At 34.5% G+C, this 72,089-nt stretch overlaps 3 protein-coding genes across 3 annotated transcripts; all 3 read right to left on the bottom strand.

Moving 5' to 3' along the window:
• Positions 1 to 17,975: 17,975 nt before the first annotated feature.
• LOC139901984 (uncharacterized) lies at positions 17,976 to 22,294 on the bottom strand. The gene is made up of 6 exons (XM_071884645.1): positions 21,412 to 22,294; positions 21,051 to 21,277; positions 20,805 to 20,954; positions 19,810 to 20,429; positions 19,654 to 19,738; positions 17,976 to 18,674 (listed from the first exon to the last, which is right to left on the bottom strand). Exons 1-6 carry the CDS (start codon positions 22,292 to 22,294, stop codon positions 17,976 to 17,978), a joined length of 2,664 nt encoding a protein of 887 aa, XP_071740746.1.
• A 15,114-nt stretch (positions 22,295 to 37,408) lies between these two features.
• Positions 37,409 to 48,356, bottom strand: LOC139901977 (uncharacterized). The gene is made up of 5 exons (XM_071884638.1): positions 47,148 to 48,356; positions 46,950 to 47,054; positions 38,223 to 38,417; positions 38,016 to 38,138; positions 37,409 to 37,789 (listed from the first exon to the last, which is right to left on the bottom strand). The coding sequence occupies exons 1-5, from the start codon at positions 48,354 to 48,356 to the stop codon at positions 37,409 to 37,411; spliced, it is 2,013 nt and encodes a 670-aa protein (XP_071740739.1).
• A 6-nt stretch (positions 48,357 to 48,362) lies between these two features.
• Positions 48,363 to 48,836, bottom strand: LOC139901973 (uncharacterized). Its single transcript, XM_071884633.1, has one exon. It carries the CDS (start codon positions 48,834 to 48,836, stop codon positions 48,363 to 48,365), a length of 474 nt encoding a protein of 157 aa, XP_071740734.1.
• Between the last annotated feature and the right edge of the window lie 23,253 nt (positions 48,837 to 72,089).

Genomic DNA, 72,089 nt, shown 5'->3' with positions numbered 1-72,089 from the left:
GTAGTAAAAATACATATAACATCATTGGACACGTATAAGGTTGGCCTCGGATTCACGAACCTATAACATTCATATATATTAACACATTATAATTCAACTAAGTTTATATATATTTTGCTATGTATCAAGATTACTATTATTATATATAATTTTATTAATACTTATAATATTTTATAATACTTATTTGATATATATAATTTAACTAATGTTATAATAATAATATATTAATTAATATATTAAAATATAGTAGTTTGTAATATTAATTATATTTATATTATGTGTAATAACCATATTTTATATGTATAATATTTGTTGTAATAACAATAATAATGATAGTAATATTTGTGATCTAAATGATGAAAATAATAGTAATAATAATGATAATATTAATAAAAATAAATATATTATACCTTAGAAACAAAAAGAGATAAACTGCTAGGGGCGGGACTCGAACCCGCGACCTCTCATTAACAGACACAATACCGTAACCATCTGAGCTGAACTGCTTATCTTTTTCATTACTCGAACAAATACAATTAACCATCAATACCAATTTTATTAACGGCATCTATATCATGTATCTGACTGACCTCAGCTCCCCTCGGCCCAATTGCAGATATCCGAAGCCCAATCCCATAGCCCAATAGAATGTTCCGTTTCACATACCCAATTTACATTAATAATAATTATAAGTATATCTAAATATAAAGAGCTACGCGTTTTCTTTTGTTGGCGGCTCTCAATCAGATCGAGATCTAGCAGAAGTGAACGCAGGGAAAGCATCACAGGTTAGGGTTTCTTTGATTCATCAACTGATAAATCAAACATCGATCCTAAATGCTTAATAATTCATCGATTCATTATCATCACCGTTCAAAGACATCATCAGTCTTCATCGTCCTCGCTAACCGTCATCCCTCATCAATCAAGTAATCGGTAAATCAGTTAATTCAAGTAAGCAATCGATTCAATGATATCCCCTTAATTACTATAATCCTTCTATATTTTCTGTTTACACAACTATTCGAATCAAGAGTAGTAATTTATGATGTTCTTGGTGGGTTTATTGATAGTATTCGAAGAAGATGATAAGGGTTTGTGGTGTTTGAGTTTCAGGTGACCCGATTTGGTTGGATTAAAGGACTCGCTAATTTCAGCTGCTGCAGCATCAGTTCTTCTTCTTCTGGTTCTAAAGTGCAACAGACAGTAATCAACTACAATACCAAAGTATAATTGAGGTAAAAGAAGCTGAGGAGTTTAGTTGATGTTTGTTGCTGGTGTAGTTGAGTGTTGGTAATGAACCGAAACCAAAAAAAATATATACTCATGGTTGTTTTAATGTTGTTGCAGGCCTGAAGACAGCAGGAGAAGCGGTGTTTAAGTATCACAGGAATAGGTGAAGCTTTGGTGAGTTTCGGGTAGAACAGGTATAAGTTACAGGTTGTTTATGGTTTTCAAGTGTGAAGTATTCTGTATGTGTATAGGTATATATATATATAGATAAAGAATATATGTATAGATGAAATAAATGGTGGTCAAAAGATATATGTATATATTATAGTGGTGAATGATTTGGTGTGGTGACCGATATGAGTTTATGTTGTTGATTTCTTAGATGGGATACAAAAGTGGGTTTACTGGGTTTTTGGTGTGAGTTCCGACTTGAGTAATAAACAAGAAGGTAATTGTACGTGTTTGATAGGTTGTGTGGTTTGTGTTTGTACCACAGAAACGAAGATGATGGTAGAGGGTTGACGGTTGGGGTCCTTATTGGTGATGGAGTGGTGATGATCTTGAAGGCCGATGGTTCTAACTCAATGGTGGTGAATGGTGGAGGATGCCATGGTTGTGAAGGTTGTTGTGAATTTATATGAAAATGTAACTATATCAATTACTCCGCATGTCTAATATATAGAAATAGATAGATTAATGAAATTAGAAAAGAAAACAGTGTTATGATTTGAACGGGGTTGTTTGCTTGTGATTATTGCATCTACAACATTGAATTAGTAAGAAAAAGGAATCAAAAGCAGAAAGGGAAAGTTACCAACTTTTGTACAATTTATTGAATCTGATATCCAAATATGTCGTTTCCATTTGTCTATTACATATTTAATAGTATAGTTTTATTAATGAAGCAATACAAATATTTACATATTAGAAGTACTAATAATAATACATATAGAAATAAATATTAATAATAATAATAATAATAATAATAATAATAGCAATAATACATCTATTAATATTTAAGAATAATGATAATAATAATCTTTATAATTCTTAATATTTGTTATACTATCAATAATTTATAATACAACTACCTAATGACAACAATTATATTAACTGTAAATATTTAGATTAAAATTATAATATATACATAAATCTGATATTGATTTTGAGGTTAGTGTTAGTATTATAATAAGAGTAATGACATGGTTATTTACAAATAATTGTTCGTGAATCGTCAGGCTTGGTCAAAGGGTAACTGATTATCCGAATATAGATTTTAAACTTTCTAGACTCAAAATTACAAATTTTGCTTATCGTGTCGGAAACATATAGAGAATAAGGTTTAAATTTGGTCAAAAATTTCCGGGTCGTTACAGTACCCACCCGTTAAAGAAATTTCGTCCCCGAAATTTGGTAGAGGTTGTCATAAATAACAATAGGAATGTTTTCATGACAAATATGAGGTAATAATAGAGTTTTATCATTATTGAAAGATATGGATAAAACGATTCGATCATGTGAGGTGCACGAGCGAAGCTATCACAAAAGAATGAAATGAGTGAATATGGAATTGCTTTTACCGATGACGTGATTAGGATTAATTTCCGGAATTCGTAGGTATGAGATTTGGAATGAACATAACAAATGTTCTCAGAAAGGAATGGTAATGTCACGATTTTGATTTGTTAAATTACTAGAATATCCAGAAAAATAGAACTATCAAGATGATTTGTTCTTAATATGTTTTGGTATTTGATAGAATGTAAAAGCCGTGTAACATGGCACATGATGACGGTACTGTGATTCATCACATTCCATTAGAAACTTAACATGACTTACTGTAATATAATGAAGTTGATCAAGTTTCATTATATTATACTAATTTATGCATCAGTTCCCAATACTACTTCAAAACATTCCTATTTTAAACTTGAAGGTTTCAGAATTTAGAAACTAATACAGTTTCTTTTATATTGTAACACAGATGTTACGAAGTGATAAATGATTTCAGATGGGAATAATATCTCCAGAAATTTGAAGAATATGCATAACAGAAGATATGAAAATATCTTATAATCTCTAAGATAAAATATTGATGAAGAATATCATCCGAAAAGGTTTAAAATAAGGAGTAGGGTTCTTACTAACGATTTCAGCAGGCACTGAATCCTTTGAAGTCGAGATTAGTTTTCGTGATTTGTTCACAGTTTCCTTCATACTTTGCTCAATCCGTTTTTCAATTTCAACCCTTCTCTTTTTCTGAGCTTTTCCAACATACTTTACTTCATCGTAACTTTTGACTGTTAAGGTCGTTTACGGTTTTTGCTGCTTCATCAACATTTCAAGAACTACTTCATAGTCCAAGGTGTTTTTCAGAAACTTCACATTCGAAATATGTAATTCTTAGGGATAAACGTTTTTGGTATAACTGGGAGAATTTCTACGATATTTTCAATATACTGTTTGCGAATTTCGCCAAAGAGATAATGAGTTGCTGGTACATTGAGAAGTCGAAGTGGAGCTGTGACAAAATTAGCTTCTTGAAAAGGAATTGAAGGGTTGTTTTTGCTAACAAATGACAGAGGATTCAACACGGTATGTGTTAAACTATGAATTTGGTTTCGAGAGTTTTTTTTTCAAGTGCATAAATCTTTTCTTCCGTAGATGAAATGCGGTGGGTTCATCTTTCCGATCGAGATATTTTCAAGAATCATGAAGAGTTGTGAATGCGAATTGTAATCACCAAGACACGAATGAAGTTTAAGATAGAATCAAGTGGCAAACTTGAAGATTAGTTTAGTTTCATATGTTATAATCAGCATTTTAACTCATTTTATTTGTCCAAAGTTAGCAGTCCAATAGTCTGATTGTTCAATGATTCATATATAACTTAATATATAATATTCGAATTAAATAATACGTATCGTGACCCGTGTACCGGTCTCGGTGTCGATCACAACTCAAAGTATATATATATTTTGGAATCAACTCCGACCCTGTATAGCCAACTCCCACCTTCACATATAGAGTGTCTACGGTTGTTCCGAAATATATATATAGATGGGTCGATATGATAAGTCGAAACCTTGCATACGTGTCCCGTTATTTAAAGTGTGTAAAAGTAAATAACAGAAATTAAATGATGATAAATAAAATTGCGAGAATGTAAATTGCGATAAATTAAATGTTAATCAGTTAGCTGGGAACAGTTAGCCGGAACAGTTAGCGTGAAAATCCTTAACAGATTTTTAATTAGTTAATTCGTGTGTTTCTAACAAATTTTATTATATCCATTGTTTTCTTCATTATGCCACTTGTTGGATTCGGATAAATCAAAATCCAAATATGAAATTGAATGAAAATGGTTTTCGGTGAACGGATTTGTATATCGGTGGTTGTAAGTAGAATAGCAAATGACCGTTGAATCAGATTCGAAGAATGTACAATGTAACTTATTAATGTGAATTCTAAATATTCCTCGGGTACTACCTACCCGTTAAAATATTTTCATCATTAATAGTTTGTACGAAAGAATTTTTAATTACAATCTTTATGAAAATATACTTGCATATATATTTTCATCGGATATAATTATGGATTTAATGAGTCAAAAACTCATTTGATTTATTGTTAATACTAGATTACATAATCTCTAAAGCATTAGAGATTGCATAATTGCCATATCGAACGAAGGTAAATGGGGTAGAACAATACGTAGAATGAAATTATTCGATGTAGAACGATATGTAGAACGAAGATCATGCTTGAAGTATAAATGGTGATATTGAGGCGTGTAATGTTGATATTCGAGGTACAGATTGTGATATTGAGAGTTACGGCGCGGTTACAGTTTAGAGATGATAAGGGTACTGTCGACGTCGATGATGGTGGTACTGATTATGCTGCTGGTGCTGCTGGTGTTCGTAACCTTCGCACCAGGTTCTCCAAAGTCATCACACGAGCGCGTAGTTCGTTAACTTCTTCTAGTACTACGGAATGATTGACGGTTGAAGCGAGTGAATGAATAAGATTCGAACTATGGGATAGTATGTAATCGTGATGGGATACTCGGAAAAAGGGGAGAGGAAATGGTTTCTCGAACAGGTTCGCCAGTAAGCGCTTCAGGTTGAAAAGGGGAATTTGGTGGATGGAAGAGATCTTCGACGTGAAATGATTTTTGGATATCGGATGATATTCTAGCTATTTAGAATATCTACATATATATTACTAAAGATTTTGTAGACTACAGAAGAATTTGCAGCATATATCAGGCAAATCTACATATACGCCAAGATAGAAATTATCAGATACGCTAAGATATGGATTTCGTCTATACACTATCGATGCACTAAATGTAGTAAGACGTGTCTAGACTTATGAATGATAAGCAGACAACTTCCTAAGGATGATAAGCAGATGATTTCCGACTAGTTATGATAAGCAAAACTTTTTGACATGCAGACACGGTCAAAGTCCAGACTCATTAATGTATCCTAACAACCACCAGTTAGACACACTAATGGGAGACCTGGTTCACTAAGACCAACGCTCTGATACCATTCTGTCAAACCCCGTCCAAGTCCCCCTGGACGAAATCATCAATATCTGGTTCCATTGCGATGATCGACTCCAAGTAAGGTCCTTAGTATGAGCTAATGCACGGCGGAAGACTTAATTCGTACCTGAGAATAAACATGCTTTAAAAAGTCAACATAAAGTTGGTGAGATATATAGGTTTGATGCTAGCAGCGTTATAACTATGGACCACAAGATTTCATATTTATAAACATAATACACTCGCAAGTGTATGAAAAGCATTCCAAGCAGTGGGCACCCGGTAACTAGCCTTAACATGAGTGTGTACCCCTGAGTTATATAATATGTGCACCGAATCAAGTGCGTTCCGTTAACCTCGAAGTACTAAACACCCGTTCCTCTAGTTTAGTAGTGACTAGAATAACATCTGGGTGGGGGTGTAAAACCCGATAGATCTATCTTTAGGATTCGCGCCTACCAGTTCATAACCAATAGTTAAAGTTACCAAGCTAGGGGATTTTTGATTCAAACCCATGTAGAATGTAATTTTAGTCACTTGTGTCCATAACGTAAATCATTTATAAAAACAGTGCATGTATTCTCAGCCCAAAAATATTTAAAGTTTAAAAAGGGACTATATACTCACCATACTGTATTTTGTAGTAAAAATACATATAACATCATTGGACACGTATAAGGTTGGCCTCGAATTCACGAACCTATAACATTCATATATATTAACACATTATAATTCAACTAAGTTTATATATATTTTGCTATGTATCAAGATTACTATTATTATATATAATTTTATTAATACTTATAATATTTTATAATACTTATTTGATATATATAATTTAACTAATGTTATAATAATAATATATTAATTAATATATTAAAATATAGTAGTTTGTAATATTAATTATATTTATATTATGTGTAATAACCATATTTTATATGTATAATATTTGTTGTAATAACAATAATAATGATAGTAATATTTGTGATCTAAATGATGAAAATAATAGTAATAATAATGATAATATTAATAAAAATAAATATATTATACCTTAGAAACAAAAAGAGATAAACTGCTAGGGGCGGGACTCGAACCCGCGACCTCTCATTAACAGACACAATACCGTAACCATCTGAGCTGAACTGCTTATCTTTTTCATTACTCGAACAAATACAATTAACCATCAATACCAATTTTATTAACGGCATCTATATCATGTATCTGACTGACCTCAGCTCCCCTCGGCCCAATTGCAGATATCCGAAGCCCAATCCCATAGCCCAATAGAATGGTCCGTTTCACATACCCAATTTACATTAATAATAATTATAAGTATATCTAAATATAAAGAGCTACGCGTTTTCTTTTGTTGGCGGCTCTCAATCAGATCGAGATCTAGCAGAAGTGAACGCAGGGAAAGCATCACAGGTTAGGGTTTCTTTGATTCATCAACTGATAAATCAAACATCGATCCTAAATGCTTAATAATTCATCGATTCATTATCATCACCGTTCAAAGACATCATCAGTCTTCATCGTCCTCGCTAACCGTCATCCCTCATCAATCAAGTAATCGGTAAATCAGTTAATTCAAGTAAGCAATCGATTCAATGATATCCCCTTAATTACTATAATCCTTCTATATTTTCTGTTTACACAACTATTCGAATCAAGAGTAGTAATTTATGATGTTCTTGGTGGGTTTATTGATAGTATTCGAAGAAGATGATAAGGGTTTGTGGTGTTTGAGTTTCAGGTGACCCGATTTGGTTGGATTAAAGGACTCGCTAATTTCAGCTGCTGCAGTATCAGTTCTTCTTCTTCTGGTTCTAAAGTGCAACAGACAGTAATCAACTACAATACCAAAGTATAATTGAAGTAAAAGAAGCTGAGGAGTTTAGTTGATGTTTGTTGCTGGTGTAGTTGAGTGTTGGTAATGAACCGAAACCAAAAAAAATATATACTCATGGTTGTTTTAATGTTGTTGCAGGCCTGAAGACAGCAGGAGAAGCGGTGTTTAAGTATCACAGGAATAGGTGAAGCTTTGGTGAGTTTCGGGTAGAACAGGTATAAGTTACAGGTTGTTTATGGTTTTCAAGTGTGAAGTATTCTGTATGTGTATAGGTATATATATATATATAGATAAAGAATATATGTATAGATGAAATAAATGGTGGTCAAAAGATATATGTATATATTATAGTGGTGAATGATTTGGTGTGGTGACCGATATGAGTTTATGTTGTTGATTTCTTAGATGGGATACAAAAGTGGGTTTACTGGGTTTTTGGTGTGAGTTCCGACTTGAGTAATAAACAAGAAGGTAATTGTACGTGTTTGATAGGTTGTGTGGTTTGTGTTTGTACCACAGAAACGAAGATGATGGTAGAGGGTTGACGGTTGGGGTCCTTATTGGTGATGGTGTTGTGATGGAGTGGTGATGATCTTGAAGGCCGATGGTTCTAGCTCAATGGTGGTGAATGGTGGAGGATGCCATGGTTGTGAAGGTTGTTGTGAATTTATATGAAAATGTAACTATATCAATTACTCCGCATGTCTAATATATAGAAATAGATAGATTGATGAAATTAGAAAAGAAAACAGTGTTATGATTTGAACGGGGTTGTTTGCTTGTGATTATTGCATCTACAACATTGAATTAGTAAGAAAAAGGAATCAAAAGCAGAAAGGGAAAGTTACCAACTTTTGTATAATTTATTGAATCTGATATCCAAATATGTCGTTTCCATTTGTCTATTACATATTTAATAGTATAGTTTTATTAATGAAGCAATACAAATATTTACATATTAGAAGTACTAATAATAATACATATAGAAATAAATATTAATAATAATAATAATAATAATAATGATAATAGCAATAATACATCTATTAATATTTAAGAATAATGATAATAATAATCTTTATAATTCTTAATATTTGTTATACTATCAATAATTTATAATACAACTACCTAATGACAACAATTATATTAACTGTAAATATTTAGATTAAAATTATAATATATACATAAATCTGATATTGATTTTGAGGTTAGTGTTAGTATTATAATAAGAGTAATGACATGGTTATTTACAAATAATTGTTCGTGAATCGTCAGGCTTGGTCAAAGGGTAACTGATTATCCGAATATAGATTTTAAACTTTCTAGACTCAAAATTACAAATTTTGCTTATCGTGTCGGAAACATATAGAGAATAAGGTTTAAATTTGGTCGGAAATTTCCGGGTCGTTACAATCTATACACTATTCATGCAGTCAATGCAGTAAAATGTGTCTAGACTAAGAGTAATGAGTAAGTGATTTTCTAAGGATGATAAACAGATGATTTTTGACAAAAATGATAAGCAAAACCTTTGACATGCAGACACGGTCGAAGTCCAGACTCACTAATTCATCTTAACACTATCAGTTAGACATACTAATGCAAGACCTGGTTCGCTAAGACCAACGCTCTGATACCAACTGAAGCGACCCGTCCTAATCCATCCGGACGAAATCCATATCGATTATAAATGATTCACAACAGTTGATTACATCGCGAGGCACTTGACCTCTATATGATACATTTTACAAACATTGCATTCGTTTTTGACAAGTCAATCTTACATTACATCGAAAGTTGACGGCATGCATACCATTTCATAATATATCTAACTATAATTGACCTAATAATAATCTTGATGCACTCAACGACTCGAATGCAACGTCTTTTGAAATATGTCATGAATGACTCCAAATAATATCTTTAAAATGAGCAATCGCACAGCGGAAGATTTCTTTCGTACCTGAGAATAAACATTCTTTAAAGTGTCAACCAAAAGGTTGGTGAGTTCATTAGTTTAACATAAATAATCATTTCCATCATTTTAATAGACCACAAGATTTTCCTTTTCAGTTCTCATAAACATACGTCCCATGCATAGAGACAAAATATCATTCATATGGATTGAACACCTGGTAACCGACATTCACAATTTGTATATAAGAATATCCCCATCATTCCGGGATCCTCCTTCGGACATGATATAAATTTCGAAGTACTAAAGCATCTGGTACTTTGGATGGGGCTTGTTGGGCCCGATAGATCTATCTTTGGAGTTCGCGTCAATTAGGGTGTCTGTTCCCTAATTCTTAGATTACCAGACTTAATAAAAAGGGGCATATTCGATTTCGATCATTCAACCATATAATGTAGTTTCAATTACTTGTGTCTATTTCGTAAAACAGTTATAAAAACGGCGCATGTATTCTCAGTCCCAAAAATATATATTGCAAAAGCATTTAAAAAGGGATTAATGAAACTTACGCATATAAATATTGTACAACAGTGAATAAAGCATTTTGCATGTATTCTCAGCCCAAAAATGTAAAGAGTAAAAGGGAATCAAATGAAACTCACCTAATATATTTTGTAGTAAAAATACATATGACGATAATGAACAAATGCAGGGTTGGCCTCGGATTCACGAACCTATAATAATTATATATATATTAACACATATATTTGTAATCGGACATTTCATTATTAGTGATATAAATTATATGTTTCATATCTATATATTTCATATATATATATATTATTACATTGTAACTAATCATAATGTATTCAAATTAATATTTATCTTTATATATGTGTTATCATTACTCATAATATTTTAAGATATATTTATATACTAGATATAATTTAGTTATTGTTATAGTTACCAAGATATAGTATGTAATATATTTTCTATATATAACTCTTTTGTTTGAAAAAAAAGTAATAATTATAATAGTACTAAATAGAGATGATAATACTAATAATAATAAAAATAATAATTTTTATGAAAAGATATGATAATAATAATGGTAGTAATAATAATAATGTTAAAAGTAATAATAAAAGTAATGTTAATCCTAATAATAATAATGATACTTTTAAATTTTAAATAAAAGGACAAATTTAATAATAATGATAATTCTAATATTCGTTTTACTGATAATGCTACTAATTTTAATGTTAAGAGTCATTAAGATAATCATAATACTAATACTCATCTTAATAATAATATATATTTTAGTAATAATCATAATGATAATAATATTAATGTTACATATCAATAATAATAACAATCATAATAATAATAATAATAATAATAATAATAATAATAATAATAATAATAATAATAATAATAATAATAATAATAATAATAATAATAATAATAATAATAACAATAATAATAATAATAATAATAATAATAATAATAATAATAATAATAATAATAATAATAATAATAATAATAATAATAATAATAATAATAAAATTGATTACTACCTCAAATGCTCAAAAAGATAAACAATTCGTCCATGCAGGGACTCGAACCCGAGACCTCTCGGTTATACCCACAACTCCTAACCATCCAGCTGTTTAAGTTATTCTGTTTTAACCCATAACCAAAAATATATAACCCGTAATTTATGTTTTCTATATCTTCATCCTCTTCACAGGATTACTAGTCGACCATAACCCACTTTTTCAAAGATTTGTATTCTCAAATAACTAGACTAATAAATATTAATTGTTTTTAATAACAGAAAAAGAAATATATAATAAATAAAAATAAAAAAAATTTGAGAAAGGCATGCTGGCAGTCGTCGGTTAATGAAGAAAAAAAAATTCTAGCTTTCAGGAACGTTTTAGACCAAGATCATAATATGAAATACATTTTAAATCAATCCTAGAAACATGTGGAATCATTAATTTAATCTAAACTGCAACAAATGTCTCGAATCTGATCCAAGAATAATGGTTGACTTTTTTATTTGCAAACTTTGACTCGATAATTAAAACTCAATAAGAGGAATTAGAACTTAAGACTTTGCAGAAAGTTTAAGTGGTAGATTTGCAACATATCTGCATTGTTACATTTTCAAAATTCATTCTAATTCGAAATATGATAGAAAAGTTAAAGAACAGAGGTTATGGTTTTTAAAAAAAAATATCTGTTTAAATTTCAATCAGAAAAAGTTATTACAGGCTTTTGTATTTGATAATTGATAATGTATAGTTGACTGACTTTCCAAATAATTTGAGTAATGTGATCGATTTATGGAACTGGAAGTCGACAGGAATTTTAATCAAGGAAATAAAAAAATAAAAAAATAAAAAGCAGATTAAGATATGCAACTGATTTTGGATGTTACTGATTATTGAAATCATCTTAGTGCAGATTTTTAAAGACAGAAACAAAATCAAACACTGTATGATTTTGTCTTGAAACTGATTTTGATTCCTTGAAGCAATAATACACATTTATTTATATTTATATATATATATATATATATATATATATATATATATATATATATATAAGTATAATCATGTTTATATATCTGATTCTTAAATTTATAATATAATTTTTATTAATAAATATATAAGTATATTAATACTAATAATCCTAATAATATTAGTTATAATAATAATAATTAATAATGATAATAATAATAACAATGATAATAGTAATAATATTTTTAATGATAATAGTATTGTTTGTAATAACAATATGATGTTATTAACAAAAATAATGATTTTTGTAAGTTTAGTAAAAAAAATGTTATTACTGATACCAATAACAATTCGTATAATAATACTAATGATACTTAATAATTATACCCAATAATAACTATAATGATATAACAAATTAAATGTATCAATTATAGTGTTATACTAATTTTAATATAACAGTTATATTTAAACTTATAATTATACATATATATCTATATATTTACATTCTAATAGTAACTTAGATATTCTATTTATTTATTTTATATTTTTAATTCATATTGATTTAAATGTATTTTTATTACTTCCAAATATTATTATATATATAATTACATTTATATTTACATATTTATTTACACATAATTGTTCGTGAATCGTCGAGAATAGTAATAGGTTACTGAATCCGTGTAAACAAATTCCAAAACTTTTGAGACTCAACTTTACAGACTTTGCTTATCGTATCGAAAACATATAAAGATTAAGTTTAAATTTGGTCGGAAATCTCCGGGTCGTCACAACAATCCCATAAAAGATCTTTAGCAGGAATATTGTAATGTGATCGGTTCCAGTTTTCATCGGGTTGAAACATCGGTTAATAAAAGTGTACAGTACCGCCCACCGTTGTGCCATTCGTTGCTTCTTGAAAGTCCTTATGTTTCGGAGTTCACCTTCATACCCGAGCTGACAAACAGCAGCTAACATATTATCTTCGGAAGGGAAGGCATCATATTGTTGTCTGTTGGGAATGCCTAAGTACCGTCTCATGTCTCTTAGAGTAAAGGAGGTTGAGTGATCAGGATTTCGGGCAACTAAAAAGGTGAAGTTATCGGGGTCATTCTCAGTGGCTGGGTGATAGGTCATGGTGTCCCTCATTAATTGGAATTGTCGTTCAGAGACATTTTCTATTTTAGTGAATAGGTGGTGTAATGGGTGGTTTAATAGGATAGGAATCCAGTAATCACAGGGGTAGGAACATCCTTAGTGAAAAAGGCGTTGTTTGACATTGCTGTGATATCATAAGCATGATTAGTTAACACACAGTTCATTTGGTATTTTTGTGAAGATGGTGAAAAAACATTTAATTGAATCAGTTTAAAATTTTGTCAAAGTATATTTGAAACATCAATGACACTTAGCAATTTTTGGACAGAAGGGAATTTCGAGCACTTTGCAATTTTGAAAAAGGAAAGGTTTTTGAGCATGAAGGTTTTCGTGCAAGCAATTTTTTGAGCATTTCATACAACAAAGGATTTCAGTCAACACATAACAGAATTTCAGACAACACTTTCTCGAGCAGTCAAAGTTTTTTAGTCAAAACACATTTTCGAGCAGAAAAGAGTTTTTCAAGCAGACCTTTTTCGAGCACATAAGATTTTCAGTCAAACACTTTTTCGAACACAAGAGGATTTTTATACAGTCATTTTTTGAGCACATAAGGTTTTCTGTCAATAACTTTTTCAGGCACAAACGGATTTTTTATACAGAGACTTAAAGGTTTTCAGTCAGTAACTTTTTCTAGCACTTTTTTCGAGCGCTCGAAAACATGAGATTTTCGAGCACTCTGTCTGTTTGAGTACATATTCATTACTTAGCAGAAAAATCAACAAATTAGGCCAAATTAAGTTTTAACGAGTGAAATCTATGATAAACCTAACTCGATCAAAAGCATGAATTAAGGCTAAACCTCTGTTATGCTCAAAAATAGTTATGAACCCTAAAATTGTCCCCTTTTCGAAATTGGGATGACACTAGCATCTAACAATGGATTAGAGGAAGTAATCATGTTCTATTCATCACACACATGAACCCTAAGTCAATTTCTCCTAACAGGTTTGCATTATAGGTATAATTGATCCGTTCAAGGTCTTAGGGTTCAAAACCCCTGTGCACACAAAACAGAGATTAAACAAATAGTCATACAAATCATGGCATTTTTATGTATTAAAGTGATTACAGATACTATAAAGCTTCTACAAGACAATGAATTTAATCACAAACACATGAATTTTAGAGAAAAATACCGATTTGGTTTAAGTGTGAGGAAGGTGAACAGTGATGGTGACGATGGTGTTCCTAGAGAGCAAGTGGGTCTTAGATATAATTATTTTAAAGTGAGATTTGAAAGTGGTGGGATAAAAAAGTGAACTTTCATCCTTATATAGACACGTGATGAATGAAAAATTCAATTTTCAGTCAGTTTTGCTCGAGAAACAAAAAAAACCAGATGCATTGCTCGAAAATTTACACTTTAGGCACAATTGCTCGAAAACCTTCATCATATGAACTTGCTCGAAAACTTTAAGCATATTTGGATTTTAATGGGATTTTGGTACATCATGATAACCTTTAAGAATTTTAAGAAATTCTGTGAAATAATTAAGTTAAAGATTAAACTTTAATTATTTTTCAAAACTTAATTTTCTCAGGTTTTAACAGTTATTGAGACCAGGAACCATGAGGCAGTCATATAGACACATCCTCCATCATTTATTGACTGAGATTTTTGAGGCAGTCATTTAGACACATCCTCTTGAGGCAGTCACAGGGACACATCCTCTGTCATTTGTTGACTGAGATTTTGAGGCAATCATATAGACACATCCCCCTGAGGCAGTCACCAGGACACATCCTCCGTCATTGCTGACATTTTGATGTTAACTCCCCCTAGAAAGTTGCCAATTTCAGGAGAGTTAGTTTTGAAGAGCGAGTTTTACATTGTTATTTGTGTAAAAGTCAGTCTAGATTTTGAAAATCAAGTTATGATATCGGGTCTCACACTGTAATTTATGTGAGAGCCATTGTTCTCATCTTCCCCTTAAAATGCGATGCATCAGATTATGAAAAATGCAATACTCCCCCTAGGCAAGTGCATCACTCCCCCTAGGTACTTGCCAGGTTCCTAAATGGAAAATAATTCAACCATGCCAATTTTACCAACCAGATTTTTAAATGTGGGTTCATCTAGGGCCTTGGTCAGTAAGTCAGCAAGTTGACTTTTGGTGGGTACAAAATACAATTCAACATTCCCTTTTTCAACATGATCCTTAATAAAGTGATAGCGAATGTCAATGTGTTTAGTTCGAGAGTGGTGAACTGGATTGCTAGAGATAGCAATGGCACTCTGAGAGTCGTAGTAGATTAGGATTTTGTGGAATTTGAATCCATAGTTAAGTAGTTGGGACTGCATCCACAGCACTTGGGAGCAACAGCTTGTGGCTGCAATGTACTCAGACTCAGCTGTGGAAAGAGAGATGCAGTTTTGCCTGCGGGATGACCAGCTGGCTAATTTGTGACCTAGGAATTGGAGACCACCAGAGGTGCATTTTCGGTTTACTTGGTCACCACCATGATCAGCATCCGTGAATGCCATAAGGTCGAATCCAGTCCCGAAAGGATACCAGATTCTGAGATTGTGCGTGCCTTTGAGATAGCTAAATATTCTCATTATGGCCTTGTAGTGAGAGTACCTAGGGTTGACTTGAAATCGGGCACAAAGACATATAGCAAACATTATGTCGGGTCTACTAGTAGTGAGATACATTAATGAGCCAATTAGGCTCCTATAGAGTGTTTGATCGAAAGGTTAACCATCCAGATCAGCATGTAATGAAATGTTGATTGACATTGGAGTGGGGATGATTTTCATCTCAGGAAAGTTAAACTTTTTGAACATATCAGAAATGTATTTTGGTTGACCGATGAAAATCCCCTTCGGAAGTTATTTAACTTCTAATCCTAGAAAGAAATGGAGTTCTTCTAGCATGCTCATTTCGAACTTGTTTTTCATGAGTTCAGAAAACTCATAGCAGAGAGCGGGGGAAGTGGAACTGAAGATGATGTCATCAATATAGACTTGAATTAACAAGATGTGTTCTTTCCGCTTTCTGATGAATAGAGTCGTGTCAATGGTTCCACGTGAGAAACCGTTCTTGAGAAGAAATGCGGTCAGGGTTTCATACCACGCCCTGGGCGCCTATTTTAGACCATAAAGAGCCTTGGAAAGGAGATACACATGGTTGGGGTGTTTGGAGTCAACAAAACCTTTAGGTTGACCGACATAGACCTCTTCTTGAAGAATGCCGTTCAGAAAAGCAGTTTTTACGTCCATTTGATAAACGGTGAAACACTGGTGAGCAGCATATGATAGAAATAGACGGATGGCTTCTAATCGAGCTACAAGAGCAAATGTTTCATCGTAGTCAATTCCTTCTTGTTGTCTGTATCCTTTTGCTACAAGACGTGCTTTGTTACGAATGATGATGCCATGAGGATCCTTCTTATTTTTGAAGATCCACTTGGTATCAATAATGGTTTTTCCAGATGGACGAGGAACTAGTTCCCATACTTCAAGCCGATCAAATTGATGAATTTATTCTTGCTTGGCAATAGACCAGTCGGGATCTTAGAGGGCCTAAAAAGCAGTTTTAGGTTCGATCGTGCTCAGAAAGGCAGCGAAGAGGCATTCATTGTTGGAAGCCTTGCGAGTGAGGACAGGAGCGTCTGGATCACTAATGATTTGATGAATTGGATGATCCGCAGTCCATTTCGTGGAATGTGGAAGAGGTGAAGTAGATCCATCATTAAAAGAGGTGTGGATATGAGAAGAGGATGAGGATCCAGTAAGTTCAGTGTTGTTAGTAGGGTAGGTGGTATTTTCTTCCCATAGAGGAATAAGGGTATCTGCATTTTGTTCAGTGGAAAGTATAGGAGGAGTTATAGCATCTAAGGACCTAGTATCTGTTTCATTTGAAGGAGAATCTTCACTAGATTCGTGAGGAGGCGATTCAACAACTGGAGGATGAGAGTTGGTAATGGGTGCGTTTTTTGAGGAAGACACTCCAGTGTTCGGTCATCCAGAAGAAGAAATTCGGATGAATTACTTACGTCAGATGGTGATTCGCCCACGACCGCTGGAGTAGAGGAATCGATTGTGATTGATTCGGGGGGATCAGGTTCAGAGGGTACCGTGGGGTTTGACGACATTGGAGGGATGATGGGTTCAAACAACACATCCAGATCATCAGAGGTGGCCAGTGGAACATGTCGGAAGTGAGGATCAGAATTGAGACCAGGGCGAGAGCCGTTATGTCCAAGCACCATTCCAGACATCTCGTCAAACTTGACATTGGTGCTTTCTTTAATGATTCAAGTTCGACGATTATAAACACGATATGCAATACGATCTTGAGAGTAGCCAATAAATATTGCTTCATCACCGCGAACATCAAACTTTCCAAGGTTGTCCTCGTAGTTTAGAACATAGCACACACATCCAAATATGCGAAAGTACTTTACATTGGGTCGACTATTGAAAAGAAGTTCATATGGAGTTTTGTTGAACCGACGGTTAATGATGGACCGATTTTGGGTGAAGCATGCAGTGTTAACAGCTTCAGCCCAAAGGGACGGAGGTAATTTGGAATAAACAAGCATTGTTTTTGCGGCTTCAACAAGATTACAATTTCGTCTTTCAAGATAAGAATTAAGAACCAAGTTTTGAAATTCCGTGCCGTTATCAGTTCTGAGGATTCGAACCAGTTTATTGATGGAGAGTTGAATTCTTTTTAGGAATTCAATGATTATTTTGGGAGTTTCAGACTTGCTTTTCTGAAATCTGACCTAGGTGTAACGAGAATAGTCATCAACTATCACCAGAATGTATTTTCGACCGCCTAGACTGGAAACATGCATTGGTCCACAAAGATCCATATGTAGCATATGTAATGGACTGGTGGTGTTGAATTCGGTTTTTGATTTGTGGGAGGATTTATGAATCTTTCCCATAACACAGGAAGGGCCAACGTGTGTGGAATCAAATGAGATGGGTGGAACACCGTTAACAAGACTATTGGAAACTAGTTTGTTGAGCTTCTGAGAGTGAAGGTGTGACATCCGGTGATGCCACAACCATGAGGTTTCGGAGGAAGCTTTAGAAACTAGACAGAGTGGTTGTAGATTTGAAGACATGTTTTTCATGGCAAGGGAATAAAGAGTGGATTCACGTTTTCCTTCGAGTAAATTGTCTCCCTCCATGGTTTGAACACAGCACATGGACCTTTCGAAGATCACGCGGAGATCACTGTCACAGAATTGACTAACACTGAAGAGACAACACCCAAGGCCTCGAACATATGACACGCGTTTGATGGTTACACCATTGAACACATAGTCAACATACCCTTCGATGGTTGCGATTTCATCATTTCCAAAGCGAACATAGGACACGCGTTTGTTGACATAGTTTGTCAACATGGATTTATCATCAATCATTTGTCTTGAACAACCAGAATCCAGATACCAAACACATGATGGGATAACCTGCAAAACAGATTTAAGCACAAGTTTTAGGGACCCCAGTTATCTTGGGTTCCTTGTAAGCAGACACATTCAGAGAATTTAGAGCATTAGGTTCATCAGATGAAACATTCAACAAGGTCTGAACATTCATTACAACACACGAATCATGGTTTTGGTGACCAAAATACAGATGTCTTTTACATCTATTATAAATTAATGACCCGGACTGAGAAGCAAGACTTGAGGATGCTTGGACTGTTTCAGTCTTGGGTTTCCACACTTTCAAAATGCTTTGTTTTGGTTTAGGTCCTGTGAAATTTAAAACACCAAATTTAGACTCAGTTTGAAAATGATTCATGTTTTTAAGTAATGACTGTCTAGCCCTTTGTGCTCTTTTGCGACGGTTTTGCTTTTGAGTCTTAGTTAATCCATCAGATACCCGCTTTGCAGCATAGTTGAGATTTGGTAGTTACGGATGTCTGATGAATTCGGGGTTGTGTTTCAATGGTCTACCACTGTTGCTTTGGAAGGAGTTAGAGTGGTTGATATTTCGGTGGACGTGAGGGTTTCTTGAACCACCCCTCCTGTCTAGAATAGGCGATGCATGGTGGTTATGGGCTTTTCTTGCTGATTGGTCATACACACCATGTTCTTAGATTATTCTTCGAACAGGGTTGTTTGGTTTTCTCATCAAGGTTGCGGAATGTGGTGGTTTGGGATCAGCACCCCTTTTAGTGACAATCATCTCTAAACGAGAGCCATGATTAGGGTTTTTTAGGATAGTGACAGCTGGAATGACAGGTTTCCTTGAGTTCACTACAGTAGTGTAAGGAAAGCCTTGGTGATGTGGGGGAAGAACTCGTTGAGAATAAGTGGGTACCCATGGTACAAATTTCTCTTGCGTTGATTTTTATTCCTTTTGTTGTGAATAGTCTTGTGATAATGTTGGACCAAAATTCTTTTCAGCTATTTCAAAATCTCGATTCATTAAGACTTTTACTTGCAAATCGATGTTGTCCTTTTCAATGAGAGCAACATGTTTCTTATATCCTTTTAGTTCAATTTTTAAGTCAACGATTTCTTCCCTGAGAGAATCAGTAAGAACATTTGAGGGTTCTATAAGTGGCAGGGTGGCGGTTCCTGAGGGGCTTTGGACTTTGAATTCATTTCACAGAAAGTAATCGCTTGACTAGCAATCTGTTTTTGAAGTTCATGCACATCATGAGCAAGTTGATCATTTGTGGACACATGGAGTGAGATTTGGTGTTGCATGGCTTTTATGATCATCAGAAATTTTCGTTCATTGTCAAAAGATTTCATTTTATTTTCGAAAAGTTCCTTTTCTAAACTGATGATGTATTTTTCTAATACCAGGGTTGGTAAGTAGACAACATGTTTTTGACCTTCCAAACTTTCATTCTCATTAAACAAATCAGGTAAGCTTTCATATGAAAATGAGTTTTTCTTTTTCAAATAAAGAGCGTTGATTTTATCATAGATTAGAACAATTTCTCTTTTCATTTTAGTTGATCTTTTAGCCAATGCTTCCTCAACCTCACTGCTGGATGCAAATGTGAGTCGTGCAGGTAGGCCAATCATCAAATATCTACTATCATACAGACAGGGCTCAGCTTTGGCCATATTGGACAAGGTGAGAGGATTTTCAAAGCCTAGGCCTTTGTTCTCACGGAAGGAGTCCTTTGGTCGATTCATGAACAGGGTTTGATTTGAGATATGTCCTGCTAAAACAACTGTAGACTGTTCGGTCCTGTAGAGCTTTTATTCAAATTGACCTAGACTAGTTTGAAGCACTAGATTATGTGCAGTAAGTTTAGAACATTCAGAGGTTTTCTTAGCAAGATCGAAAATGGGTTCTCTTATCTTTTCTTCTAAGGTATCTAGAAGAGTTTTCTTAGAAGCAGTGAGTTTCTTAATTTCTTTCTCTGCATTGTCTACTTTCTCACTAAGAACTTCATTTCTTAACCTAAAGTCTGTCCTTTCTATTCGTAACGGTCTCACACTAGATTCTAGCTCCTTCAATTGTGTTACCTTTTCAGCTAGATCCTTCTGAAGTGTTAGGTATGCATTGTTTGACACTTTGATTTTCAATTCAGCTTTTAACCTATGGTTCTCATTTTGTAGTCCACTAACCTGACTAGCAAGTGATCTAAGGTCCTTACTCATTTTAGAAAAGTTGTCAACATACATATCAGGCAATTCAGGGAGCACTCTATCATGATTATTAGAAGCAGGTTCATCTCTAATGGACACATTAATTTGGACAGTTGGGTCATTAGGTCTCTTAGAGGGTGCATGCAATACATTAGAAACACATTCAGAGCTATTATTTACATAGTTATAATAATATTCATGAATTATGTCGGTGTAAAGTTTTACCTCTTCCTTATCATCAGAAGAAACATTGTCAGGAGCACGGTTCATGTTGGTGAGTTTCACTACGTTAGCTCGTTCGGGCTCCTGTTCACTGTCTGACCAGTTCAGCCAAACATCATCTGAGGCTTTGAGGACCTTCCCCTTTTCGGCATCTTGGGCGGGCAACATCTTTTTCGTGTAGTACTCAGCATCCTTTCGTTTGGGTAGTATGCATTCTCGTGCAAAGTGACCTGTTTTACCACAGTTGAAACAAACATTATCGGGGTCCTTGTTATTAGGAGCTGGTATTGAGTGGTTGAGGTTTCGGGTTTTTTGTAGTATGAAGAGCTGGATGAGGTTCGATTGTTGTTGTTCTTGCTAAAACCTCCAGATGATCTCCTGAGATTCAGATGCTTGCTGAACATTGTGGCAGCCTTGACGAGATCTCGATGCTCTTCATCAACGTCAGAGTATGTGTCCTCATCAGAGGAAAAGGTTTGTTTTGCTTTGAGTGAGTTGGAGCGGTTGGAAGGGGTTTTGGTGGAGCTTTTGTTAACAAACAGAGCCATTAGATCACTGGTTTCAGCGAGGTTGGATTTAGGGTTTTGGGCAGCAAGAACATCAGGTTGATGATTCATTAGTTTCCCTACGACTTCATGGATGTTGTACTTCTTGGTGTTTTTGGAGGCACGGAAGTTGTTTCCGTATGGTGTCCGAGTGGCATTCAGTTTCTTCAGGAAATTCATGTTCAGCTCTTGATTTTCCTTTTTCACTCCAACCTTCTTTAGCTCATTTATGACCTCACAAAAACGTCTGTAGCATTCCTTTAAAGGTTCATCAGGTTTCTGAAAGTAGTCCTCATACATTGCAAGAGCTATGTCAAGTTTTATCTGGTCGGATTGGCTATATCCTTCCTGTTGACGAGTGATTTCATCTAGAAGTTCTTTTCCGGATTTCAGAGAGCTGACAGATTTGTACATGTCATGAGGAAGAGCTTGCATGATAATGGATCTGGAATCAATATCGGCTTGAGCTCTCTTGGCTTCTTCACTCTGGAGTTCATAGGGTTTTAGAACCACGCCGGTGTCAGGATGAAGTGAGATCTTAGGTCCATTGAGAAATGACTCCCAGAGGTATTTGGTTTGTTCTCCCTTTCCATCGATGAAGTTGTTGAATCTTCCTTTCCATTTGTCAAACAATCCCTCGAACAGCATGGGAGGACGAGTATTCGAGCCCACGACCAAAGCATCACGGTTTGCAGTAGCCATCTTAACTAAGAGTGTAGACTGAATGGTGCAAAAGAGAAGAGGTTGACAAGAGATTGTTAAGAGGAGGTTTTGAGAGTGGGGAATTACTTGTATAAACAGAGTGAAATTAGGGTTTTGGTGTAAAAGCACTTGTATAATCCAAGTGGTTTTTGAGCAAAGCCAAATTTCAAATCAGACAATGTTTTCAAGCAGCAACAAGGTGATAAGAAAGGAAGGTTTTCGAGCAGGACAGTTATGGGAACAAAATCCTAGGTTTTCGAGCAGGCAAGTTAATAAGGCACCAGTAAACTTTTAGAGCAGGAAAGTATTCGAGCACAAATCTAGATCTAGAGCACCTAAATTTTCGAGCAGATAACTAGGGTTTCAACCAAAACCAAGTCTTCAAAACAGGGTGGTCTTCGAGCAAAACCAGGTTTTCTGGAAACTGAGTTTTCTAGCACAATGAGACAAAGAACTAAGATTTTCGAGCAGAAAAAGATTTTTGTGCAAGGTTTTCGGGCAATAAGAAACACTGTTTTTAGTCAATCCTTTAATTTTTTTGGCACAATTTGCCAGCAAATAATCAAATTACACACTGTTCTCGAGCAAAAATTACACTTTTCACAATTTTTTCGAGCAAATTTGACTGAAAACACTTAATTCTGTTTGTTTTAAGTTCAAGTTGTTTGACTTTAAGAGAGAGAATACCTATGCACGTGAATACTTACACAAAAGTACAAGCTTATGCACAAAAGGACAAGTCCTTTGTCCTCTATGACATAAATTAAGGGATTATGTCAAGGACATGTCCTTTTCCCACTTAAAACTATCGGGTAAAAGCAATATCGGTGGGTATTGACTAATGGTCCAAAGTTTGGAGCCAAAACAGACTCAACACGTGGGTGAATGAACAGGTTTTTCGAGCAAGAACCTTAGGGTTTCACTGTAGTGGTGCAACCCTGAGAGGTTTTCGAGCAGAATCAAACCCAGAAGGGGTTTTTGAGCGTCTGTTCTGGGGAAAATCTTAAGCAAATTAAAAGGTTTTAAAGCATATTTAGCAGGATTTGTGTAGTGACCCGAATTTTTTCATGTTTATATATATTAATTGAGATTGATATTTACATGATTAAATGTTTCCAACATGTTAAGCAATCAAACTTGTTAAGACTTTATTAATTGAAATATGTTTCATATAGACAATTGACCACCCAAGTTGACCGGTGATTCACGAACGTTAAAACTTGTGAAAACTATATGATGACATATATATGGATATATATATATATATATATATATATATATATATATATATATATATAGTTAACATGATACTATGATAAGTAAACATATCATTAAGTATATTAACAATGAACTACATATGTAAAAATAAGACTACTAACTTAATGATTTTTAAACGAGACATATATGTAACGATTATCATTGTAAAGACATTTAAGAGATATTCATACATGATAATATCATGATAATATAATAATTTAAAATCTCATTTGATATTATAAACATTGGGTTAACAACATTTAACAAGATCGTTAACCTAAAGGTTTCAAAACAACACTTACATGTAACGACTAACGATGACTTAACGACTCAGTTAAAATGTATATACATGTAGTGTTTTAATATGTATTTATACACTTTTTAAAGACTTCAATACACTTATCAAAATAATTCTACTTAACAAAAATGCTTACAATTACATCCTCGTTCAGTTTCATCAACAATTCTACTCGTATGCACCCGTATTCGTACTCGTACAATACACAGCTTTTAGATGTATGTACTATTGGTATATACACTCCAATAATCAGCTCTTAGCAGCCCATGTGAGTCACCTAACACATGTGGGAACCATCATTTGGCAAATAGCATGAAATATCTCATAAAATTACAAAAATATGAGTAATCATTCATGACTTATTTACATGAAAACAAAATTACATATCCTTTATATCTAATCCATACACCAACGACCAAAAACACCTACAAACACTTTCATTCTTCAATTTTCTTCATCTAATTGATCTCTCTCAAGTTCTATCTTCAAGTTCTAAGTGTTCTTCATATATTCTACAAGTTCTAGTTACATAAAATCAAGAATACTTTCAAGTTTGCTAGCTCACTTCCAATCTTGTAAGGTGATCATCCAACCTCAAGAAATCTTTGTTTCTTACAGTAGGTTATCATTCTAATACAAGGTAATAATCATATTCAAACTTTGGTTCAATTTCTATAACTATAACAATCTTATTTCAAGTGATGATCTTACTTGAACTTGTTTTCGTGTCATGATTCTGCTTCAAGAACTTCGAGCCATCCAAGGATCCGTTGAAGCTAGATCCATTTTTCTATTTTCCAGTAGGTTTATCCAAGGAACTTAAGGTAGTAATGATGTTCATAACATCATTCGATTCATACATATAAAGCTATCTTATTCGAAGGTTTAAACTTGTAATCACTAGAACATAGTTTAGTTAATTCTAAACTTGTTCGCAAACAAAAGTTAATCCTTCTAACTTGACTTTTAAAATCAAATAAAAACATGTTCTATATCTATATGATATGCTAACTTAATGATTTAAAACCTGGAAACAAGAAAAACACCGTAAAACCGGATTTACGCCGTCGTAGTAACACCGCGGGCTGTTTTGGGTTAGTTAATTAAAAACTATGATAAAATTTGATTTAAAAGTTTTTATTCTGAGAAAATTATTTTTATTATGAACATGAAACTATATCCAAAAATTATGGTTAAACTCAAAGTGGAAGTATGTTTTCTAAAATGGTCATCTAGACATCGTTCTTTCGACTGAAATGACTACCTTTACAAAAACGACTTGTAACTTATTTTTCCGACTATAAACCTATACTTTTTCTGTTTAGATTCATAAAATAGAGTTCAATATGAAACCATAGCAATTTGATTCACTCAAAACGGATTTAAAATGAAGAAGTTATGGGTAAAACAAGATTGGATAATTTTTCTCATTTTAGCTACGTGAAAATTGGTAACAAATCTATTCTAACCATAACTTAATCAACTTGTATTGTATATTATGTAATCTTGAGATACCATAGACACGTATACAATGTTTCGACCTATCATGTCGACACATCTATATATATTTCGGAACAACCATAGACACTCTATATGTGAATGTTGGAGTTAGCTATACAGGGTTGAGGTTGATTCCAAAATATATATAGTTTGAGTTGTGATCAATACTGAGATACGTATACACTGGGTCGTGGATTGATTCAAGATAATATTTATCGATTTATTTCTGTACATCTAACTGTGGACAACTAGTTGTAGTTACTAACGAGGACAACTGACTTAATAAACTTAAAACATCAAAATATATTAAAAGTGTTGTAAATATATTTTGAACATACTTTGATATATATGTATATATTGTTATAGGTTCGTGAATCAACCAGTGGCCAAGTCTTACTTCCCGACGAAGTAAAAATCTGTGAAAGTGAGTTATAGTCCCACTTTTTAAAATCTAATATTTTTGGGATGAGAATACATGCAGGTTTTATAAATGATTTACAAAATAGACACAAGTACGTGAAACTACATTCTATGGTTGAATTATCGAAATCGAATATGCCCCTTTTTATTAAGTCTGGTAATCTAAGAATTAGGGAACAGACACCCTAATTGACGTGAATCCTAAAGATAGATCTATTGGGCCTAACAAACCCCATCCAAAGTACCGGATGCTTTAGTACTTCGAAATTTATATCATATCCGAAGGGTGTCCCGGAATGATGGGGATATTCTTATATATGCATCTTGTTAATGTCGGTTACCAGGTGTTCACCATATGAATGACTTTTATCTCTATGTATGGGATGTGTATTGAAATATGAAATCTTGTGGTCTATTATTATGATTTGATATATATAGGTTAAACCTATAACTCACAAACATTTTTGTTGATGTTTTAAGCATGTTTATTCTCAGGTGATTATTAAGAGCTTCCGCTGTCGCATACTTAAATAAGGACGAGATTTGGAGTCCATGCTTGTATGATATTGTGTAAAAACTGCATTCAAGAAACTTATTTTGTTGTAACATATTTGTATTGTAAACCATTATGTAATGGTAGTGTGTAAACAGGATATTTTAGATTATCATTATTTGATAATCTACGTAAAGCTTTTTAAACCTTTATTGATGAAATAAAGGTTATGGTTTGTTTTAAAATGAATGCAGTCTTTGAAAAACATCTCATATAGAGGTCAAAACCTCGCAACGAAATCAATTAATATGGAACGTTTTTAATAAATAAGAACGGGACATTTCAGTTGGTATCCGAGCGTTGGTCTTAGAGAACCAGAATTTTGCATTAGTGTGTCTTATCGAGTTTGTTAGGATGCATTAGTGAGTCTGGACTTCGACCGTGTTTACTTGAAAAATGATTGCTTAACAAATTTTGTTGGAAACTATATATTTTTAACATGTGAATATTATGTGATATATTAATCTCTTAACGCATTTGATATTATGTGATAGATGTCTACCTCTAGAACAAGTCCCATTGACTCACCTAATAATAATGAAGAGTCGAATGCAAATTGGAATGATTCGTGGACTGATTCACAAGTTCCCGAAGAGGAACCGGAAGAAGAGTCGGAACCGGAAGAAGAATCGGAACAGGAAGAAGAATCGGAACCGGATGAAGAAATAGAACCAGTGGGGAAAATAATAAAACGGTTAAGTAAAAGAAAATCCTCAACCAACCGACCAATGTTAATTATGGTCAATGGTGTTTCCGCCAAGGAAGCAAAATATTGGGAGGATTACCAATTCTCCGATGAATCGGATTCCAACGAGAATTGCGATGATGTTATAGAAATTACCCCAACTGAATTTAAAAAGGCAAAAGAAAATAATAAGGGAAAGGGCATAAAAATAGAGAAATCTAATTCCAACCCCGATGAACTTTATATGTATCGTCAACCCCCGATGTCCTTAAGTTGTAACAATGACCCGGGAACCTCTAAACCACCAGGTTTTTCTAAACCAATGTGGAAAACGACGGCTCGTATTAGGGGAACATCATATATCCCTAGAAACTTGGCAAAATGAACCAAAACCGAAGAAGAAGAAACAAGCGAGTCGGAATAAGATAGTTGTATTCGTGTGGTGTAATATATGTAATATAGTGTGCTTATGCTTTATGATATATGTAAAAATTGCTTGTATTAATAAGTATTTTTTTTTTATGAATCTAACTCTTGTCTATTTTACAGTATAAAAATACAAAATGGATAGACAACCCAATATTTTAAGAGACCTACCCGGAGACATGATTGATGAAATCTTGTCTAGAGTCGGTCAGAATTCTTCGGCACAACCATTTAAGGCGAGATCAGTTTGTAAGACATTCAAAGAACGTTCCAAGAATGCCTTGGTTTATAAAAGGCTTTCGTTCGAAAGATGGGGGATATCACATTGGGAAATCCATAAGTTACGATGTGTTTAATTTGACGCATATATTGCGGGGAACCCAAATGCTATTTTACGCAATGGGTTAAGAAATTATTTTGACTCAATATATCCGAATATTGGACTTCGTGATTTAGAAAAAGCGGCTAACATACAACATAAAGAAGCATGTTATGCTTACGGATTAGTAATGTTCGCTTCTCACCAAAGTGAGAACAAGAACATCGGGCTATAACTATTAAACAAAACGTTTCCACAAGTGACGGAGTCGGTAATTGGGGTAAGAAATGAGGTTTTTAGATTGTTACGGGACTGTTGGACATTACGTAACCCTCGTCCCTTTGACGACGTTAAAACACGCTGTCTTATCAACGGCCATAACGGTTATGTTCCACAAGACCAAGGATGGGAAGTAATCTTAGTAAAACCAGAATGCATGACTTGTTTCTGGACGTATGAATTACGTGTCTTTATTGCCTTTGCTGAACGACTTGTGTACTAGCTAGAATTATCTTCACAACCATCTTGTATCAAATTTATTGTGTGCTATATTTCATGCTATATGTAAAATAAGCGGTATTGTAAGTTTGTAAAATATTGTGTAAAAGTTTGAACGCGAAATATTATTATAATCAGTTTTTCATATAGAATTTTAGTAGTTGAATTGTATATTAGCTACTAAGTATGAACTTAACGGGTAGGTACTACCCGAATTTAAACTTATAAAACGCTAATATGAAGAAAAAGCTTTTATAAATGAGTTCATATTATGCTACGAAATACTATTAACTACTCTTAATATTCTGTATGATTAACTTGTTCCATTTGACTATTTTGAAGGAAATGGCACCGACTACTCGACACACCGTGAATATGAATGAAGAGGAATTCCGTACTTTTCTAGCTTCAAACATAGCCGCAGTACAGGCTGCGCTATATACCAACAATAGCCTGGGATCTAGCAGTACAGGAAATCGTGTAGGATGCACCTACAAAGAATTCACTGCCTGCAAACCTTTGGAATTTGATGGAACCGAAGGACCGATCGGATTGAAACGGTGGACCGAGAAGGTTGAATCGGTGTTTGCCATAAGTAAGTGTACTGAAGAGGACAAAGTGAAGTACGCTACGCATAGCTTCACAGGTTCTGCGTTAACATGGTGGAATACCTATCTAGAGCAAGTGGGACAAGACGATGCGTACGCACTACCGTGGTCAGCATTCAAGCACTTGATGAACGAGAAGTACCGTCCCAGAACCGAGGTCAATAAGCTCAAGACAGAACTTAGAGGGTTACGAACCCAAGGATTTGATATTACCACGTACGAAAGACGATTCACAGAATTGTGCCTATTGTGTCCGGGAGCATTCGAAGATGAGGAAGAGAAGATCGGCGCATTTGTGAAAGGATTACCGGAAAGAATCCAAGAAGATATAAGTTCACACGAGCCCGCCTCCATACAACAGGCATGTAGAATGGCTCACAAACTAGTGAACCAAATTGAAGAAAGAATTAAAGAACAGACTGCTGAAGAGGCCAATGTGAAGCAAGTCAAAAGAAAGTGGGAGGAAAACGGTGATAAGAATCACCAATACAACAACAACAACAATTACAACAATAATCGCAACAATTATCCCAACAATCGCAACATCAATCGCAACTACAACAAACGGCTCAACAACAACAACAACAACAACAACAACAACAACAGCAACTACAACAATCATCCCAACAACAATAATAACCGCAACAACAACAACAATCAGAAGCAGCTATGCCAAAGGTGTGAAAAGTATCACTCGGGGTTCTGCACCAAATTTTGTAACAAGTGTAAAAGAAATGGTCATAGCGCGGCCAGGGGTTAATAGAACGAAAGGAACAAATGGTGTCGGAACGAGTAATGGCGGAGCAAGTAGTGTCGGAGCAAGTTATGCCAATGTAGTTTGTTATAAATGTGGAAAACCGGGCCACATTATTAGAATTTGCCCGAACCAGGAGAACACGAATGGACAAGGCCACGGAAGAGTTTTCAATATTAATGCGACAGAGGCACAGGAAGACTCAGAGCTTGTTACGGGTACGTTTCTTATTGACAATAAATCTGCTTACGTTTAATTTGATTCGGGTGCGGATAGAAGCTATGTGAGTAGAGATTTTTGTGCTAAATTAAGTTGTCCATTGACGCCTTTGGATAGTAAATTTTTACTCGAATTAGCAAATGGTAAATTAATTTCAGCAGATAATATATGTCAGAATCGAGAAATTAAACTGGTTAGCGAAACATTTAAGATTGATTTGATACCAGTAGAGTTAGGGAGTTTTGATGTGATAATCGGTATGGACTGGTTGAAAGAAGTGAAAGCAGAGATCGTTTGTTACAAAAATGCAATTCGCATTATACGAGAAAAAGGAAAACCCTTAATGGTGTATGGAGAAAAGGGCAACACGAAGCTACATCTTATTAGTAATTTGAAGGCACAAAAACTAATAAGAAAAGGTTGCTATGATGTTCTAGCACACATCGAGAAAGTACAAACTGAAGAAAAGAGCATCAATGATGTTCCCATTGCAAAAGAATTTCCCGATGTATTTCCGAAAGAATTACCGGGATTACCCCCACATCGATCCGTTGAATTTCAAATAGATCTTGTACCAGGAGCTGCACCAATAGCTCGTGCTCCTTACAGACTCGCACCCAGCGAGATGAAAGAACTGCAAAGCCAATTACAAGAACTTTTAGAGCGTAGTTTTATTCGACCAAGCACATCACCGTGGCGAGCTCCTGTTTTGTTTGTCAAGAAGAAAGATGGTACATTCAGGTTGTGTATCGACTACCGAGAGTTGAACAAACTTACCATCAAGAATCGCTACCCACTACCGAGAATCGACGACTTATTTGATCAACTACAAGGCTCATCTGTTTATTCAAAGATTGACTTACGTTCCGGGTATCATCAAATGCGGGTGAAAGAAGATGATATTCCAAAGACTGCTTTTAGAACACGTTACGGTCATTACAAGTTTATGGTCATGCCGTTTGGTTTAACTAATGCACCAGCTATGTTCATGGACCTTATGAACCGAGTGTGTGGACCATACCTTGACAAGTTTGTCATTGTTTTCATTGATGACATACTTATTTACTCAAAGAATGACCAAGAACACGGTGAACATTTGAGAAAGGTGTTAGAAGTATTGAGGAAGGAAGAATTGTACGCTAAGTTTTCAAAGTGTGCATTTTGGTTGGAAGAAGTTCAATTCCTAGGTCACATAGTGAACACAGAAGGTATTAAGGTGGATCCGGCAAAGATAGAAACTGTTGAAAAGTGGGAAACCCCGAAAACTCTGAAACACATACGCCAGTTTTTAGGACTAGCTGGTTACTACAGAAGGTTCATCCAAGACTTTTCCAGAATAGCAAAACCCTTGACTGCATTAACGCATAAAGGGAAGAAATTTGAATGGAATGATGAACAAGAGAAAGCGTTTCAGTTATTGAAGAAAAAGCTAACTACGGCACCTATATTGTCATTGCCTAAAGGGAATGATGATTTTGTGATTTATTGTGACGCATCAAAGCAAGGTCTCGGTTGTGTATTAATGCAACGAACGAAGGTGATTGCTTATGCGTCTAGACAATTGAAGATTCACGAACAAAATTATACGACGCATGATTTGGAATTATGAGCGGTTGTTTTTGCATTAAAGACTTGGAGGCACTACTTATATGGGGTCAAAAGTATTATATATACCGACCACAAAAGTCTTCAACACATATTTAATCAGAAACAACTGAATATGAGGCAGCGTAGGTGGATTGAATTATTGAATGATTACGACTTTGAGATCCGTTACCACCCGAGGAAGGCAAATGTGGTAGCCGATGCCTTGAGCAGGAAGGATAGAGAACCCATTCGAGTAAAATCTATGAATATAATGATTCATAATAACCTTACTACTCAAATAAAGGAGGCGCAACAAGGAGTTTTAAAAGAGGGAAATTTAAAGGATGATATACCCAAAGGATCGGAGAAGCATCTTAATATTCGGGAAGACGGAACCCGGTATAGGGCTGAAAGGATTTGGGTACCAAAATTTGGAGATATGAGAGAAATGGTACTTAGAGAAGCTCATAAAACCAGATACTCAATACATCCTGGAACGGGGAAGATGTACAAGGATCTCAAGAAACATTTTTGGTGACCGGGTATGAAAGCCGATGTTGCTAAATACGTAGGAGAATGTTTGACGTGTTCTAAGGTCAAAGCTGAGCATCAGAAACCATCAGGTATACTTTAACAACCCAAAATTCCGGAATGGAAATGGGAAAACATTACCATAGATTTCATCACTAAATTTCCAAGGACTGCAAGTGGTTTTGATACTATTTGGGTAATAGTTAATCGTCTCACCAAATCAGCACACTTCCTGCCAATAAGAGAAGATGACAAGATGGAGAAGTTAGCACGACTGTATTTGAAGGAAGTCGTCTCCAGACATGAAATACCAATCTCTATTATCTCTGATAGGGATGGAAGATTTATTTCAAAATTCTGGCAGACATTACAGCAAATATTAGAAACTCGTCTAGACATGAGTACTGCCTATCATCCACAAACTGATAGGCAGAGCGAAAGGACGATACAAACGCTTGAAGACATGCTACGAGCATATGTTATTGATTTCGAAAACAGTTAGGATCGACATTTACCGTTAGCAGAATTTTCCTACAACAACTACCATTCAATCATTGAGATGGCACCGTTTGAAGCACTTTATGGTAGAAAGTGCAGGTCTCCGATTTGTTGGAGTGAAGTGGGGGATAGACAGATTACGGGTCCGGAGATTATACAAGAAACTACCGAGAAGATCATCCAAATTCAACAACGGTTGAAAACCGCCCAAAGTCGACAAAAGAGCTACGCTGACATTAAAAGAAAAGATATAGAATTTGAAATTGGAGAGATGGTCATGCTTAAAGTTGCACCTTGGAAAGGCGTTGTTCGATTTGGTAAACGAGGGAAATTAAATCCAAGGTATATTGGACCATTCAAGATTATTGATCGTGTCGGACCAGTAGCTTACCGACTTGAGTTACCTCAACAACTCGCGGCTGTACATAACACTTTCCACGTCTCGAATTTGAAGAAATGTTTTACTAAAGAAGATCTCACTATTCTGTTAGATGAAATCCAAATCAACGAAAAACTTCAATTCATCGAAGAACCCGTCGAAATAATGGATCGTGAGGTTAAAAGACTTAAGCAAAACAAGATACCAATTGTTAAGGTTCGATGGAATGCTCGTAGAGGACCCGAGTTCACCTGGGAGCGTGAAGATCAGATGAAGAAGAAATACCCGCATCTATTTCCAGAAGATTCGTCAACACCTTCAACAGCTTAAAATTTCGGGACGAAATTTATTTAACGGGTAGGTACTGTATGACCCGAATTTTTCCATGTTTATATATATTAATTGAGATTGATATTTACATGATTAAATGTTTCCAACATGTTAAGCAATCAAACTTGTTAAGACTTGATTAATTGAAATATGTTTCATATAGACAATTGACCACCCAAGTTGACGGTGATTCACGAACGTTAAAACTTGTAAAAACTATATGATGACATATATATGGATATATATATATATATATATAGTTAACATGATACTATGATAAGTAAACATATCATTAAGTATATTAACAATGAACTACATATGTAAAAATAAGACTACTAACTTAATGATTTTTAAACGAGACATATATGTAATGATTATCATTGTAAAGACATTTAAGAGATATTCATACATGATAATATCATGATAATATAATAATTTAAAATCTCATTTGATATTATAAACATTGGGTTAACAACATTTAACAAGATCGTTAACCTAAAGGTTTCAAAACAACACTTACATGTAACGACTAACGATGACTTAACGACTCAGTTAAAATGTATATACATGTAGTGTTTTAATATGTATTTATACACTTTTAAAAGACTTCAATACACTTATCAAAATACTTCTAATTAAAAAAATGCTTACAATTACATCCTCGTTCAGTTTCATCAACAATTCTACTCGTATGCATCCGTATTCGTACTCGTACAACACACAGCTTTTAGATGTATGTACTATTGGTATATACACTCCAATAATCAGCTCTTAGCAGCCCATGTGAGTCACCTAACATATGTGGGAACCATCATTTGGCAACTAGCATGAAATAACTCATAAAATTACAAAAATATGAGTAATCATTCATGACTTATTTACATGAAAACAAAATTACATATCCTTTATATCTAATCCATACACCAACGACCAAAAACACCTACAAACACTTTCATTCTTCAATTTTCTTCATCTAATTGATCTCTCTCAAGTTCTATCTTCAAGTTCTAAGTGTTCTTCATATATTCTACAAGTTCTAGTTACATAAAATCAAGAATACTTTCAAGTTTGCTAGCTCACTTCCAATCTTGTAAGGTGATCATCCAACCTCAAGAAATCTTTGTTTCTTACAGTAGGTTATCATTCTAATACAAGGTAATAATCATATTCAAACTTTGGTTCAATTTCTATAACTATAACAATCTTATTTCAAGTGATGATCTTACTTGAACTTGTTTTCGTGTCATGATTCTGCTTCAAGAACTTCGAGCCATCCAAGGATCCGTTGATGCTAGATCCATTTTTCTCTTTTCCAGTAGGTTTATCCAAGGAACTTAAGGTAGTAATGATGTTCATAACATCATTCGATTCATACATATAAAGCTATCTTATTCGAAGGTTTAAACTTGTAATCACTATAACATAGTTTAGTTAATTCTAAACTTGTTCGCAAACAAAAGTTAATCCTTCTAAATTGACTTTGAAAATCAACTAAACACATGTTCTATATCTATATTATATGCTAACTTAATGATTTAAAACCTGGAAACACGAAAAACACCGTAAAACCGGATTTACGTCGTCGTAGTAACACCGCGGGCTGTTTTGGGTTAGTTAATTAAAAACTATGATAAACTTTGATTTAAAAGTTTTTATTCTGAGAAAAAAAAATTTATTATGAACATGAAACTATATCCAAAAATTATGGTTAAACTCTAAGTGGAAGTATGTTTTCTAAAATGGTCATCTAGACGTCGTTCTTTCGACTGAAATGACTACCTTTACAAAAACGACTTGTAACTTATTTTTCCGACTATAAACCTATACTTTTTCTGTTTAGATTCATAAAATAGAGTTCAATATGAAACCATAGCAATTTGATTCACTCAAAACGAATTTAAAATGAAGAAGTTATGGGTAAAACAAGATTGGATAATTTTTCTCATTTTAGCTACGTGAAAATTGGTAACAAATCTATTCCAACCATAACTTAATAAACTTGTATTGTATATTATGTAATCTTGAGATACCATAGACACGTATACAATGTTACGACCTATCATGTCGACACATCTATATATATTTCGGAACAACCATAGACACTCTATATGTGAATGTTGGAGTTAGCTATACAGGGTTGAGGTTGATTCCAAAATATATATAGTTTGAGTTGTGATCAATACTGAGATACGTATACACTGGGTCGTGGATTGATTCAAGATAATATTTATCGATTTATTTCTGTACATCTAACTGTGGACAACTAGTTGTAGGTTACTAACGAGGACAACTGACTTAATAAACTTAAAACATCAAAATATATTAAAAGTGTTGTAAATATATTTTGAACATACTTTGATATATATGTATATATTGTTATAGGTTCGTGAATCAACCAGTGGCCAAGTCTTACTTCCCGACGAAGAAAAATCTGTGAAAGTGAGTTATAGTCCCACTTTTAAAATCTAATATTTTTGGGATGAGAATACATGCAGGTTTTATAAATGATTTACAAAATAGACACAAGTACGTGAAACTACATTCTATGGTTGAATTATCGAAATCGAATATGCCCCTTTTTATTAAGTCTGGTAATCTAAGAATTAGGGAACATACTCCCTAATTGACGTGAATCCTAAAGATAGATCTATTGGGCCTAACAAACCCCATCCAAAGTACCGGATGCTTTAGTACTTCGAAATTTATATCATATCCGAAGGGTGTCCCGGAATGATGGGGATATTCTTATATATGCATCTTGTTAATGTCGGTTACCAGGTGTTCACCATATGAATGAATTTTATCTCTATGTATGGGATGTGTATTGAAATATGAAATCTTATGGTCTATTATTATGATTTGATATATATAGGTTAAACCTATAACTCACCAACATTTTTGTTGACGTTTTAAGCATGTTTATTCTCAGGTGATTATTAAGAGCTTCCGCTGTCGCATACTTAAATAAAGACGAGATTTGGAGTCCATGCTTGTATGATATTGTGTAAAAACTGCATTCAAGAAACTTATTTTGTTGTAACATATTTGTATTGTAAACCATTATGTAATGGTAGTGTGTAAACAGGATATTTTAGATTATCATTATTTGATAATCTACGTAAAGCTTTTTAAACCTTTATTGATGAAATAAAGGTTATGGTTTGTTTTAAAATGAATGCAGTCTTTGAAAAACGTCTCATATAGAGGTCAAAACCTCGCAACGAAATCAATTAATATGGAACGTTTTTAATCAATAAGAACGGGACATTTCAATTTGAGTGCACAATAGCAATGAATCAAGTAAATTTAGGACCTTTAATTAACCTTAACACAAAAGAGTGATTATTACCACGCAAATTTCGATTAAATCATGAAATAAAGAGACAAAAACATAGAAACTCAGTCATGGCTGCAGAAATATGAATATTCAAGCATGAAGTATGTTCAAAGTACATGAACTAACCACTTAATTGCCAGAAAACTTCATAAGTTTCATACAATTTTGACATAAATAACGTTTTCATGAGATAAAGCTTGTTAAACATTAAGAAAATCATGACAGATTAAGGTCAGATATACATTTTTGAACATAGATCTTTAATAAGCAAGCCAATTTGAGTTAGAGTATGAAAAATTCAGTACATGATAACACGTTTTAGACAGATTTCAAGCAGATAACATACATATACTTAACAAATAACAAGCAAGTTCATGACCAAATAAAGATTAATCGTGATACCTCAACCGAATAACACCAAGCACTTCAAAACACAAATCTAGAGGCTTCAATCCTTGGATCTACAAGCAAGATAGCATGTCCCGCTCTGATACCAATTATTAGTCCCTAAAGAAGCCTAGATCGACGGGTTTGTAAGTTGATTAGTGGGTTGGAAGTATTAGTTATTCAAGAACACTAGAGAGAAAAGGATAAGAAGAGTGAGTGTCAAATGGATAACTAGTTGCATTAGATGGGGGGAAGTTGTTTATATATGACAACCTCCCTAGTTACCAAAGATACATTGTTACCATGGTAATTAATAGTAAATATATTACAAACAATGATTAAAACCGTGTGTCACTAAACTATTACATAAACATATGTCAACAACTTTGATAACAAATACGTTTTGGAAATTGTGTAATGGGACCTAAAGTGTTATTTAACGTATATTAAAAAGGAAAAAAATTTATGGGTCGGTAATCAACGGGTTGGGTCGTTACATAAACCAAATTCAGCCAACAATTCAACACACTATTTTCTTTGACACATGAATAAGCCATTCTTTTCATTTAAAATTTCTATTCCTAAAAAATACTTAAGAACACCAAGATCTTTAATCATAAATTTTGTAGCAAGAAAGGTTTTCACTTTATTTACTTCTTCTATATCACTACCAGTCACAACAATATCATCCACATACATAAGCAGACCAATATAACATGTATTATTACTTTTAACAAATAAAGAATAATCATTTTTGCTTTGTTGAAAACCAAATTCAACAAGTGCAGCAGTGAGTTTCTCATTCCATTTCCTAGGAGCTTGTTTAAGCCTATAAAGAGACTTAACAAGTTTGCACACTTTCTTTTTAGATTGATCATAGTAGCCCAGAGGTAAAGACATGTAAACATCCTCATCAAGGTCACCATACAAAAAAAAACATTATTTATATCTAATTGATATAAATCCCACCCTTTTTGCATAGCAACACTTAAATTACATCTGACAGTAATCATTTTTACAACAAGAGAGAAAGTTTCATCAAAATCAATTCCCTCCCTTTGAGTGTAACCCTTGGCAACTAATCTTGCCTTAAACCTATCAATTCCACCACTTGATTTATATGTAACTTGTATACCCATTTACATCTAATAGGTTTTCTGCCCTCAGGCAGATCAGTAAGAATCCAAGTCCCATTTATATGAAGGGCTTCCATCTCAGCATTCATAGCATCAACCCATTTAGGGTCTTTGCTTGCTTCCTAAAAAGTCTCAGGTTCAACACTTTTATTTAAAGTGGAAATAAAACATCTATTTTCTTTGCTGAGGTTAGAATAATTTATTACTTTGTCTAAACCATATTTAAACTTTATATTTAACACAAATTCATTATATTTAGATGGGAGTTGTGTTTTCCTAGTTGACCTTCTTACATCCTCTGCAGTGTCCTGAGTTGGTATGATTGTTTGATTATATGTGTTGCCCTCAGGGTGACCAGTATCAACATTTGGTGTTGCAGGTAAGGTTGAATCTTGATAGTGCTCCAAACGAACATATATTTAGTCGCAATATCAACCCAATATGTAAAGTTTTTAGTTGTAATTATTCTATTTTTAAGTTGTAATCGTTTAAATAAATAAATGTGAAGACAAAGCACGAAGATTAAAGAATTGAAGAAAAAGTACCACTAAAGCCTGAAAAGTGCCACTAAAGCCATAGTGCACTCAAAAGTGCCACTAAAAGTGAGTTAAAGACTTGCGCGGATTTTGGGAGTTAAGGAAAATAATTTTTTGTGCAAATTACAAATTACAAAACGCAAAGTACAAGATATTAAAGAGTACAAAAGGACGTTCAAAAATCCAGAACCGGGACCTGAGCCAACTATCAACGCGCGACGCAACGTACCTAAAATTACAAGTCTACTATGCACAAGAATATAATATAATATATATACAATTATATAAATTATATATATATTATATATATTTATTAAATTATGTCGACAAGCTAGAAACAAAGCAAAACAGCTGGATCCAGGGTGGCTATGCGATCGCATGGCCAGAAGGCAGCATTTCCATGCGATCGCATGGAGGGAATTTTCAGGCCAAGTATTATAAATAGCCAACGAACTGTTCGAATTCTTTACACAATAATAATAATAATACTCCCTCTAATATATATATATATATATATATATATATATATATATATATATATATATATATATATATATATATATATATATATATATATATATATATATATTAGTTTTATATTAAATTAGTTTGGGTTATGAAAAGGTTATTTTAAAGGGTTTTAAAGTCGAAGTTCTGTATGTGTAAAGCTACGCGATAAATACTCAATGTAAGTTATGTTCTCCTTTTTAAATTAATGTCTTGTAACTAAGTTATTATTATGCTTATTTAGATCGAAGTAATCATGATGTTGGGCTAAATATTAAAGATGGGGTAATTGGGCTTTGTACCATAATTGGGGTTTGGACAAAAGAACGACACTTGTAGAAATTAGACTGTGGGCTATTAATGGGCTTTATATTTATTTAATTGAATGATAGTTCGTTAATTTAATATAAAGATTTACAATTGGACGTACCTATAAATAGCCATATACACTCGATCGGACACGATGGGCGGGATATTTATAAGTACTAATAATCGTTCATTTAACCGGACACGGGAATAGATTAATAGTCAATGGACTTATTAAAACAGGGGTGAATTACATACAAGGAAATTTGGTGTAATTATAGTTTAAGTACCCAATTAGTTGGAATATTTGACTTCGGATATAAGGATAATTTGACGAGGACACTCGCACTTTATATTTATGACTGATGGACTGTTATGGACAAAAACCAGATGGACATATTAAATAATCCAGGACAAAAGACAATTAACCCAGGATAATTAATTAAAATCAAAAAGTCAAACATCATGATTACGGAAGTTTAAATAAGTATAATAATTTTATCTTATTTCTTATCGCATTTTATTTTACGCACTTAAATTATCGTCATTTATATTTTTTATTAGGTTTTAATTATGACTTAAAATATAAAATCGACAAACCAGTCATTAAACGGTAAACTCCCTTTTATATATTATTATATATAATTATATATATTTTGTACAAATATAATTGTTTAAAAATATAGTGTAAAATAAGTCGTCTCCCTATGGAACGAACCGGACTTATTAAAAACTATACTACTCTACGATTAGGTACACTGCCTATAGTGTTGTAGCAGAGTTTAGGTATATCCCATTTGTAAATAAATTAATTAAAACTTGTATCATATTTCGTCGTATTTCGTAGTAAAAATATAACTATTTTGTATACACCCCTACGCACATCAAGTTTTTGGCGCCGCTGCCGGGGAAGCGGGGAAACACTATATTTTTAATATATATTTGTATAAATATATTTATTTATAATTTTTAGAAAAACAATATAAAATCTAAAAAAAACAAAAACCTGGACTGACAGGCCATGCAGTCGCATGACCCATCAGCCTAAACCCAATGCGATCGCATGGGGTGGTCTGACATGTCTGACCTGGTACGCCATAAATGCAGTTAGGGTTTTTAATTTATAATTATTATTAGTTAGGGTTTTAATTAGTTTATAATTTTAGTTTTAATTTATAATTTAAGTTTATTTATTATTATTATTAAATATATAGATTAATATTTTTATATAATAATAATATAAAAATAATATTTTTATAAAAATTGTAATTTTATCATTTTTAGTTTCTTTTTATAAATTGTATATTTATATCGCTTAATTCGTAATTTTTATATTTATCGTTCGTAATTAGTTTTAAGACTAGTAATTTTGCCGTAGTTACTTTATTTTTAGCTTTTAAGACTTTGCCGTAAAATCCCTTAAGTGCCTTTTCTTTAGACTAATATTTAGGTGATTTAGAATTTTGCGACGCCATTTTAAAATTTCAGTACTTTTTAAGTTATTACCGTTTTGGATATAGAATTCCTTTTAAGCTTTAATACCTTTAGACATAACTTTTAATATTTAGTTTTTAGAATACTACGTTTCGACGCTTTATTTTCTTATTTTTATTTTTCGACTATTTGTTTTTCGACATTTATTTTTGACCTTTTATTTTTCGACGTTTTTCGACACGCTCTTTTTCTTTCTTATTTCTCGACGCTCTAGTTTTTAGGACTTAGAATTTTTTCTATTTCTTCTCTAAAAATTCAAAACGAAAAATTATTTTAAGCTGTTAAATTGATAGACATCCAAATTTTCCGGTTCGTAGTAATAGTTGGATTTGTTAGTGGCGAGTTGTGGGCTTCTGAGTTAAAGGGTCCTGGCTACCTGCTGCATTTATTGGCTATTCGAAACGTGGGCAAAATCATAAAAGTCTATTAATTTGATAACTTATATAATTTTTAGTTTTATAACTAATAGGATAATTAATAAATACACCACATTGTAGCTAAAATTTGGTAACAAGTGTAGTATGGAAAACCTCCAAAATATCTTGGGAACTCTTTATGACATCTGAAATCAATTTAATCAATACTCTCAACCGGGTGTTGATGACAATTCGTTCGGTCAATCTTGGATCACGAATGACGAAACAATAACTGGTTGTGAAATCTGTGGAGATTATCACTCAACATGGGAATGTTATTATTACGTTCCTATAAAAAATTATGCACCCATAGAACCTGAATGGAATGATTATGAAGAATACAATTCAAATTGGGATTATTCCCAAGAATATATCCAAACTCAACAACCAGAAGACGAGGAACATTATGTGTCTGAAAATCTTTTAGACAATATGAAAATCAAACTCGAAGAACTCGATGCTCAAAATGAACAAATGAGAGAGTTTGTAAATAGGCAAGCTGAAACTCTATCAGATTACACACCTGTTGATCTGAGGAGTATTGTGCAAGAAAATCTCATATCATCGAATTTTAATGAATTCGAGAGCTCCAAAATCACCAATTATCCCAATGATACTTTTTATTCAGCTTTACCAATTTCACAACATATCGACACATTAGCCTCTACCGACGAAATCATCGATCCAAAAATGGATGAAGAAAAAGTAAGGGTGACAAATTGGTACTCTTGGGAAAATGATAACGTTGAAAATTTTACCCCCGAGACCAAAATGGTGGGACCGATAAGTACCATTAATGAAGAAGAATTTGCTTCGATTCCGAAATTCACCATTCCACAACCTTCCAACCCAATATTCTCAATAGACGAGTCATCTACCAAAGATGAACTATAAGCTGTAATAGATATTGACACCTCGAATTTCACCCAATTGGGTAATAGAGGTGAAAACTTTGATCCCGAGAATAAACGGAAGGAAATGTTAGGAATTGTCCACCCTATAGAAATATGTATGTCGGTGTATATCGATCCATTTGACCAAGAACCAGAAAAGAGACATATCCATTTACTAAAAGCTACACTTAAAAAAGAATTAAGTAGTGACGATCGGGTGGGTCTAAACTTTAAACCCGTTGATATATTTTATACCACCCGAGATGTAAATAACTGGCTCACTATTTTAATTCATGGAACTTATTCTACAGACTTCACATGTCGTCAGCTAAGTATGGGGAAGTCTAACCCCACTTAACGTTAAATTCGGGGTTCGGGTTAGTGCATAACTCGTTAATAAACATGCATAATAAGTTAGGGTAAAATACGCATTTTCAAAGATTAGCAAACAGTTCAGAAAAGCAACCATTTTTGAAGAAAAACATGTGTGATAAAACAAGAAGGAATGAACGATGAGGCGCGCCATCTATCATTCGACGAGCTTTGTAATTACAAACTGGGTATTTTTAATCACTTTTCTACACTTATCACCCTCGTGAATTTATAATTATAGTCTGATTTCATGCAAATGAGGGCATTGCATGATCTCAAGTGTGGGGAAGGATTATAAATTCTCCCGGGTTAACACTTAGTTTATTTGCCAAATTTTGTGAAAATTTTAAAATTTTTCAAATAAATGAATTCAAAATCATGTTTATACATATTTATGAATGATGAAAACTAGGTGTCAATACCGAAATTATCGTTACCTCGGAAAGGACATAAATTGAGAAACACCCTAAAACACTTGAATTCATTTAAAATAGAATAAAGGAGAATAAAAAGGCAAAGAAAGAAACTAAGTGTGGGGAGAATGTACCAAGTTATTCAATTAAAAAAACTATCTATCACATGTTTCTGTAAAGTTATTGTAGGTGCTTTTGTTTTGGACTAAATTGACTATTTTACCCGCAATATTATAATAAAGATAAAAGAAAAGATGGATCTACACGATGAATCAATTCCATCATTAAAAGGAAGTAAAGTCTTCCGAAAAAGACACGCGCTTCTTGATTTAGGTCAAGAAGTTGTCGTCCAGACCAGCTGTAGGTTGACAAAAAATCTAGAAAAGTCATCTCTAAAATCAGCAGGAAATTCACGGACCTCAGCATCAAACAGGGTCGCCAAGTGGTCAAACTTATCCTAACCATGAGAGGATCTGTCTCGTAAAATGGGGAGGGCGCCGTGCAAATTAGCTTGATAAGACTAATGAATCAGACCCCCAGAAAGGATAATCTCCTTAAAGATTAAAAAATCAGCATTTAAGCCTGATATTACTCAATCCTTGAGATTGACTTTAAAGATTGAGAATTACAAACTCATGGAATTCGATGAAATCTAAACTCGAGCTTGAACGAGAAAATATTTTGATCAAATTAAAACCGATTTGTTTTCTGAAAACCTATTTTCAATGCGTTCATTACCATTGAACGTAAAATCCTGAGAATTCACCTAGAATTCATTAGGTCACCTGAACCAAATCGGGTGTCAACCGTAAGAACGGTGGTTGCATAGCATGGTCGAAGACAGGACCTTGTGCCAGACTGAAAAACTATAGGGTGATCTTTACTATTGCTCATACAAAGGATAGTAACTGCATCCGACACGTTTTAGTCCATGAACATCTGCATGTCATTAGACATCGCCTTAATAGTTGCTTGTTCAACGCTTTCCTTTACAATCGAACGGTAGTTTACCGAAAGGTAATATACGGAGCAAGTATACTGGATGTGTGCTTTCCTAATACAAGGTTAGCAAGTGGGTGACACAAAACCATAAGTTTTGAGCTAAAATTTTCAAATCTGAAACCCACCAAACCCACAAAAACATTTTGCAAACACCGGTGAAGGGTTATTCCGGAAAACTTATCTAGGGTAAAAGCTAGAATGAATTTTCAAAAGATCAAATGTTTTCATAAAGATCCAATTTCCTTAAGGATCTAAATTTTTATAGTCATGTGGGACTGTAAACCACATCGTTACTTTCATTGTTTATACCGCCGTATCAAAATCACTAATGTATAAAGTGTGAAGAATAAAGAAGTGATTCGTGTGATTTAATTTCAAGTTCTGTATTGCTTGAGGACAAGCAACGCTCAAGTGTGGGGGATATTTGATAGTGCTCCAAACGAACATATATTTAGTCGCAATATCAACCTAATATGTAAAGTTTTTAGTTGTAATTATTCGATTTTTAAGTTGTAATCGTTTAAATAAATAAATTTGAAGACAAAGCATGAAGATTAAAGAATTGAAGAAAAAGTACCACTAAAGCCTGAAAAGTGCCACTAAAGCCATAGTGCACTCAAAAGTGCCACTAAAAGTGAGTTAAAGACTTGCGCGGATTTTGGGAGTTAAGGAAAATAATTTTTTATGCAAATTACAAATTGCAAAACGCAAAGTACAAGATATTAAATAGTACGAAAGGACGTTCAAAAATCCGGAACCGGGACCTGAGCCAACTATCAACGCGCGACGCAACGGACCTAAAATTACAAGTCTACTATGCACAAGTATATAATATAATATATATATATAATTATATAAATTATATATATTATATATATTTATTAAATTATGTCGACAAGCTAGAAACAAAGCAAAACAGCTGGATCCAGGGTGGCTATGCGATCGCATGGCCAGAAGGCAGCATTTCGATGCGATCGCATGGAGGGAATTTTCAGGCCAAGTATTATAAATAGCCAACGAACTGATCGAATTCTTTACACAATAATAATAATACTCCCTCTGTAATATATATATATATATATATATATATATATATATATATATATATATATATATATATATATATATATATATATATTAGTTTAGTTTTATATTAGATTAGTTTGGATTATGTAAAGGTTATTTTACGGGTTTTAAAGTCGAAGTTTTGTATGTGTAAAGCTACGCGATAAATACTCAATGTAAGTTATGTTCTCCTTTTTAAATTAATGTCTTGTAACTAAGTTATTATTATGCTTATTTAAATTAAAGTAATCATGATGTTGGGCTAAATATTAAAGATGGGGTAATTGGGCTTTGTACCATAATTGGGGTTTGGACAAAAGAAAAAAACTTGTAGAAATTAGACTGTGGGCTATTAATGGGCTTTATATTTGTTTAATTGAATGATAGTTCGTTAATTTAATATAAAGATTTACAATTGGACGTACCTATAAATAGCCATATACACTCGATCGGACACGATGGGTGGGATATTTATAAGTACTAATAATCGTTCACTTAACCAGACACAGGAATGGATTAATAGTCAATGGACTTATTAAAACAGGGGTGAATTGCATACAAGGAAAATTGGTGTAATTATAGTTTAAGTACCCAATTAGTTGGAATATTTGACTTCGGATATAAGGATAATTTGACGAGGACACTCGCACTTTATATTTATGACTGATGGACTGTTATGGACAAAAACCAGATGGACATATTAAATAATCCAGCGCAAAAGACAATTAACCCAGGATAATTAATTAAAATCAAAAAGTCAAACATCATGATTACGGAAGTTTAAATAAGTATAATAATTTAATCTTATTTCTTATCGCATTTTATTTTACGCACTTAAATTATCGTCATTTATATTTTTTATTAGGTTTTAATTGTGACTTAAAATATAAAATCGACAAACCGGTCATTAAACTGTAAACTCCCTTTTATATATTATTATATATAATTATATATATTTTGTACAAATATAATTGTTTAAAAATATAGTGTAAAATAAGTCGTCTCCCTGTGGAACGAACCGGACTTACTAAAAACTATACTACTCTACGATTAGGTACACTGCCTATAGTGTTGTAGTAGAGTTTAGGTATATCCCATTTGTAAATAAATTAATTAAAACTTGTATCATATTTTGTCGTATTTCGTAGTAAAAATATAACTATTTTGTATACACCCCTAAGCACATCAAATCTATTGTTTGAGCAGAAGAAATCTCAACAGAACAATCTTGGTTGCCATCACCATGTTGTGAGTCTTTCCTTTCACCATTGGGACTTTTAGAATCTTGGTTATCATCATATAGATCAAAAAAATTTATAGTGTTTAAGTCATTTGTTTGAAACACATTTTCAGAAAATTCTTTTGCAGACTTAAAAGGAAAAAAAATTTCATAAAATTTTACATCTCTTGAGAAAATAAAAGTTTGTTTATCAAAACTATATAACTTGTAACCTTTCTTGACAGTAGAATACCTAATTAAAGCACACTTTTCATACTTAGACCCAAATTTATCATTTGAATTCAAAACAGGAGCAAAACACAGACATCCAAAAACTCTAAGATGGGAAAGACTGGGTTTCTTTTTATATACCAACTCAAAGGGACACTTGCCATTCAGAATGGATAAGGGTAACCTGTTAATCAAATAAGTAGAAGTAAGAATATATTCACCCCACATGTAAAGTGGAATCCCCCCTTGAAACATAATAGCTCTTTCTATATTTAGCAAGTGCCCATGTTTTCTTTCAGCAATCCCATTTTGCTGAGGAGTATATGCACAAGTGGTCTAATGGATAATATCATGTGAGTTTGTAAAATTTTCATGTTTAAATTTAAAAACTCTGTTCCATTATCACTCCTAATAGTCTTGACTCTTTTATCATATTAATTTTTCAATAAAACACAAAATATTTCCACATGTTCAAATACTTGTTCTTTTGATTTTAGTAGATACACCCATACAACCCTTGTACAATCATACACAACAGTAAGAAAGTATCTATAACCACCTTTACTCACAACCCTATAGGGACCCTACACATCCAAATGTATCAGTTCACCCAACCCAGTAGTCTTGTGATCACTGAGTGGAAAAGGATCTCTTGTTGGTTTGGCTTTGTAACAAACTTCACAAGGATCATGTTTTTGAAAATTATCTAATTTTAACTCAGTTTTTAAAACATGTAAAACTTGATCTGCTGGATGTCCCAGTCTGTGATGCCAAATAGTTTTAGACAGATAACAAGTACCATCAATATTGTTAGCAGGATTACCTTTTAATCTGCCATCAAACAAATACAATCCATCACACTGATTACCAGTCTCCAGAGTCCTTAAGGACTTCAGATCCTGAATATAACATTTGTTTTTATCAAACCCAACAAATAAATCATTATCTCTTACTAAGCAATGCACAGAAAGTAAACTAACACAATATTGTGGCATAATTAATACATCATGCAAGACAATATGTTCAGAAAATCTTAAATTCCCAATTTTACTAACCAAAGCTCTAGTTCCATTTGGATGTCCAACTGTAAGATTTAGATTACTAACATCTACAACATCTTCAAAATTTTTATCACTATTAGTCATATGTTGATTAGCCCCAGAATCAATTATCCATCCAAAGCTATTATTATTTTGACTTTCAACTTGATTTACCATAAAAAATTTATGGAAATGATTATTAAAATATGCATTTAGATTAAGGAATTCACCTAACAAATTTGACTCTATATTACTGTTATGCACTTTCCCATCCAGAATGCTCAATAACTTGGATACTTGATCACTTGACAAATTGACAGAATTGGGAACAGAGGTCCTTGCATCACTTGAACTAGAGGTGTATTTTGCAGTATTAGAACTACTGATGTTTCTTCTTTTAAAGTTTGGTGGATAACCTACTATTTCAAAACACCTATCTACAGTATGATATGTTAAACCACATTTAGTACACTTCATGTTATTGTTTCTAGGAGAAAATCCTATTAGTTCAAAGCACTTATCAATAGTGTGCCCAATTCTGTTACATTTTTTGCATTTTAGTTTAGAGGATGAGCCTCTTTGTCTGTTATTGTTCATGTTAGTCAAAAAAGCAGATGATTCACTTATCACTTTCTTTTCTTTTACAACTCTATGTGATTCTTCTCTTAAGATGAGTGAAAAAGCTATTTTAACACTTGGTAATGGATCTGTAGTTAATATGTTACTTCTTAATTGCTGATAAGTATCATCAAGACCCATTAAATATTGCATTAACTTCTGATTATTTGTATGATCTTGTCTTCGTTTATCAACATCACATTCACAAGATGGTATTTTGCATAGCATATCATATTATTTCCATAATGAGTTTAACTTATGATAATAGTCTGAGACAGATGTGACATTTGGTGTTAATGAATTTATTCTCTGATATAAGTTGAACATAAATGACCCATCTACTTTATCATAAGTCTCTTTTAGTTCATTCCAAACAACAGAAGCAACCTTAGAATATACTTGACCAAAATACAACTCCTCACTCATAGCACCTAAAATCCAAGAAAGAACCACAGCGTTACACCTCTCCCATTGATTTGCCAAAACATCATCTGTGGTAGATTTTTCTAAAGACCCATTTATAAAACCAGTTTTATTTTTTGTTTGCAATGCTAGTTCCATTGCACATGACCAAGACTTATAGTTTTCTGTTACTTTTAATTTGAAATTAATGAGAGGTGTACTGCTGATATCACTTGCATGTAAGTAAAGTGGATCATCAAAGTCCAATTTACTTATCATGGTGACCTCATCTTCTACATCAGACATTTTCACAACAACAAGCAAATAACCGATAAACACACAAAATCAGATAGCAAACCACATAAAACCTAAAGCACTTACTGCACTTGATCAGGTTTCCTTAGATCTTAAAGATCAAGGTCAAGAGTTGGGTGCAGTGTTCTTAAATCAAGTAATCAAACAAAAAACAACAACTATATCAACAAATTTCACACTAACATATTAATAGTGAAGAGATCTTGGCTATAGACCAAGTGTACTCAAATGGGGGCAGTTGATTTGATATTTCACATTTCTCATATATTTATCATGGAAATATCCGTCATTTTTAGTCCATTCGGATACGATTTTAGTTAACATTCGCGAATATTATGAAGATTATGGTTTGAGAGCCGAGAATGTAAGACCCAAATATTTATTGTACATAATGTATTTATGGTGTACGATGCGTGTATGAAGTGTACGACGCATGTACGTGTTGCTTGCTCGAACGTCGAGGGAAACTGGACGTTGTCTGAAGTGACAAGGTGTGTACGTATCTTTTCAACCCCAAATAAATTTTGTGTTGATGTTTCAAAGCCTTACCATTGGAAATAAAATCTTATTACGTTTCCAACGATATTTGATTCATAAAAAATGGAGCTTGTAGTGACCCGAACTTTTCCATGTTTATATATATTAATTGAGATTGATATTTACATGATTAAATGTTTCCAACATGTTAAGCAATCAAACTTGTTAAGACTTGATTAATTGAAATATGTTTCATATAGACAATTGACCACCCAAGTTGACCGGTGATTCACGAACGTTAAAACTTGTAAAAACTATATGATGACATATATATGGATATATATATATATAGTTAACATGATACTATGATAAGTAAACATATCATTAAGTATATTAACAATGAACTACATATGTAAAAACAAGACTACTAACTTAATGATTTTTAAACGAGACATATATGTAACGATTATTGTTGTAAAGACATTTAATGTATATATATATATCATATTAAGAGATATTCATACATGATAATATCATGATAATACAATAATTTAAAATCTGATTTGATATTATAAACATTGGGTTAACAACATTTAACAAGATCGTTAACCTAAAGGTTTCAAAACAACACTTACATGTAACGACTAACGATGACTTAACGACTCAGTTAAAATGTATATACATGTAGTGTTTTAATATGTATTTATACACTTTTGAAAGACTTCAATAGACTTATCAAAATACTTCTACTTAACAAAAATGCTTACAATTACATCCTCGTTCAGTTTCATCAACAATTCTACTCGTATGCACCCGTATTCGTACTCGTACAATACACAGCTTTTAGATGTATGTACTATTGGTATATACACTCCAATGATCAGCTCTTAGCAGCCCATGTGAGTCACCTAACACATGTGGGAACCATCATTTGGCAACTAGCATGAAATATCTCATAAAATTACAAAAATATGAGTAATCATTCATGACTTATTTACATGAAAACAAAATTACATATCCTTTATATCTAATCCATACACCAACGACCAAAAACACCTACAAACACTTTCATTCTTCAATTTTATTCATCTAATTGATCTCTCTCTAGTTCTATCTTCAAGTTCTAAGTGTTCTTCATATATTCTACAAGTTCTAGTTACATAAAATCAAGAATACTTTCAAGTTTGCTAGCTCACTTCCAATCTTGTAAGGTGGTCATCCAACCTCAAGAAATCTTTGTTTCTTACAGTAGGTTATCATTCTAATACAAGGTAATAATCATATTCAAACTTTGGTTCAATTTCTATAACTATAACAATCTTATTTCAAGTGATGATCTTACTTGAACTTGTTTTCGTGTCATGATTCTACTTCAAGAACTTCGAGCCATCCAAGGATCCGTTGAAGCTAGATCCATTTTTCTCTTTTCCAGTAGGTTTATCCAAGGAACTTAAGGTAGTAATGATGTTCATAACATCATTCGATTCATATATATAAAGCTATCTTATTCGAAGGTTTAAACTTGTAATCACTAGAACATAGTTTAGTTAATTCTAAACTTGTTCGCAAACAAAAGTTAATCCTTCTAACTTGACTTTTAAAATCAACTAAACACATGTTCTATATCTATATGATATGCTAACTTAATGATTTAAAACCTGGAAACACGAAAAACACCGTAAAACCGGATTTACGCCGTCGTAGTAACACCGCGGGCTGTTTTGGGTTAGTTAATTAATAACTATGATAAACTTTGATTTAAAAGTTGTTATTCTGAGAAAATGATTTTTGTTATGAACATGAAACTATATCCAAAAATTATGGTTAAACTCAAAATGGAAGTATGTTTTCTAAAATGGTCATCTAGACGTCGTTCTTTCGACTGAAATGACTACCTTTACAAAAACGACTTGTAACTTATTTTTCTGACTATAAACCTATACTTTTTCTGTTTAGATTCATAAAATAGAGTTTAATATGAAACCATAGCAATTTGATTCACTCAAAACGGATTTAAAATGAAGAAGTTATGGGTAAATCACATTGGGAAATCCATAAGTTACGATGTGTTTACTTTGACGCATATATTGCGGGGAACCCAAATGCTATTTTACGCAATGGGTTAAGAAATTATTTTGACTCAATGTATCCAAATATTGGACTTCGTGATTTATAAAAAGCGGCTAACATGCAACATAAAGAAGCATGTTATGCTTACGGATTAGTAATGTTCGCTTCTCACCAAAGTGAGAACAAGAACATCGGGCTACAACTATTAAACAAAACGTTCCCACAAGTGACGGAGTCGGTAATTGGGGTAAGAAATGAGGTTTTTAGATTGTTACGGGACTGTTGGACATTACGTAACCCTCGTCCCTTTGACGACGTTACAACACGATGTCTTATCAACGGCCATAACGGTTATGTTCCACAAGACCAAGGATGGGAAGTAATCCTAGTAAAACCAGAATGCATGACTTGTTTCTGGACGTATGAATTACGTGTCTTTATTGCCTTTGCTGAACGACTTGTGTACTAGCTAGAATTATCTTCACAACCGTCTTGTATCAAATTTATTGTGTGCTATATTTCATGCTATATGTAAAATAAGCGGTATTGTAAGTTTGTAAAATATTGTGTAAAAGTTTGAACGCGAAATATTATTATAATCAGTTTTTCATATAGAATTGTAGTAGTTGAATTGTATATTAGCTACTAAGTATGAACTTAACGGTTAGGTACTACCCGAATTTAAACTTATAAAACGCTAATATGAAGAAAAAGCTTTTATAAATGAGTTCATATTATGCTACGAAATACTATTAACTACTCTTAATATTCTGTATGATTAACTTGTTCCATTTGACTATTTTGAAGGAAATGGCACCGACTACTCAACACACCGTGAATATGAATAAAGAGGAATTCCGTACTTTTCTAGCTTCAAACATAGCCGCAGTACAGGCTGCGCTACATACCAACAATAACCTTAGATCTAGCAGTACAGGAAATCGTGTAAGATGCACCTACAAAGAATTCACTGCCTGCAAACCTTTGGAATTTGATGGAACCGAAGGACCGATCGGATTGAAACGGTGGACCGAGAAGATCGAATCGGTGTTTGCCATAAGTAAGTGTACTGAAGAGGACAAAGTGAAGTACGCTACGCATACCTTCACAGGTTCTGCGTTAACATGGTGGAATACCTATCTAGAGCAAGTGGGACAAGACGATGCGTACGCATTACCGTGGTCAGCATTCAAGCACTTGATGAACGAGAAGTACCGTCCCAGAACCGAGGTCAATAAGCTCAAGACAGAACTTAGAGGGTTACGAACCCAAGGATTTGATATTACCACGTACGAAAGACGATTCACAGAATTGTGCCTATTGTGTCCGGGAGCATTCGAAGATGAGGAAGAGAAGATCAACGCATTTGTGAAAGGATTACCGGAAAGAATCCAAGAAGATATAAGTTCACACGAGCCCGCCTCCATACAACAGGCATGTAGAATGGCTCACAAACTAGTGAACCAGATTGAAGAAAGAATTAAAGAACAGACTGCTGAAGAGGCCAATGTGAAGCAAGTCAAAAGAAAGTGGGAGGAAAACGGTGATAAGAATCACCAATACAACAATAACAGCAATTACAACAATAATCGCAACAATTATCTCAACAATCGCAACTACAACAAATGGCCCAACAACAACAACAACAACAACAACAGCAACTACAACAATCATCCCAACAACAATAATAACCGCAACAACAACAACAATCAGAAGCAGCTATGCCAAAGGTGTGAAAAGTATCACTCGGGGTTCTGCACCAAATTTTGCAACAAGTGTAAAAGAAATGGTCATAGCGCGGCGAAGTGTGAGGTCTACGGACTAGGGGTTAATAGAATGAAAGGAACAAATGGTGTCGGAACGAGTAATGGCGAAGCAAGAAGTGTCGGAGCAAGTTATGCCAATGTAGTTTGTTATAAATGTGGAAAACCGGGCCACATTATTAGAAATTGCCCGAACATGGAGAACACGAATGGACAAGGCCGCGGAAGAGTTTTCAATATTAATGCGGCAGAGGCACAGGAAGACCTGGAGCTTGTTATGGGTACGTTTCTTATTGACAATAAATCTGCTTACGTTTTATTTGATTCGGGTGCGGATAGAAGCTATATGAGTAGAGATTTTTGTGCTAAATTAAGTTGTCCATTGACGCCTTTGGATAGTAAATTTTTACTCGAATTAGCAAATGGTAAATTAATTTCAGCAGATAATATATGTCGGAATCGAGAAATTAAACTGGTTAGCGAAACATTTAAGATTGATTTGATACCAGTAGAGTTAGGGAGTTTTGATATGATAATCGGTATGGACTGGTTGAAAGAAGTGAAAGCAGAGATCGTTTGTTACAAAAATGCAATTCGCATTATACGAGAAAAAGGAAAACCCTTGATGGTGTACGGAGAAAAGGGCAACACGAAGCTACATCTTATTAGTAATTTAAAGGCACAAAAACTAATAAGAAAAGGTTGCTATGCTGTTCTAGCACACGTCGAGAAAGTACAAACTGAAGAAAAGAGCATCAATGATGTTCCAATTGCAAAAGAATTTCCCGATGTATTTCCGAAAGAATTACCGGGATTACCCCCACATCGATCCGTTGAATTTCAAATAGATCTTGTACCAGGAGCTGCACCAATAGCTCGTGCTCCTTACAGACTCGCACCCAGCGAGATGAAAGAACTACAAAGCCAATTACAAGAACTTTTAGAGCGTGGTTTCATTCGACCAAGCTCATCACCGTGGGAGCTCCTGTTTTGTTTGTCAAGAAGAAAGATGGTACATTCAGGTTGTGTATCGACTACCGAGAGTTGAACAAACTTACCATCAAGAACCGCTACCCACTACCGAGAATCGATGACTTATTTGATCAACTACAAGGCTCGTCTATTTATTCAAAGATTGACTTACGTTCCGGGTATCATCAAATGCGGGTGAAAGAAGATGATATTCCAAAGACTGCTTTCAGAACACGTTACGGTCATTACGAGTTTATGGTCATGCCGTTTGGTTTAACTAATGCACCAGCTGTGTTCATGGACCTTATGAACCGAGTGTGTAGACCATACCTTGACAAGTTTGTCATTGTTTTCATTGATGACATACTTATTTACTCAAAGAATGACCAAGAACACGGTGAACATTTGAGAAAGGTGTTAGAAGTATTGAGGAAGGAAGAATTGTACGCTAAGTTTTCAAAGTGTGCATTTTGGTTGGAAGAAGTTCAATTCCTCGGTCACATAGTGAACAAAGAAGGTATTAAGGTGGATCCGGCAAAGATAGAAACTATTGAAAAATGGGAAACCCTCCGAAACACATACGCCAGTTTTTAGGACTAGCTGGTTACTACAGAAGGTTCATCCAAGACTTTTCCAGAATAGCAAAACCCTTGACTGCATTAACCCATAAAGGGAAGAAATTTGAATGGAATGATGAACAAGAGAAAGCGTTTCAGTTATTGAAGAAAAAGCTAACTACGGCACCTATATTGTCATTGCCTGAAGGGAATGATGATTTTGTGATTTATTGTGACGCATCAAAGCAAGGTCTCGGTTGTGTATTAATGCAACGAACGAAGGTGATTGCTTATGCGTCTAGACAATTGAAGATTCACGAACAAAATTATACGACGCATGATTTGGAATTAGGAGCGGTTGTTTTTGCATTAAAGACTTGGAGGCACTACTTATATGGGGTCAAAAGTATTATATATACCGACCACAAAAGTCTTCAACACATATTTAATCAGAAACAACTGAATATGAGGCAGCGTAGGTGGATTGAATTATTGAATGATTACGACTTTGAGATCCGTTACCACCCGAGGAAGGCAAATGTGGTAGCCGATGCCTTGAGCAGGAAGGACAGAGAACCCATTCGAGTAAAATCTATGAATATAATGATTCATAATAACCTTACTACTCAAATAAAGGAGGCGCAACAAGGAGTTTTAAAAGAGGGAAATTTAAAGGATGAAATACCCAAAGGATCGGAGAAGCATCTTAATATTCGGGAAGACGGAACCCGGTATAGGGCTGAAAGGATTTGGGTACCAAAATTTGGAGATATGAGAGAAATGGTACTTAGAGAAGCTCATAAAACCAGATACTCAATACATCCTGGAACGGGGAAGATGTACAAGGATCTCAAGAAACATTTTTGGTGGCCGGGTATGAAAGCCGATGTTGCTAAATACATAGGAGAATGTTTGACGTGTTTTAAGGTCAAAGCTGAGCATCAGAAACCATCAGGTCTACTTCAACAACCCGAAATCCCGGAATGGAAATGGGAAAACATTACCATGGATTTCATCACTAAATTGCCAAGGACTGCAAGTGGTTTTGATACTATTTGGGTAATAGTTGATCGTCTCACAAAATCAGCACACTTCCTGCCAATAAGAGAAGATGACAAGATGGAGAAGTTAGCACGACTGTATTTGAAGGAAGTCGTCTCCAGACATGGAATACCAATCTCTATTATCTCTAATAGGGATGGCAGATTTATTTCAAGATTCTGGCAGACATTACAGCAAGCATTAGGAACTCGTCTAGACATGAGTACTGCCTATCATCCACAAACTGATGGGCAGAGCGAAAGGACGATACAAACGCTTGAAGACATGCTACGAGCATGTGTTATTGATTTCGGAAATAGTTGGGATCGACATCTACCGTTAGCAGAATTTTCCTACAACAACAGCTACCAACAGCTCCGATTTGTTGGAGTGAAGTGGGGGATAGACAGATTACGGGTCCGGATATTATACAAGAAACTACCGAGAAGATCATCCAAATTCAACAACGGTTGAAAACCGCCCAAAGTCTACAAAAGAGCTACGCTGACATTAAAAGAAAAGATATAGAATTTGAAATTGGAGAGATGGTCATGCTTAAAGTTGCACCTTGGAAAGGCGTTGTTCGATTTGGTAAACGAGGGAAATTAAATCCGAGGTATATTGGACCATTCAAGATTATTGATCGTGTCGGACCAGTAGCTTACCGACTTGAGTTACCTCAACAACTCGCAGCTGTACATAACACTTTCCACGTCTCGAATTTGAAGAAATGTTTTGCTAAAGAAGATCTCACTCTTCCGTTAGATGAAATCCAAATCAACGAAAAACTTCAATTCATCGAAGAACCCGTCAAAATAATGGATCGTGAGGTTAAAAGACTTAAGCAAAACAAGATACCAATTGTTAAGGTTCGATGGAATGCTCGTAGAGGACCCGAGTTCACCTGGGAGCGTGAAGATCAGATGAAGAAGAAATACCCGCATCTATTTCCAGAAGATTCGTCAACACCTTCAACAGCTTAAAATTTCGGGACGAAATTTATTTAACGGGTAGGTACTGTAGTGACCCGAACTTTTCCATGTTTATATATATTAATTGAGATTGATATTTACATGATTAAATGTTTCCAACATGTTAAGCAATCAAACTTGTTAAGACTTGATTAATTGAAATATGTTTCATATAGACAATTGACCACCCAAGTTGACCGGTGATTCAAGAACGTTAAAACTTGTAAAAACTATATGATGACATATATATGGATATATACATAGTTAACATGATACTATGATAAGTAAACATATCATTAAGTATATTAACAATGAACTACATATGTAAAAACAAGACTACTAACTTAATGATTTTTAAACGAAACATATATGTAACGATTATCGTTGTAAAGACATTTAATGTATATATATATATCATATTAAGAGATATTCATACATGATAATATCATGATAATATAATAATTTAAAATCTCATTTTATATTATAAACATTGGGTTAACAACATTTAACAAGATCGTTAACCTAAAGGTTTCAAAACAACACTTACATGTAACGACTAACGATGACTTAACGACTCAGTTAAAATGTATATACATGTAGTGTTTTAATATGTATTTATACACTTTTAAAAGACTTCAATACACTTATCAAAATACTTCTACTTAACAAAAATGCTTACAATTACATCCTCGTTCAGTTTCATCAACAATTCTACTCGTATGCACCCGTATTCGTACTCGTACAATACACAGCTTTTAGATGTATGTACTATTGGTATATACACTCCAATGATCAGCTCTTAGCAGCCCATTTGAGTCACCTAACACATGTGGGAACCATCATTTGGCAACTAGCATGAAATATCTCATAAAATTACAAAAATATGAGTAATCATTCATGACTTATTTACATGAAAACAAAATTACATATCCTTTATATCTAATCCATACACCAACGACCAAAAACACCTACAAACACTTTCATTCTTCAATTTTATTCATCTAATTGATCTCTCTCTAGTTCTATCTTCAAGTTCTAAGTGTTCTTCATATATTCTACAAGTTCTAGTTACATAAAATCAAGAATACTTTCAAGTTTGCTAGCTCACTTCCAATCTTGTAAGGTGGTCATCCAACCTCAAGAAATCTTTGTTTCTTACAGTAGGTTATCATTCTATAACTATAACAATCTTATTTCAAGTGATGATCTTACTTGAACTTGTTTTCGTGTCATGATTCTACTTCAAGAACTTCGAGCCATCCAAGGATCCGTTGAAGCTAGATCCATTTTTCTCTTTTCCAGTAGGTTTATCCAAGGAACTTAAGGTAGTAATGATGTTCATAACATCATTCGATTCATATATATAAAGCTATCTTATTCGAAGGTTTAAACTTGTAATCACTAGAACATAGTTTAGTTAATTCTAAACTTGTTCGCAAACAAAAGTTAATCCTTCTAACTTGACTTTTAAAATCAACTAAACACATGTTCTATATCTATATGATATGCTAACTTAATGATTTAAAACCTGGAAACACGAAAAACACCGTAAAACCGGATTTACGCCGTCGTAGTAACACCGCGGGCTGTTTTGGGTTAGTTAATTAATAACTTTGATAAACTTTGATTTAAAAGTTGTTATTCTGAGAAAATGATTTTTGTTATGAACATGAAACTATATCCAAAAATTATGGTTAAACTCAAAGTGGAAGTATGTTTTCTAAAATGGTCATCTAGACGTCGTTCTTTCGACTGAAATGACTACCTTTACAAAAACGACTTGTAACTTATTTTTCTGACTATAAACCTATACTTTTTCTGTTTAGATTCATAAAATAGAGTTTAATATGAAACCATAGCAATTTGATTCACTCAAAACGGATTTAAAATGAAGAAGTTATGGGTAAATCACATTGGGAAATCCATAAGTTACGATGTGTTTACTTTGACGCATATATTGCGGGGAACCCAAATGCTATTTTACGCAATGGGTTAAGAAATTATTTTGACTCAATATATCCAAATATTGGACTTCGTGATTTAGAAAAAGCGGCTAACATGCAACATAAAGAAGCATGTTATGCTTACGGATTAGTAATGTTCGCTTCTCACCAAAGTGAGAACAAGAACATCGGGCTACAACTATTAAACAAAACGTTCCCACAAGTGACGGAGTCGGTAATTGGGGTAAGAAATGAGGTTTTTAGATTGTTACGGGACTGTTGGACATTACGTAACCCTCGTCCCTTTGACGACGTTACAACACGATGTCTTATCAACGGCCATAACGGTTATGTTCCACAAGACCAAGGATGGGAAGTAATCCTAGTAAAACCAGAATGCATGACTTGTTTCTGGACGTATGAATTACGTGTCTTTATTGCCTTTGCTGAACGACTTGTGTACTAGCTAGAATTATCTTCACAACCGTCTTGTATCAAATTTATTGTGTGCTATATTTCATGCTATATGTAAAATAAGCGGTATTGTAAGTTTGTAAAATATTGTGTAAAAGTTTGAACGCGAAATATTATTATAATCAGTTTTTCATATAGAATTGTAGTAGTTGAATTGTATATTAGCTACTAAGTATGAACTTAACGGGTAGGTACTACCCGAATTTAAACTTATAAAACGCTAATATGAAGAAAAAGCTTTTATAAATGAGTTCATATTATGCTACGAAATACTATTAACTACTCTTAATATTCTGTATGATTAACTTGTTCCATTTGACTATTTTGAAGGAAATGGCACCGACTACTCAACACACCGTGAATATGAATGAAGAGGAATTCCGTACTTTTCTAGCTTCAAACATAGCCGCAGTACAGGCTGCGCTACATACCAACAATAACCTTAGATCTAGCAGTACAGGAAATCGTGTAGGATGCACCTACAAAGAATTCACTGCCTGCAAACCTTTGGAATTTGATGGAACCGAAGGACCGATTGGATTGAAACGGTGGACCTAGAAGATCGAATCGGTGTTTGCCATAAGTAAGTGTACTGAAGAGGACAAAGTGAAGTACGCTACGCATACCTTCACAGGTTCTGCGTTAATATGGTGGAATACCTATCTAGAGCAAGTGGGACAAGACGATGCGTACGCATTACCGTGGTCAGCATTCAAGCACTTGATGAACGAGAAGTACCGTCCCAGAACCGAGGTCAATAAGCTCAAGACAGAACTTAGAGGGTTACGAACCCAAGGATTTGATATTACCACGTACGAAAGACGATTCACAGAATTGTGTCTATTGTGTCCGGGAGCATTCGAAGATGAGGAAGAGAAGATCGACGCGTTTTTGAAAGGATTACCGGAAAGAATCCAAGAAGATATAAGTTCACACGAGCCCGCCTCCATACAACAGGCATGTAGAATGGCTCACAAACTAGTGAACCAGATTGAAGAAAGAATTAAAGAACAGACTGCTGAAGAGGCCAATGTGAAGCAAGTCAAAAGAAATTGGGAGGAAAACGGTGATAAGAATCACCAATACAACAATAACAGCAATTACAACAATAATCGCAACAATTATCTCAACAATCGCAACATCAATCGCAACTACAACAAATGGCCCAACAACAACAACAACAACAACAACAACAACAACTACAACAATCATCCCAACAACAATAATAACCGCAACAACAACAACAATCAGAAGCAGCTATGCCAAAGGTGTGAAAAGTATCACTCGGGGTTCTGCACCAAATTTTGCAACAAGTGTAAAAGAAATGGTCATAGCGCGGCGAAGTGTGAGGTCTACGGACCAGGGGTTAATAGAACGAAATGAACAAATGGTGTCGGAACGAGTAATGGCGAAGCAAGTAGTGTCGAAGCAAGTTATGCCAATGTAGTGTGTTATAAATGTGGAAAACCGGGCCACATTATTAGAAATTGCCCGAACCTGGAGTTTGCTAGTTACATAAATCAAGAATACTTTCAAGTTTGCTAGCTCACTTCCAATCTTGTAAGGTGGTCATCCAACCTCAAGAAATCTTTGTTTCTTACAGTAGGTTATCATTCTAATACAAGGTAATAATCATATTCAAACTTTGGTTCAATTTCTATAACTATAACAATCTTATTTCAAGTGATGATCTTACTTGAACTTGTTTTCGTGTCATGATTCTACTTCAAGAACTTCGAGCCATCCAAGGATTCGTTGAAGCTAGATCCATTTTTCTCTTTTCCAGTAGGTTTATCCAAGGAACTTAAGGTAGTAATGATGTTCATAACATCATTCGATTCATATATATAAAGCTATCTTATTCGAAGGTTTAAACTTGTAATCACTAGAACATAGTTTAGTTAATTCTAAACTTGTTCGCAAACAAAAGTTAATCCTTCTAACTTGACTTTTAAAATCAACTAAACACATGTTCTATATCTATATGATATGCTAACTTAATGATTTTAAACCTGGAAACACGAAAAACACCGTAAAACCGGATTTACGCCGTCGTAGTAACACAGCGGGCTGTTTTGGGTTAGTTAATTAAAAACTATGATAAACTTTGATTTAAAAGTTGTTATTCTGAGAAAATGATTTTTGTTATGAACATGAAACTATATCCAAAAATTATGGTTAAACTCAAAGTGGAAGTATGTTTTCTAAAATGGTCATCTAGACGTCGTTCTTTCGACTGAAATGACTACCTTTACAAAAACAACTTGTAACTTATTTTTCCGACTATAAACCTATACTTTTTCTGTTTAGATTCATAAAATAGAGTTCAATATGAAACCATAGCAATTTGATTCACTCAAAACGGATTTAAAATGAAGAAGTTATGGGTAAAACAAGATTGGATAATTTTTCTCATTTTAGCTACGTGAAAATTGGTAACAAATTTATTCCAACCATAACTTAATCAACTTGTATTGTATATTATGTAATCTTGAGATACCATAGACACGTATACAATGTTTCGACCTATCATGTCGACACATCTATATATATTTCGGAACAACCATAGACACTCTATATGTGAATGTTGGAGTTAGCTATACAGGGTTGAGGTTGATTCCAAAATATATATAGTTTGAGTTGTGATCAATACTGAGATACGTATACACTGGGTCGTGGATTGATTCAAGATAATATTTATCGATTTATTTCTGTACATCTAACTGTGGACAACTAGTTGTAGGTTACTAACGAGGACAGCTGACTTAATAAACTTAAAACATCAAAATATATTAAAAGTGTTGTAAATATATTGTGAACATACTTTGATATATATGTATATATTGTTATAGGTTCGTGAATCAACCAGTGGCCAAGTCTTACTTCCCGACAAAGTAAAAATCTGTGAAAGTGAGTTATAGTCCCACTTTTAAAATCTAATATTTTTGGGATGAGAATACATGCAGGTTTTATAAATGATTTACAAAATAGAATAAGTACGTGAAACTACATTCTATGGTTGAATTATCGAAATCGAATATGCCCCTTTTTATTAAGTCTGGTAATCTAAGAATTAGGGAACACACACCCTAATTGACGCGAATCCTAAAGATAGATCTATTGGGCCTAACAAACCCCATCCAAAGTACTGGATGCTTTAGTACTTCGAAATTTATATCATATCCGAAGGGTGTCCCGGAATGATGGGGATATTCTTATATATGCATCTTGTTAATGTCGGTTACCAGGTGTTCACCATATGAATGATTTTTATCTCTATGTATGGGATGTGTATTGAAATATGAAATCTTGTGGTCTATTATTATGATTTGATATATATATAGGTTAAACCTATAACTCGCCAACATTTTTGTTGACGTTTTAAGCATGTTTATTCTCAGGTGATTATTAAGAGCTTCCGCTGTCGCATACTTAAATAAGGACGAAATTTGGAGTCCATGCTTGTATGATATTGTGTAAAAACTGCATTCAAGAAACTTATTTTGTTGTAACATATTTGTATTGTAAACCATTATGTAATGGTCGTGTGTAAACAGGATATTTTAGATTATCATTATTTGATAATCTACGTAAAGCTTTTTAAACCTTTGTTGATGAAATAAAGGTTATGGTTTGTTTTAAAATGAATGCAGTCTTTGAAAAACGTCTCATATTGAGGTCAAAACCTCGCAACGAAATCAATTAATATGGAACGTTTTTAATCAATAAGCACGGGACATTTCAGAGCTACGGTCAAAAAGTTATGGCCAAAACAAGTTACTGAAAACTGTTTTTCCTCGACTGCCAGCACCTGAAGGTTGGAGCGGCGCTCCACCTTATGAAGTGGCGCTCCGATTGCGTCTGATGCAATTTTTTTGCATTTTTAAAGGGATTAAATGAGGGGTACTTTGGTCTTTTCACTTGAGATCAGTTTGGCGTCATCAAAACTGATCCATTGATCATTGTGGATCACATTTCACTCATCAACACTCTCATCTTCAAACCCTAGAGAGAGAGGAGAGATTTAGTGAGAGAGAGCTCCAATTGGAGAAGAAGAAGAGTGTTTCGGGTCAAACCTCAAGTATTAAAGTTGTTCATCTCGTCAACGGCATCATTTTGGCGGTATTGGTAAGTTCAAACTCCGAATTTCATTTGTTAGATTTGATATTCAAGTTAGGGTTTGAGTTTGATTTGTTGTAAAACCCATTAAGTTGATGAAGAGGGTTTATGGAAACTTGCTATTTTGATATTTGGCGGGTTTCGGGTTGGTTAATGATTTAACCATGTTTAAGACTTGTAAATGGTGTATAATCACTAGTATTAGTGATTATTGATGTTTTGGAGACCATTAGGGTTCTTGTGGTTGACTAATTTTGACTAGAGTCAAAATTAGGGTTTGTTGATGATTATAATTCAATTGTCGAGGTAATAAGATTTATAAACTTAAAATGGATTAAGTTGAAGTATAAAATCGAGTTAAATATGTTTTGATGTCAAAACTTGCTAATGGCGCGATGTTGACTCCTTATGGGTCAAAATTAGGGTTTAAGTGTCATTTTGGGCAATATAGGTGTTTAACACCTACGATTGGGTCTAATTGGCGTATTAGGACCATTCTCACTTGCGTTAGTGATTATTGGTTAATTTGGGCGAGGTTTGTACTTGGAAGTGCATTTGGGTCAAAATTGCACTAGTTGTCAATTTGGGTTGATTTGTAAATCCACCCTAATTGTGTTATTGTATTTGTGATAAATGGAATAGGTACATTCCATCGGCGATTGTGGATTTTTGTTTGGCACCCATCAAGACTTCAAGGTAAGTGTTAATATCATATATGCATATGTATGTGTAGGATGGGTGCGGGTCGGGTGAAGTGGTTCTCGGTTATCGAGCTCACTTCACATATAGGTGGATTTGATGGACTTGTGTACATGTCCAATTGGCACGGTTGTGTGTTTTGGTTGACCACCTTTGGCGAGGTGCATACTTCATGTGTACATTATCACATGGGCTTGTGAGTGGAATAATTATATACGTATGTATATGAGGTATTTAATTGTGGGGTATGGGTTAAAGTTCGATGTTGACGATACCATACCCTAGAGTATTTTGTCGTGTTGATGAGGGCTTAAAGTTCGGTGTTGATGAGGGCTTAAAGTTCGATGTTGACGATACCTCATGTATGGATTTAAAGTTCGATGTTGACGAAGCCATACCATTATTGTAGTGACATTCGATGAGGGCTTAAAGTTCGATGTTGACGATACCTCATATGTTGGTTTTAAGTTCGATGTTGATGATACCACATTAATTCATTCGATGAGGGTTTTAAGTTCGATGTTGACGATACCTCATACGTGGGTTTTAAGTTCGATGTTGACGATACCACATTTATTGGGACGGAAGGGATTTAAGTTCGATGTTGACGATACCATTCGTGGGGCTAGCCTTGAGATCTTGAATACTAATGGATGTTGTGAACATCGATGTTTGTCGTGTTGTTATGATGTAGCTAACTCTCCAGGTATAGCTTATGGGCGTTGTTCACATCGTCGTTGGTGAACTTATGCTTTATTGATGTATTTTTTAGCTTGTTGCTTAGTGATCGTACCGCATGCTTAGACTAGCTTGCCTTTATGCTTGGATGCTCTGGTATGTGGTATTTCATTATTTGTGTGGCGTGTCCATTTTATGCATATATATGTATGTAGTATATTCTCACTCACTAAACGTTAGCTTACCCTCTCGTTGTTTACATTTTTATAGATTGCATGGAGACGATGGATCGGGTAAGCGTAGGGACTAGTGGACTTGCGTAGTTTCTTTAGAGGTTGTGCTTTTGGATCGATTAGGATTGGGTAGATTATCCCCAATCACCATGCTCGGTCTTTATTTTGTATTAAAGTCATATGGTCGAAGTTTGCATTTTGTTCAAAAAGGGTAATTTGGGCATATGTGGGCTCGGTGTCGTATAACTTATTTTATTATTGAAACGTGTTAGTTTTAACTATTATTAAATGTTGTGAAAACCGTTTTGTCTAAAAGTATCGGGAAGCGGGAGATCTTTTTGCGGGAAAACGACATTTGGGACAGCAGGGTTTGGAACGGCGCGCCCCTATATGGAGCGCCGCTCCATTTGCCTGAAAAGCTGATCCTTGTTTAAAAAAAAAAAAAAATTTAGCGTGTATTGGTTGGATAACAGGTTGGGTTGTTACAAGTGGTATCAGAGCATGGTCTAAGGGATTTAGGTGACTTGAGATAGGTGCCTAGACTTAGACTTTTGTGTGTGCTTAATTTGTTGCGGGACTTGTAGGAATACGGGTCGGAATGGGTAATAGTTAGTGCCCTGTTTGTAGGTGGACTAGCGTCTATATTAGTAATGCGGATATTATTAATATACTATTGTGTTATGATAATGATTCTCGCGTGTGTTTTATCGCGTAGAATTTTTGTTGTGTTGATTTATATCATCGAGCGAGGCGGTCGTTGTACTAACAAGTTGATACGACGTGTGTGCGTAATAAGAACTTGCAAACCTTATTACGGGTGCAAATCGTGTCTAACAAGTGATGTACGACGAGTGTTTAGTAAGATGGGGCAGTGTGGAGTGTGTGCTTTAAAAGTTCGTGATCTAATTGCTTTGCATTCCTCGGAATGGCGATGGGAAATGGGATTGAGACAAACGACGTGGAGTTTAAGGCTAGAGTTGCGGCCACCGTTGCGGAGCAAATGAGTGCATTTCGAGAAGAAATGGATAGGATGTATCCCGAATTTCAAGGTAGTAGTGAAATGGAGTGTTGTCTTAAAGCGCTGTATGAGGACTAAACCCCCGATGTATGACGGAAAACCGGATCCTTTGGTAAGCACAACTTGGATCTCGGATGTCGAAGGGTGTTTTCGTACTATTGATTGCCCTCCTGAGAAGAAGATGAGACTCGCTACTAGTTTGTTGCGGGGTAGGGCGAAGGATTGGTTGGATGGTAAGATTGACCTTGTCGGTGGTGAAACGTTTATGGTGTTATCGTGGGATGAGTTTAAGAAGGAATTCTTTAAGGAGTTCCGAACTTTAGCCGATTTGTCGGAAATGCGTAATGAGTTGCGAAATTTGCACCAAGATTCTATGGACTTGAATACTCTTAAGACGACCTTTATGGCGAAGGCTCGTTTTTGCCCGGAGTATTTGGGGAATGATCATTTGTTGATGCAAGATTTCTATCGAACCTTGAATGATGACTTGAAGAGTAAGATTAGAAGAGCTCAGGCAAAATCGTTTGTGGAGTTATTCACCGCGGCTAGAGGTTTCGAGTCGTATTCGCGATCGAAGGTTGGTGAACCTTCAAGTGAGAGAAGGGTTGTTTCTTATGGTGCTCCAAGTAAGAGGACTAAGGGTCCGAGCCTGAGCACGGGAGGTACACGGATGGGTATATCGAATTCTAGTACGTCTAGGTGTTACAATTATGGCGTAAGGGGTCACAAGTCTTGGGAATGTTCGGTGCCAAAGGGTGATGACATGGTGTGCTTCAATTGCCAAGAAGAAGGACATCGTAAGTCAAAATGTCCTGAGTTAGCGGGGATGGAGGGTTGCAAGGAGACATTAAGGTACGTTTCGTTTTAATAAATATGTCCTTTGATTATTTATTATGTGCCGTTTGAGTTGGAGTATGTTAAATGCATCGTGTTGTGCATGTTATCGTCATGGGTGACGTTCCTAATGGAAGTACCCTATGGTGACATTTTAATTGTTGGGTGAAGGGCGTAAGACTTGGTGCAACCAAGCATTCCTTAGTATTGGGAAATGTTTCTACCAAGCCATGTGGGTGGGCTTAGGTGTTCGGATGTTAGAGCATGTTCGCTCTCGTGTTAAAGTTGATGAACCGCGAGGTTCGTCGGGTGGTTGGAACCCTTGAGATCGAGTGTTTTGGACCTCGATGTATGTTGGTAATGGAGTCTACATGACACGACATTAGGTGCCTCTCTTATTCCTACTAGCGTGGTGTTCGACTCCGATTATGTCGCGATTACATTGTACTTAGGGTACCGAAGCGAAACCCTTAGGTACATGAGTGACTAGGTGAAATTTGACAAACTAAAGCAATTGGATGATTGCGAGAGTATAGTTTGTGTAAATTGTGGTACACTTTTCGTTCGAAGTGTTTAAGGATAGGTTAAGATCCTTGGTAGGCTCAAGGTTAGAGCAAGATATAGTGATGGGTCATGTGAACCCAATTGTTAGTAAAGTCTACCCTTGGTAGCGTTGTACGGGTGTACAAATTGTGGTTATGGAATGTAATTCCAAGTGGGGGAGTTACACTCCCGCACGAGGAGATTTTGGTGGGAGATTTCGGATGACGCTTTTAGTAAATCCGAAACTTGTGTTGGGACCTAGTTTTGGTCGATTTGTGGTATAGTACAATTTTGGTTAAATTGTACTTATGATTTTGGATTTGGAAATTATCACCGAGGTGGTAATGTGGTAATCTCGTTGAGAGATAATGGACGTGTTTGGCGAGCAAGGTGAAATCCCTCGGTTAAGAGATGTGTGTGTCGGATTCTCTTCTAGAGAATTATTGTTTTGTACTTATGTTTGATATAGGTGGTTCTTGCTCGATTGTGTGGATAGTTAGTGGTATCCGTTAGGGTTCACTATAGTGTAGCAGAGCGCGATGTTGCACTACTCGTTGTTCAAGGCCAAAAGTGCGTATGTGATTGGTGAAGCATGACCGTTCGGGGTCTGCTGACTTCATCATGGGAGTATGTGATTGGTGAAGCATGACCGTTCGGGGTCCGCTGACTTCATCATGGGAGTAGTGATATATCGGTGAAGCATGACCATTGACGGGGTCCACTGACTTCATCCGGTGTTGAGTGATCTATCGATTGTTTTATACACCGATGGTGGGGTCGTAAGGACCGTGTGGTGTGATCTATCGGTTGTTTTATACACTTATGGTGGGATCATGAGGACCATGTTATGTGATTAGTGATGCGATAGCCGTGTTTCGCTCACATGTTGTTACGGGTGTAACAATAGTCGATTTTGTACACCTTAGGATTAGCGTTGCCATAGTCGTTTTGGGCGCTTTTGGTTTTAGCCGTTACTTATGATGTTACGATAGTGGCGTATTGGTTGTATTGCGCACTACAAAGGATGTTTAGTGGTAAGTGTAATCCGTAAGGATTCATGTGGTTCGATCTTCAACGTTCGGATTGTTGACTTTAGGTTGAGACTTAGTCGTTTTTAGCGTTGTCCTTGGTAAAGGTACGCTAAGGAATTGATATCTCGGTACGAGATTGGTTGAGCTTTTCCCGATATGGGGAATTGAGCAGGTTTTAGTGCTCGGATTGTGGTTTTGATAAATCGCGGGTGACGATTTTAGTTGTTAAAGGTGATTCATTGGGAAGAATTTTCTAGCAATGTTCGGATTGGGACTTATGATTGAGGACCGTTGAGTAGGTCCGGATTGGTTAAGTGGAGAAGATCACGAGGAGGTGATCGAGTTTAAGTGGGGGAGAGTTGTAAGACCCAAATATTTATTGTACATAATGTATTTATGGTGTACGATGCGTGTATGAAGTGTACGACGCATGTACGTGTTACTTGCTCGAACGTCGAGGGAAACTGGACGTTATCTGAAGTGACAAGGTGTGTACGTATCTTTTCAACCTCAAATAAAGTTTGTGTTGATGTTTCAAAGCCTTACCATTGGAAAGAAAATCTTATTACGTTTCTAACGATATTTGATTCATCGAAAACGGAGCTACGGTCAAAAAGTTATGGCCAAAACAAGTTACTGAAAACTGTTTTTCCTCGACTGCCAGCACCTGAAGGTTGGAGCGGCGCTCCACCTTATGGAGTGGCGCTTTGATTGCGTCTGATGCAATTTTCAGTATTTTTAAAGGGATTAAATGAGGGGTACTTTGGTCTTTTCACTTGCGGTCGGTTTGGGGTCATCAAAACTGATCCATTGATCATTGTTGTGATGACCCGAAAAATTTCGACTAATTTAAACCAATTCTCTTTATGATTTAATATTATGTAAATATACATATATGTATGTATATATATATATATATTATAAGATGTACAAGCAAAAACGACTTTCCTACAGTAAAACATTAATTGCTACAGTAAAAATGACTTTGCTACAGTAAAACACTATTTTATACAGTGAAACCGTATTTTGCTACATTGCTACAGTGAAAACGACTTTGCTACAGTGATTTGCTACAGTAAAACACTATTTGCTACAGTAAACACTATTTGCTACAGTAAAACACTATTTGCTACAGTAAAACACTATTTGCTACATTAAAACACTATTTGATGTCGACGAACTAGCAAACAAAAACAGAAAAGGCGGCCATGCGATCGCATGGCAAAAACACTGAAAACTCATGCGATCGCATGAGCTACAGTAAATCGAAAAGTAATATAAATACGCCAGATCCCTGCACGAACTCTTCACACTTAAATTTTCTTTAATCAATATTTATATTTATAATTATAATTATAATTTTAATTTAAGTTTAATAATAATAAAGTATATTCGAGGGTGTTTTAATTCGGGTTTCAAACCGCTTTAAGCTAAGGAAATATTGGGTATTGTTCGGGGTATTGTTCTTGAATCCAAGGCCAACCATACAGTCGTCTACCATCATTACGTCTACGCAATTTGCCTACAATATTGAATCGCAATATTGAACTGTGAGTTATAGTCTCCCTTTTTAAATACCTTAAATATTTTTGGGCTGAGAATACATGCAATTTATTTTAAATGCAATAAGACACAAGTACATACAAAATTCTACACTGAGTTAAACCGAAAATCCCTTAGCTTTGGTAACTAGTAGCTACCAGTACATAGGATATGGACTGGTGGGCGCGAATAATTGTATATGGATCCATAGGGCTTGACATCGCCGTCCGAGCTAGAGCGCTAGCCTTTTAACGGGCGTATGTTATTTGAGTTTAAGACACGTTGGTTTGCGTGTATTAAAACGAATGGGGTAATTATCACTATAGCGTTAAGTTTAGTTACCAGGGTGCTCTGTTACGTAGAATCTATTGATAAACTTTTGATGAAATCTTGTGGTCTATCTTTATATATGTTTATGACTCGAGCAATTAAACCTATAACTCACCAACATTCGTGTTGACTTTTTAGCATGTTTTATTCTCAGGTCCTTAGAATGCTTCCGCTGTGATGTGCTTGTTGCCTGCATGGAGTCTCTCATGCTTTGTACAAAGTTTATTGCATTCAAAATAAAACTGCGTTGTGTAATAAATAATTGGACTGTGAAGTCAACCTGTAAATTAAAGACTTATGTATTTTGGGGTTTTGCTTATACCTAAGCACTCGCCCACATGTTTATAACTTTCTATGTTTAGAAAGTCACTTATTTTAATGAATGCAATATTTTATCAAAACGTATCATATAGAGGTCAAAACCTCACTGTGGAATCAATGATTAATGTGCTGCGTCAATAGCGATTTTGACGGGTCGTTACAGTTGGTATCCGAGCTTGAGGTCATAGGGAACCAGAAATTACATTAGTGTGTTTAACTGGTAATTGTTAGGATGCATTAGTGAGTCTGGACTATGACCATATTTGTTTTTACTGATTTTTGCATATCATTTGGTCAAAAACATTATATGTAATATATTTATATGCTAACGTAATTGTTGTTTCAATTATGTGATAGATGACTTCCTCTAATCCTATCATTTTGTACGACTCGGAATCGGACACTGAATCTATTCTATCCACAACTGAAAAGGGCATTCCAATACCTATTAAAGAAGAAATTGTGTTAGCCGGGGAATCTCAACTCCCGGTAAACCCAGAGGAGGTTCCAGCTCCACCCAACTCTAGTTTTTCGGAGCCACAGTATCGTTGGCATGGACCCATGATCCCTGGAGTAAACGAGGATCGTCCATTTCTAAACAAATATGGACATTGGTCCAGATATACCGCCGACGGGAGGGTTGTGCCGATTACGCCTGGCAGATTTCGGTTCATGACCACCGGTACATATTCTTGCAGTTCGTCATCATATTCTCCTACACATGACTCAGACAGTTCGTCATCAGACGAGATCAGTAAGGAGGAGGATTTCGCTAATGAAATAAAAGAGATCACTAAGGAGAAATTCCAACTTGCTATAGATAATAAAAACAACCACAATAATAAAATGTCCTTAATTATTAAAAAAGAACAGGACCATTCGATCCGTAACCACCCTTATTGTATTAAACCCACTGAGGTAACGGGTACCTCAAAACCCCACCTAAAAATAAAATACACTGCCAGAATATCTGTCGGACCATGTGCACACAAACAATTGGCAGAGAGAACCAAATGGGAAGAAGTTTCTGATAGTTCTGAATGAACGACCTCGCAACCATAAATCTTCCATGCGCTATTTTATTGCTTATGTGTGCTACTCTATCTTGTTATGTAAAATAAGCATATGTAAAATATCAGTATTGTATGGTATTGTATTATTTTGGTTTATTAATAATAAATGCATGGAATGATTATTTGTATTATTACTACTTCTTATTATTATTATTACATAATAATGTAGTAACTCGCTATAATTTTCATAGTGGAATATTATTAGGATTTTAGTAGTTAATTCCTTGTACTAGCTATTATGTATGAACTTAACGGGTAGGTAATACCCTAGAAATAATTATAAAATGCTAATAAGAAGAAAAGGCTTTTATAATAATCGGTTCATATTATTAATATGCTACGATTAAATATTGACAACTCATTTTACCTATAATATTCTATATGATTAAATTATATCTGTTGTGTTTATTGAAGAAACATGTCTCAAATGTCAGATGCTGAGTTTGAGCAACTAGTCGAGAAACGTGTGAATGAAAGAATTGCTGCAGCCGAGGTAGCAAAAGCAACAGCCGAAGCAGCAGCCAAAGCAGCAGCCGTAAACACAAACTCACGAAA

This window comes from Rutidosis leptorrhynchoides, chromosome 1 (genome assembly GCF_046630445.1).
Source record: "Rutidosis leptorrhynchoides isolate AG116_Rl617_1_P2 chromosome 1, CSIRO_AGI_Rlap_v1, whole genome shotgun sequence".
NCBI lineage: Eukaryota > Viridiplantae > Streptophyta > Magnoliopsida > Asterales > Asteraceae > Rutidosis > Rutidosis leptorrhynchoides.
The sequence above is the reverse complement of the archived record's forward strand: the minus strand, read 5'-3'. Positions and strand labels throughout refer to the sequence as shown.

What these genes read in the sequence shown, in the direction of transcription:
- LOC139901984 (XM_071884645.1), bottom strand. Translation starts at nt 22,294, where the DNA reads ATGGCTACTGCAAACCGTGATGCTTTGGTCGTGGGCTCGAATACTCGT. An exon ending in CTTCTGATGATAAGGAAGAG is followed by an intron (nt 20,955 to 21,050) that starts GTAAAACTTTAC and finishes GCACCCTCTAAG; the next exon opens with AGACCTAATGACCCAACTGT. An exon ending in TTAGATCACTTGCTAGTCAG is followed by an intron (nt 20,430 to 20,804) that starts GTTAGTGGACTA and finishes TTTGAATAAAAG; the next exon opens with CTCTACAGGACCGAACAGTC.
- LOC139901977 (XM_071884638.1), bottom strand. Translation starts at nt 48,356, where the DNA reads ATGCTATGCAAAATACCATCTTGTGAATGTGATGTTGATAAACGAAGA. An exon ending in AAAAACATGATCCTTGTGAA is followed by an intron (nt 47,055 to 47,147) that starts GTTTGTTACAAA and finishes TTGGATGTGTAG; the next exon opens with GGTCCCTATAGGGTTGTGAG. An exon ending in TTAAATATGGTTTAGACAAA is followed by an intron (nt 38,139 to 38,222) that starts GTAATAAATTAT and finishes GAGACTTTTTAG; the next exon opens with GAAGCAAGCAAAGACCCTAA.
- LOC139901973 (XM_071884633.1), bottom strand. Translation starts at nt 48,836, where the DNA reads ATGTCTGATGTAGAAGATGAGGTCACCATGATAAGTAAATTGGACTTT.